Genomic DNA, 53,791 nt, shown 5'->3' with positions numbered 1-53,791 from the left:
TGGGGCTCTCTGCCTAGAGTATACCATCTTTTCACTTTTTTATTTCTTAATGAATCTATTACTTTATTTTAAAAAAAATCCCAAAAAGTCATTCCATTTAATAAACACCACCACCCCCTGCCATGGAGGTAATCAGGAAAAGGAGAAACATGAGATAGATAAGGAGAATGTTTGCCTCCCCTATTACTGATGCACCAAATTATGAAATAAATCTGGAGAGTTTCTTACATATTTTTTCTCTTCTTCTTAACCAGTCTATTATTCCTCTGAATGTTTTAAAATATTTTCACATGCATTTTTAACAAGGCTATCAGGTGAGTGAGCATTTGCATAGCACCTGTATGTGTTTCCTTAAAGCAGCTTCATTTTCTCCCAGGATTATACAACTCTTCTGCTCAGCTGCAACTCAGTTCTGGGAACAGATATATTTGATTTAAGGAGTTGCATAAAAAACACTTTGTTGCCTTTAAATTTGAAGCACTGCAAAGCTCTCTTTTCTAGATTTGAATTCAGTTGAAAACAGAAGTCTCAGGGATAATTTCTTCTGGGAAGGATCTGTGCTTCTGAATAGGAAGCAGTACCAAGTAACCCAAATGCATAGAAGATATTGATTGAAAAGAGCTTTAGAAGGATGGTACTGGATAGGTCTAAAGCCCTAGCTGGTCCATATACCTCTGAAAAAGTCTAAAAGATGTGTGTGTTTAATGTGGCTTTACTACATATTCTTCCCACGCTTTACAGGAAAGAAATTTGAATAATAGGGATCATTTCACAGGTAAAACATCCAGAAATATCTGAAAGCAACTGTACAAATTTAAATGCAATGTGTAGCATTTCTCACATAGGCTCATGAAATCTCCAGGTGTCTTCAGTGATGAACAGATTGATCTCTTTTCAGTCTTCCCATTTGTTCATTTATATTTTGTAAATGTAAACATATAATGTAATCTGATTTTTAAAACTGTATGAAAATTGTATATAAATACACATTTCCAGATGTGTTCTGAAATTACTTATCACAAAGTACATATTACAAAATACTTATGTTCTCAGTATAAAGATAAAGTCTCTTTCAAGTCAACACTGACCCTGGAGATTTCATGGATATATCCATCCAGTTTTATCAGCAATAGTGTGGACATAGATTGTCAATGCTTTTTTTTTTTTTTACTTCCTATTCTACCTTATAGTGCTGGTGAACCCTGTTGGTCTCCCTTAATCTTCCTTATCTTCCCAGTCCATTCAAGATTGGCCAGATGCTGTCACCCACCCTTTAAAATCTGTGTCTCCTAACATGAATATTTTTATCAGAATTGTGAACCACTTTTGAACTGTGCTGCAAAACTGGAAGAAGTGAAGCATATGATGAAGTAGATCAGACTGATTTCCTTCACTCTGAAATAAGGACAGATCAAAATCCCAAGTTTTTTTTTTTTTTTATCTTAGTAGTTCTGGAGAAAATTAAATGTGCTTTATTAGAAGGAAAAGTTTCCTTCAGAGGAAATTTATGTTTAAATTTATAGTTTTATATTATTACTGATTCCAAGCTCTAATATGTTTGCAATCTGTGATAAAATGATCTACTGCAATCTGTATGAAATAATGCCAAAGATTTATTGTGAAATTAGTTACTTTGTAAGGTACAATTCAAATTTGTTGTTAGAACCATTTTATAGTAATATAATGGTAAATTCATAAAAGTAATACATCTGGAACAAATTATTAAGAAATATTATATGGTTAGTTTAGTTATGTTTGCTCCAAAACCAATATAGCCAGCTTGGGTACATGAAATGCAATCAGTGAAAAAATAATAAGAAATATGTTGAACTCAGAAAAATATTTACATAAATACTGTGATTTAGAACCAATTTTTCCAAAGAAGTTGAAAAATATGAACCCACATATTTAGGTAAATGTGTATTATACCTTTTGTTTGCTTCATTGTGTATAATTGATTTTCTTGAATTTATGAGTTCATTTCTTCTGTATATTTTTCTTCTAGATGATTGTCCATTGAGAAAACTACTATGGAAAACCAAACAGCTGTGACTGAATTTCTTCTCTTGGGACTTTCTGGTGATCCAACACTCCAGGCATTCTTGTTCCTGATCTTCTTACCTATCTACTTAATAACCCTGGCAGGGAATATGGTCATCATATTGGTAATATGGGCTGATTCTCACCTACACACTCCAATGTATTTCTTTCTCATTAACTTATCCTTCCTTGACATCTGCTATTCCTCTGTAACGGTTCCCAAAATGCTACAGAATCTCCTAGCTACAAAAAAGACAATTTCTCTCTGTGGCTGCATAGCTCAGGTCTTTTTCTTTATTTTCATGGTTGGGACAGAGATCTTCTTACTTTCAGCAATGGCTTATGATCGTTATGCTGCCATATGCAACCCTCTGAGATACAGCACCATTATCAGCCACCGCTTGTGTGTCCAAATGGTACTGGCTGCATGGGTATCAGGTTTCCTGGATTCCTGTGTTAATACTCTTTTTTTAGCTGACCTACAGTTCTGTGGTCCCAGCAACATTAACCATTTCAGCTGTGAGCTACCTTTGCTGTTGCAAATGTCCTGCACTGGCACTTTTGCCAATGAAATGGTAATTCTTACCTTTAGCATGCCATTAGGGTTTGCTGCCCTTCTTCTAATCATAGCTTCCTATGTTTGTATCATTAGCACCATTCTCAGGATAAATTCTGCAGAAGGCCGGCAGAAGGCATTCTCTACTTGTGCTTCCCACCTTACAGCGGTTCTCTTATTCTGCGGGACTGCAATCATTAGGTACATGAAACCTGCCTCTGGCTACTCAGACACAATGGACAGGCTTGTGTCAATCCAGTACAGTGTCCTAACCCCCATGTTAAATCCCATTATTTACAGCCTGAAAAATGAAGATGTGAAGAATGCCCTAAAGGAACTTTTTAGAAAGTGACTTCAAAGAGGCCTTGAAATTACTGAATTGTGAGATTACCTTGACGAAGAAAGAGAATGCATTAAGGCAAGAATAGCAGGAGTGGAGAATATAATATGGTAGGCCTCATTAAACTACTGGCTGAGGTTGTCACTCCATCCTATGGTTTTACCCCCTCCCCTTATATGTAGGGGATGGTGTTCAACCTATGTGGAAGCAAGCAATTCACTCCTAGGGCTTTCACCTCTTCACTTACTCTCTATGGACTTCAAACAAATAATAGTGACATTCAAACAGAGCCTGTTTGATATAGAATGTCAAAATAATTAAGGAAATAAGCTTCGAGTCTTCATGGCTGATAGTTCAAGGTATGTCATGACTCCAACTACATCTCTCATGCAGCTGGATGTCCTGAGCCAGAGGGAGTGATTTCATCCTAGCCTAACAGAATGCTCTCCCTTTGATGCTCCTTGAACATAGATATGCAAATATGCTGTGGCCATTATGAGGATACACCTGCAAGTTAGGACAAGTAGAAGTTGTGAGCATGTCATCCTCTACCGTCAGTTTGATAGGAACTCTGCAGAGCCCTAATGACTCTCCTTCTGACTAATATTACATGATTTAGTACCCAACAACATGTATAGTTTCTGATATCTGACAACAACCCTGAAACAACACATAACATAGCCAGGTTCTGTACCGCTGCGTATAAAGTAAGCAGATAGTGCTAAAAGCAGTCGAATCTGGGTTGATTATGGTCTGCTGAATATGGCCTACTCTTAACGCTTAGTTTAGCCAAAATGTCTTACATTTAAATGAAGCTTTTACTTTTACAATCTCTTTTAGTTTCAATTATTATTTTGTATTTTACGTCATTTTAATCATATTAGTTTCATCCTTAGGCTTACTCCTATTGTATATTTGCTTTGTGCAGATTAATGAATGCAATAAAGATTTATTTGTTTTGAAAAAGAAAAAAGTATATATAATTAAATCCTACTCTTGTAGTTTGGGCACTGTGGTGGAGGACAGGAAAGAATTATGACCGCAGGAATACTGAGCTTGGTCTCTGTCTATTAAACATTTTGAGATGATAGATGCCTTTTCCTGCACCCCCCCCCCCCGCCACTCCAAAAAATCCAACCTATTTTTCTGCATTCCCCTGAGGTGACGTTTGAAGAACTGTGTGCCTCTGACCTATGGATCCTGGAGCCATTTGCTCTTACCTTTTGTTTTACAGACTTACAGAATACAAATATATTCACATCCTCCAGTTCACACACTGTAAGTATGATGAATGTTATATTTTTAGAGAAGTGGCATCCAACTTCTCTTCACTTTTGTCAGCCTTTCTAGAGAAAGGAAGATACATTTTTTTTACTGTGAAAGGTGGTCATTTTCATAAAATAAGGTTGGGGGTGCAACTTTCCTTATTTTGCTCTAGAATATGTATATGTATATGTATATGTATATGTATATGTATATGTATATGTATATGTATATGTATATGTATGTGAGGATGGAGAAGATATAGAGTCAGGCAAACCAATGGAAAATAAAGCAAAGGAGAAACAAGAAAAGGAGGGAAATAGGAGCTGGAACTCAGAAAGGAACTTGCAGAAAGTTTAAGAAGATGAATGGAATGGAGATCCTTGTCTCCATGGAAATCAGGATCAGAATGTATACACTTGGTGGGGATTCTCCTCTTTGCAATAATAGGAAGGAGGAACCTTGTAGGAACACAAGGAAACAGAAGTTTCAGTTGACAGAACAGTCAGTCATGGAATACAGCTGGCAGAGTGCCTCTAGGTGTAGTTAGGAATCCTGCCCAGAGAAGCCACAAAGCAGTAGGAATAGATCAGCAGGAATGGAGGGACAAAAAGTAGAGAGAGCTGAGTGAGAAGAGTCAGAGTTCAAGTGGCAAAGTAGTGAAGCATGTGGTCAGGGGCATCAAAATTAGGAGACAAGGGTGCAAGACAGAACAAAGGAGTTTGTGTGGCCTGTAAATGGGATATGTGCACAAGGAAGGGGAATAGTTGTAACTGTTTTTAACATAAGTCTATTGGGGAAAAAAGAGTTCCCCATTACTTTGATACCTAAGAGGATTTAATGTTTGTTATTTTTCCTCACTGAAGTTTATGAACTATAACCTATCACACTGGTCCAGTTGGTAGATAAATGTTTCTTGACTTCCCAGTATAGGGCTGAGAAAAAGTGATCAAGCCAAAGTCACCCAGCTGGCTTTCATGTCTAAAAAAGGAGCTCACAGTCTCCCACCTTCTAAAAATCAGGTCTGGTAGCACCTTTCCATACTAACAGTGTTTTAAAATGTATAAGCTTTCATGAGTTGCTCACTTCATCAGGTGCATGGAATCAGTTCCTTAAACCCCTACAGCAAATGGCTCCAATACCTCCATCTCTACTTCTTTGTAAAGCAGTTTGAAGTATACTGTGTTCACCTGGGAATCATGCTAGGAATCAATCAACCTTTTGTTGCCTATCTTAAAAATTCTCTAATTGGTAATTCAGTTGGTAATGTTGGCAGTTCAATTGGTCATGAAGAGCCTCCTACAGTTCAATGACGAGTCTCCTACTTGAAAGACGTGAAAAGTCATAAAAGTATCTAGGAATGGAGCAGGAGAGGAATACTAATGAGCTGTAGTGAAGATGGGAAACTCTGGTTCCATGTCTTCAGAGTTCTGTTCACAAAATATATACTATGAGGTTTTTTTTCTCTCTCTCTCTCTCATTCTCTCTCTCTCTATTTATTTTCCTAAACCCATTGGGCCTCAGTAATTTTCTCCTTATATGTGGACTACTAAATAAAAAAATACCAAATGAAGAACAGCAAAACAAGGTCCTGAAATGGTCACATACTAATTGTTGCAAATCAAGGGACTGGTACCAGCTCAGCTACATTATTCCAGCTGAAAATCTAATCCCCAATGTATTAATATGGGCAAGGAGCAGGGATGGCAAGTCAAGGAGTCACCTCATAGAAATAATTCTCTCAGAGCTTTAGTTAGTTAATTGGTTTGTTACTTTACTGCATACAGAAGGGATATGCAATTATATGAAGGTTTTAATGTCTATATCCTCTTGGTAAATCCAAGCAAAACATTTATTACTCCCTGCAAAGTGAGGGTGAATATTGCAATTTCTTCTAGCAGAAAACAGATAATATTTAATGTATGTAATAAGGAGAATTTGGATTGCAGAGAAAGTTCAGGATTTTTTGTTCTAAAGCTAGGCTGAACATATTTTATACTGTGTATTTTAACTTAATTTCCACAGCCAAATATTGTCAAATGACAGCAGTTTCTCCTGTACCTAAATGGTACAGCAATGGTAACCCCCACCCTAAAAAAAAAGTGATTCTATCCTGCTGATGTTAGTTGTAGCACATAACAGTCCCGGTGTTGATCTTGAAAAACATAGTAAACCCAAAGCATCTCAACATGTGACATTTGTTGACTTAATGTGCTGCTTTGACTCCATCTCTAGGAAACTATTATGGGAAAGCTTATGGCTTCCTACATAGATAAAAAGACTGCCTCTGCTTATCTAAAGGTTACATGCAAACACAACCTTCCAAGCAGGAGGCAGGTTATACGGTTAACCTTCAGTGCAAACTATATTCTAACTCAAAAAGGAACTAATTTGGCCCTTCCATATTTTCAACTTTTAAATTCCTAGATGTGGTGGCTTCTACAATCTGAGCAATAATTAGTACTGTTTGATGCAGATGACACTGTGATTGTATCACAGATTTCAATATGCTTCAAAAGAACACTTGAAACTTCCTTTCACTCCTGTACTGATAACCATCACCAAGTTAAAAAGCAAAAGTTCAATTTTGTTGCAATTGTCAAAATCCCCAAGTTAAATAATTGGAATATCCAGAATATTATTTGTGAGCAAATTAAATGCTGTGTATATTTGGGTATGTATACCATGCCTCAATTTAAAAAAAAAAAAAAAAAAAAAATCTAAGATGAAAATGAAATCCTGACAAGAGCACTGCAATTATTCTAAAGTTATATCATCCCAAAGATGTTTGGTTCAACAGACCAGAGACCTGGAAACTCTACAGAAGAATTTTGGAACAACTTTTGGTACCAATTACCTTTCATACATTTTCTCATTTTCTCACTATCTTTTTTTGTTTCTTTTGTTATTATTATTCCTTTGCAGAAAAAAGTAGTTTCCAACACAACCACAGTAACGGAATTCCTACTACTGGGGTTATCTGATACTTCTGAACTGCAGATGTTACATTTTGGGCTCTTTCTACTGATCTATTTGATAGCTTTGATGGAGAACCTTCTTATCACCATTGTAGTGCTGGATGGCCAACTTCACAAGCCCATGTACATTTTCCTAGCCAACTTATCCATCCTTGATGTTTGTTTCATCTCTCTCACAGTCCCTAAATCCATGAATATCTCCTTAACACAGATCAGATCTATTTCCTTTTCTGGATGCATGGTTCAAATCTTTCTGGGACTTACATTTGCAGTAGTAGAATTCACACTCCTTGCTGCCATTGCCATATGCTACCCACTCCATTATCAAGTGCTAATGAGCAAAATAAAGTGCTTCTGTTGGGTGAGCAGCATTATCTATTCAGCACTGCATATTCTAAACACTGTTTTCTTACCCTTTTGTGGGCCAAATAATATAGATCAGTTATATCAGTTTGTGAAATCACTCATACTCTGAAGCTTGTCTGTGCTAACACATATGGCAATGAAATGGCAATTTTTATCTGTGGCATTATTTTTGGCATGCTTTTCTCATCTTCAGTTATTGTATCTTATGTTCACATCTTTTTGACTGTCAAAAAAATCCCTTCTTCCCAAGGGAGGCACAAAGCCTTCTCCACATGTCTTCCCCACCTTGCTGTTTTTTCCTTGTTTATGAGTACTAGGATATTAACATACTCGAAGAAAAGCTCAGAATCATCCATCCTAGAAATCCTAGCATCATTATTGTATTCTATTATGTCACCAATAGCCAATCAAGTCATTTACAGTTTGAGAAACAAGGAGATCAAAACAGCCCTTGGAAAATTGATCAACAAAATGCTGTATTACAAGAAGGTGTTTTCAATAAAGTCAGGAGAAACAACATGGCAACATAAACTCAGGAACCTGAATTTCCCCAAGAAATGTTAAACCAGTCTTTTGTGTATATGCATGTTTGTGTGTATATGTGTTTTAAATAGGATTATTAATTGATCAAATGATTTTTGATTTAGAACCTGAAAGGGGAAAAAGGGGGGGGGGGCATTTGAATTATAGAGTTCATCAAGTGCATGCAATATTTTGCTGCAGGGTTTTTCCCCCAGGTAATTGTTTTATCTCATTATAACATGCAAATACTTCATTATAAACACAGATATGAGCTGAGTACAGTGGTACTTAATCAATATAAATTAGAAATGTGTTAGCCCTATGGTAGTTTATATAAGCTGAACCTTTAAAGAGAAGAAGAAATACACTTATATCAGTGTTGAATATAATTTCTAAAATGTTAAACAAAGTCACTTGAACTGTACAATTAAAGTTGAATATAGCATTGATAGACAATAGTAAAATGAAATGAATTATTTTATAATACAAAAGAGGTTTCTTTCTTGAACTTAATGCTTAAAACTAAGGTCTCCACTCTATTATTATTTGTTACTGTTTATAAATGTTATAAAAAAGAAAAGAATGAAAAGAATGAAGAAAGAGAGAGAGCAAGAAAGAAGAGCTGCCATAAAAAAAAGATATTTGATTTCTGATTTCTCCCTTCTTTATACTCTGAACAATGTGTCATATTTATAAACATTTGGACCCCCTTAGAAGTCATACTATAAACATTTGTATTTGCCTTGCTTCATGATATGTATGTATATGTGTAGGATGTGTATATGGAAGCCATTCTTGTTTGAAATTGCTTAAACCTCTGTTGTGGATATATGCTGCTAGTTTTGCCGTTGCTGCATATTCTCCAAGTGTAGAATATGCCCAAACAGATATGGTCAGTGTTGTATCTTTCTTCCAATGTTGGACAAAGTTTATTCTCCAAGCTGAGAGCATGTATCTCATTAAATTATGATGCTTCTTGTTAATATAGTTTGGAATTAAACCTAAAAAACAATTGTGATTTCATATCAAATTTCATTTTTAAAATTCTCTGGATGGTACTGTGTATATTTTTCCAATATTGAAAATGTGTGTTGTTGTTGTTTTTTAACATGTCCACTTCATATGCAGAAATGTTCCTTCTGTTTCCTGACATTTCCATCATTTATTACTATATGATTTGCCTATCTTGGAAATTATTGATGGAATTGTATATCACCTGTAAATCATTTTTTACCAATTTTCATTTAGAGTGAAATGGATTTGGTCATGGTTCTTCCAATTTTTGTGTTGGAACTGTTTCTTTACAGTTTTGCATTCATTTTATTACTCATGTTTTAGTTTGTTCTGTCTCCATGTCATATTTGAGAAGAAATTTATATATGTGCCCAAACATTGTGTTGATTTCACACAAGTGTTTCCAATCCTATCTTTTTTTCTTAGTGTCCCTCTCTCATTCTTGATATCAGATTATATTTTTCCAACAATTTGTAAGTACATCAACCATGGTGTATTCTGGCCTTCACTGAGTAATTCTTGCTGTGTCTAATCTATTTGTGGAGTCTGAGTGAACCATATCTGCATATGTAATCACAATTTTCTTACCATAGTTATCTCCAGCATGGAAGGCATTTGAAGGAGAAGCTAACAGTGATATTGTTGGGATTATTGTTTTCCTTATCAAATTCCATGCTTTTATCAAACTTTTGCTGATAATATGTACTTTTAAGTTTTGTCATCTTTTGGGTCTCTGTATTATAAGCATCTGTGAAGTACATTGGCTAGGCCAGTTCCTTGTAGTATTGTTGTTTCTTCATTTAGTTGCTTCCGACTCTTCATGACTTCATGGACCAGCCCACACCAGAGCTTCCTGTTGGTCATCAACACCCCCAGCTCCCCCAGGGACGAGTCCGTCACCTCTAGAATATCATCCACCCACCTTGCCCTTGGGCGGCCCCTCTTCCTTTTGCCCTCCATTCTCCCTAGCATCATCATCTTCTCCAGGGTGTCCTGTCTTCTCATTATGTGGCCAAAGTACTTCAGTTTTAACTTTAATATCATTCCCTCAAGTGAGCAGTCTCGCTTTATTTCCTGGAGTATGGACTGGTTTGACCTTCTTGCAGTCCAAGATCAATGCCTACAATTATTTCAATTCCTGCATTGTTCATTAATTCTTATTAGGCTCTTCATTTATTTCCTAACTGCAATATTAGTCTTGTTCACTATATGTGCACACAATCATGAATGCATGTAAAAATCAAAGACAACGTAATATTTGTTCTTCCTGTTGGGCATAAAAATATATATTCTATTTAATGCTGTAGATACCTTGCATTATTTTGTGGAACCAGTGCTATGGAAACAAGCACTCACTTTGAGGTAACATGATGGAAAATGTGGGACAATTTAATAGATTGGTAACTTTATCATAACCATTTTGAGAGAAGCCTAACATCTAAAACAAAATTAACACACATGTATTTATTGATTGATTTATAAATGTATGAATAAATAGATAAATAAAACAAAATAAATAAATAAAACAAAATTAACAGACATGTGTATAGGCACTAATAACCTCATGTTGCTATTACTGTAATGTGTTCTATATACTGCAGCTCTACCCTGGCGTCTGGTTCAGATGTTATAACTGCTACTGAATGTGGTGGCCATGTTGCAGAATTAATCACCTGTTCCTGTGTAGATTATACTTACAATAATACAGCCATGGTGGCTACCAGTAAACTACCAGACCTTGTTTAAGCTTCAGGCTATGATACTAATATATCACTTTCCCCAGTTCTAAACCTTCAGAACGATTAAGAAATTTCTGAGGTGGTCCTACTACAAACACCACAAAGTCCAGATTGTCACATTATCTCTTGCAAATGAGCTTCCTTAGTGGTAATACTTGCTGTTTACAATTCTAGGGAAATTTACTATTATATCCTTTAGATAACCACTAAAGATCCATCATTTTATCCCGTGTGAATGACAGAGGGATTTTTCCTCCTTCCTATAAATTTTAATCACATGTTTACCAATAATCATTATTGTGACTTGATTATTTTTATTTATTAGTAATATTCATATTTTTACTCTGTATTTATTCTGTTTTTATACAGTATTTATATTGTAATTATGTGTTTTAATTTTGATTGTAAACTGCCCAGAGTCCCCTTTTCAGGGGAGATGGGCGGTGATGGAAATTTGAAATATAAATAAATAATCTTCAAAATAGAATTTATTTTGAAATAAATTCATTTCAAAAAATGAAATATATATAAATAATAAACATCCCATTCCTAAACTGCACTGAGATATAAGAAGTTGTATATAAAACGATTTTGCCATATACAGAGACTGTGTACAGTTCTGGTACCACATTTCCAGAAGGATGTTGCTAGGTTATAATGGGTTCAAAGGAGGGTGACAAAGTTGATACAGGGACTTAAGGACATGCCCTACATGGTATCAGTATTCACAAACATAAAAGGGTATCACAGGGAAGATGGTCAGGAACAATATTACATTGCCACAGATATAACAGGTATAAGTTGCAGCTGCCTAGATTTTGTTTAAATGTGGGGGGGGGGGGACCTTCTTGTTTTTAAATTCTGTACAACAGTGGAAAAGTCTGCCAACAGTGTTTATAGGTTCTCCACCTCTGGAGGTTTTTCAGAAAATTAAAGTTTTTCTTTTTTTTTTTAAAGAAGAGGATGGACAGCCATTTCTCAAGGATGGTGCACTTGGTTTTCCTGCCGAGTTGAACTAGACTATGCCTGTGGTCCCGTCCAAATAAATAATTCTATGAATCTATGTTTTTGACAACCAATTAAATTATGTATTTGTTTGTTTGTTTTATATATTATTTTAATCCATGGAGATTCAGAGAGGCTTTACAAAAACAGTAGGAGGATTAAAACAGCATATCAAAATAAAAAAGACAAAACAACAAATTATAATTGCAATAACTTTTATACCAGGAATAAACAAACCTCAGCACATATTGGATCAAGAGGTGTCCACAACACTTCCCCATCCCAAGCCCTTTGCATTAGCCAGGTTTTAATGGTAGTTAAGTGTAGTGCTCTACTGTTACTCATAGCTAAAGCTGCACTGGATTTTCTGTTACATGTTTTGTTTTGTTTTATTCATTTATTTTATTTATTTTCTATCCCGCCTATTATTTTTCTAAACAACTCAAGGCAGTGAACATACCTAATACTCCTTCCTCCTCCTCTTTTCCTCACAGCAACAACCCTGTGAGGTGAGTTGGGCTGAGAAAGAGGGACTGGCCGAAGCTCACCCAGCCAGCTTTCATGCCTCAGGTGGGATTAGAACTCACAGTCTCCTGCTTTCTAGCCCATTTCCTTAACCACTAGACCAAACTGGCTCCTCAGTTTTAAATTACTTTAGGAAAGTTACTCTCATTAATTATTTTATTTTCAGATCAGATTTCTGCACAGAGTGGAGACTTGATATATCATTTTCTATATGAGTTCTGTATATTACTATTATTCATTTCTCTGACATCAGAAATTTCACTGCATTCTGTGAAGCTTCCAATATATTTATGAAACCCTTCAGCCAGTTCAGATATGTTGCATATTTCCTATTCCATTTCCCAATATAGACATCAGAGTTTTGGAACTTGTGGGTATATGTTCCTACTATATACTCTCTAAAGGGTTATATTAGTTTATACCTCCAAAGAGTTTATTCATCCAGGTGCTATTCACACTACATTTATTTATTCTGTGCAGGAACACATGTACTACTTAATTGTATATGCACCTTTGGGAATTACAGCAACTAGAATTTAGAAATACTGTAGTTTCTAATTAATGTTCAAGAAAGGAAATGGGTTCAGTAACTGGAGTTAGCTCTCACTGAAATCTGTGATAATGGTATGTCTTACTGTGTTTATGGAGGAAAGTAAATCTCTTAGGAAGACCTGTAATGGTGCTGAATATTAAGGCCTGGCAAATTAGTTTCTTTAACATTATCCTTTATACTCAACCTTGCAGAAGGTACTGATGAGGTTGTTCTAAATCCTCATGGAAGATGTGAACATATAACCTGTCAAACTACTGCAGATATTGATTCTGGAGATGATTTATTTTACATGTTGAAGTAGGAGAAGAATTTATTGAAACTAAGGTATGTGAGGGAACCATTGCTTCACAATAGATCCTATGGTATGTTCTTAGCCGAAGAGATAAGCAGGCAAATATTTTGATTGGCAATTTACTAGTAAATTAAAAGCAATAACCACCATGTCATGTTCTGCTCCTACTGCCTGCATGGACACATGCTCTTACTAGCATAGTACAGTGATTACTGTAAACTAGGGACTTCCAGTTGCAAGTCTTTGCACCATCACCATTTGATCTTAGTATATGCTGGTGATGTTACACAGCCAAAGAGTTCTTTAGAATTTATAACAAAATACATTCAGCAGTGTTATAATACCAGGTCAATAATGATAAAACTCATATTTTGACTTGGAATTTAACTGAAAAAGAAAAGTAATAACAAGGTTTAATATCACTGCCTGTAAGATTAAATAACTGGGAAATTAACTGGACAAAACAAGAAAACAACGAAGACCTATTTAAAAATAATTATTCACAGATTTGGAAAAATATAAAGGCAGCTTTTTTTAAAGATGGACAAATGTTAAAACTGTCTTGGTTAAGAAGAATTGCGGCCATTAAGATGAACATTCTAGCAAGACTTAATTGTTTTAAATGAGCTCCCCTCCATCCCAGAAAGGGAAATATTAAATGACTAGTATCAAATTTTATATAATTTAATTAAAGACCTAGGATTATATTTAAAATACCACAGGATTCAAACAAGCAAGACAGTTTAGCATCCCCAAACTGTAAAATTTATTTTCAGTTTAGCTTTCTAGCCTGGATTATAAACTGGATTATATCACCCTATGGTTGGTTTGAGTACATAGATGGAGCAAGACTCCCAGACAGACCACATACATATCTTTGCACTGATACAGACTTATTATTGCATAATGTCTTATAATATGCTCATTTCTGAATAAATAGAAATAATAAGCCGCACACAAAAAGATTGGGATACAGGAAAAGAATTAGTCCCAACTTCCCCCCTCTCACCTTTTGATTGGATGTTATTTTCATTAAGAGAAAAGCACAAAGAAATATGTTCAGTGGAGAGACAATACATCATACCGAATGCAAATTTTAATGACTTATAAATCAAAGATAAAATTTGTGAAGAATTTAGGTAAGATTATGCATATGCAATGGTGAAAATTTCAACGGAAGATAAAATTAAATTCACACAAAATATTATAGTTAGACAAAACTGGTATAAGATGTTTTATCACTGGTATATTATTCCAGTATTGATTGATAAAATGGCCAGCTGATTTTCTAGAAATGGAGAAAAATGAAAAGAACTGATTAGGTCATTTTTCCCCCATATGTGGTGGCAGTGTTGAAACATAATGTATGTATGTATGTATGTATGTATGTATGTATGTATTAGAATTAAGCAGATTTTAAAGGCTGAATTTTGTTACCAAACTATTTTTAAAAATAATATTACTAAACCTTTCCCACAGAGTATAATGAATTACCTTTGTACGTGATAATTGCTGCAAGGATAATTTATGCTTCGTATTAGAATATATGCACAGTTCCTTCTGCAGGAGAATGGTTAATTAAGATTTGGGTATGCCTTAATGTTCAAAATAACTTCGTATTTTAAAAGTAAATCTGACGCAGAATTTAATTCAATTTGGAAATTATTTTTGGATTGCAAATCCATATTCAAGCTTGTGTATAATGGTACAGTATGCGAGAAAGACCTTGAAAGACACGGCAAAGAGATGTTGTGTAGGGAACAGTTAGATAAGAGAGAGCATAGCCCACAGCTGCATAATGAGTGGAGAAGAAGGCTCAGAAGGCACCCTCCCTAAATTCACAGGCTGTAAAGGAGATGGTGGAAGATGTGTACTTTCAGGCTTGCAAGATTCTGTTAATGTAGCCTTACAATAAAGTAGAATTAGCTCATCTGGTTGTGTTTCTTGTCTGGTCTGCCTGGGAAGGCTGACCTTGTGCCACCTCCAAAATTTAGGTATGTCTTTGCATAGTCTTGAATTGCTCAGATAGAAATTACTGTACTTCTTTATCTCATTTTATGATGTATACTGCACTGATTATTGCTATAGATAATGATATAAATTTTGATTTAAAAAATATTTCTTTTAAAAATGTCATACTACATACAGTTATTTAAAACTAATCAAATTAAACATTGGCGATTTTAACCTAATTCTACAATATTTGTAAATTCTCTGTTTAACTACTTTGTGATTTACATTTCCTTTTTTGTGTATTTCTTTTGTGTGTTTCTCTGGTTTGTTTATGTGTGGATGTCTTTTTCTTTTATTAAAAATGCTATAATTCCATCATCATTATCATCACCATCATCATCTTCCTACAATCGTATGATCTTGGACCTCCCTTTCTGACACAGTATGATTTTCCTCACAGGCTGTTATACAATGTAAGCTATGTCTTGAAGAAGAAGATAAAAACTGAGTTCGATTTTGAATTTTTTGCATGTCCTCAATTTTAAAAATGTGATGAGTTAACAATTGAAATCAAAAGAAAATGGATGTATTAATTCTTAACCAACATACATACTTGAGTGTAAAGTCAAAGAGGAAGAGAAGGAGAATGAAGGAGAGATAGCAGTATATTTAATATTATTAAATATTAGTATAACCTCATTCTATATGAAGAATTGAATTCTACTTCTAAAATTCAGTCCAGTTGTAAATGAAATAGACAGAAGTATCTCTAGACATAGACATAGATCTCTAACCTTTAGCAATCCATTATTATAAGGTAATATAATATATATATAGGAATATCATTGTGCAGATGGTCTCCTTGTCATCCACAAATTCCACAAAATGCATAAAGGTCAGGGTCAAATGTGCAGCCATCAGGAACAAAGAATGACCCTTCATTTTAACTCCTGCATAAAAAGATAAATATTCTCTTGAACTAAGCTCAACTCTGGCAACTGCATGGATGTTCCCATGTGAATTATAAGTGAAACTGGAGAAAGCATTGAAATCCTCTGAACACTTGAAAGTACAGAACATTTTTTTTCTTTCCTTATTATTTATTTTATTATTATAGTTAAGTGTGAACTTTTAAAACAAGAAAAAAAAGTTAAATTGTATTGACTTCTAAAGTATACACTAAAATTTGAGAAGTAAAGGAACATCAAAACATTGAGCTGATATATGAGATTTATATTAATACATCATGAGTGATTGAATAATGAAAATGAGAGCATAAGAAGGGATAAGATGGAACCGGCAACAATTGTGTTTACTACATTTTGGTATCAAAAAAATATTAGAGTACTAAGCTCATAGAACTATTAAATTGTTTCTCATTTTGCATTCAGTCTATAATAACTTTTGGAAGAAATGAACAGGAGAAACAAAACTTCTCAGATGGAATTCATCTTAATTGGATTTTCCAACATGCCAAATGCTGAACTGCTTCTTTTCCCTCTAGTCCTGATGATGTATATTGTGACAGTGTCTGGGAACATTCTTATCATTGTCATAGTTACAATAGACTCAGCCCTTCAGTCATCCATGTACTTCTTCCTGAAAAACTTATCCTTCACTGAGATCTGTTTCACTTTAGACACTGTCCCCAAAATGCTAATCAATCTACTGCAGAAGGACAAAAGTATCTCTTATGTTGGTTGTGCCATTCAAATGTTTGGTTTCTTTTACTTTGCATGTATTGAGTGTCTCCTCTTAGCTGCAATGGCCTATGACCGGTATGTTGCCATCTGTAAACCTCTTCACTACAGTACCATAATGAACAGAGTCTTCTGCCACAAGTTGGTGGGCGGGCTGTGGGTGCTTGGTATTCCTGTCTCATTGATGCAGGCAGCCTGGATTTTTAGCTTTCCATTTTGTGGACTGAAAGAGATTAATCATTTCTTCTGTGATGTACCACCAGTTTTGAAGTTGGTCTGTGCTGATACTTATCTATTTGAGATACAGTCTACTACCTCTACATTTTTATTTATCATCTTCCCTTTTATGTTTATTCTTATCTCCTATATTCATATCATCATCACAATCCTAAGCATGTCTTCAGCACAGAGCCGGCAAAAAGCCTTCTCTACCTGTTCAGCCCATCTCATTGTGGTCACTTTGTTCTATGGAAGTGGAAGTATTGTCTATCTAAAGCCCAGGTCCAGCTACTCATCAGATGTCAAAAAAATGTTATCACTATTCTATACAATTGTCATACCCATGCTAAATCCCATTGTCTATACTCTGAGGAATTCTGAAGTGAAAGAAGCCCTAAGGAGAAATCTTTTATGGAAAGTGTTTGCACATGCTACATAGATGTTCCATTGGTGACAAGGATGTTTTTAATGATGCGGGACAGAATTAGAGTTGATACTGGGATATGCATGCTGATTGCAGAGGAGAAGAACATCTGGACAATGGGTATCATATAAAATGGATTATTGTTTGGGAAAGGATGTTATGCATAATTTTCAATGGTCCAACAGAAATATATGCACTCCCCATTGATGTTTTTATGTTGTATCATGTTTGGATTGAATTTAATCTCTCACTGAAATCATTAACAGTTCAGGATTAGGATATTCTGATAGAAATCCACATATATAATATTATTCTTACTTTTGTATTATAACTGTATTACTTTTTGAAAGTTTAAAATCAGAAGACCCCAAATCCATCAGTCTTGTGTTAAACAAGGCACTTTATTTATCTGTAATAAAGTTCATCATAAATGAATATCATATAATTATTTCAACTGCCCCGAGTAATGACAATATGAAGCCTCTGAGATACAATTGTTGTTTATTCGTTTAGTCGCGTCCGACTCTTCGTGACTTCATGGACCATCCCACGCCAGAGCTTCCTGTCGGTCGTCAACACCCCCAGCTCCCCCAGGGACGAGTCCGTCACCTCTAGAATATCATCCATCCATCTTGCCCTTGGTCGGCCCCTCTTCCTTTTGCCTTCCACTCTCCCTAGCATCAGCATCTTCTCCAGGGTGTCCTGTCTTCTCATTATGTGGCCAAAGTATTTCAGTTTTGCCTTTAATATCATTCCCTCAAGTGAGCAGTCTGGCTTTATTTCCTGGAGGATGGACTGGTTTGATCTTCTGGCAGTCCAAGGCACTCTCAGAATTTTCCTCCAACACCACAGTTCAAAAGCATCGATCTTCCTTCGCTCAGCCTTCCTTATGGTCCAGCTCTCGCAGCCATATGTTACTACAGGGGACACCATTGCTTTAACTATGCGGACCTTTGTTGTCAGTGTGATGTCTCTGCTCTTCACTATTTTATTGAGATTGGTCATTGCTCTTCTCCCAAGGATTAAGCGTCTTCTGATTTCCTGACTGCAGTCAGCATCTGCAGTAATCTTTGCACCTAGGAATACAAAGTCTTTCACTGCTTCTACATTTTCTCCCTCTATTTGCCAGTTATCAATCAAGCTGGTTGCCATAATCTTGGTTTTTTTGAGGTTTAGCTGCAAACCAGCTTTTGCACTTTCTTCTTTCACCTTCATCATAAGGCTCCTCAGTTCCTCTTCACTTTCAGCCATCAAAGTGGTATCATCTGCATATCTGAGATTGTTAATGTTTCTTCCAGAGATTTTAACTCCAGCCTTGGATTCCTCAAGCCCAGCTTGTCGCATGATGTGTTCTGCATACAAGTTGAATAGGTAGGGTGAGAGTATACAGCCCTGCCGTACTCCTTTCCCAATCTTAAACCAGTCCGTTGTTCCGTGGTCTGTTCTTACTGTTGCTACTTGGTCGTTATACAGATTCTTCAGGAGGCAGACAAGATGACTTGGTATCCCCATACCACTAAGAACGTGCCACAATTTGTTATGGTCCACACAGTCAAAGGCTTTAGAGTAGTCAATAAAACAGAAATAGATGTTTTTCTGAAACTCCCTGGCTTTTTCCATTATCCAGCGGATATTGGCAATTTGGTCTCTAGTTCCTCTGCCTTTTCTAAACCCAGCTTGTACATCTGGCAATTCTCGCTCCATGAACTGCTGAAGTCTACCTTGCAGGATCTTGAGCATTACCTTACTGGCATGCGAAATGAGTGCCACTGTTCGATAGTTTGAACATTCTTTAGTGTTTCCCTTTTTTGGTATGGGGATATAAGTTGATTTTTTCCAATCTGATGGCCATTCTTGTGTTTTCCAAATTTGCTGGCATATAGCATGCATTACCTTGACAGCATCATCTTGCAAGATTTTGAACAGTTCAGCGGGGATGCCGTCGTCTCCTGCTGCCTTGTTATTAGCAATGCTTCTTAAGGCCCACTCAACCTCACTCTTCAGGATGTCTGGCTCTAGCTCACTGACCACCCCGTCAAAGCTATCCCCGATATTGTTATCCTTCCTATACAGGTCTTCTGTATATTCTTGCCACCTTTTCTTGATCTCTTCTTCTTCTGTTAGGTCCTTGCCATCTTTGTTTTTGATCATGCCCATTTTGGCCTGGAATTTACCTCTGATGTTTCTAATTTTCCTGAAGAGGTCTCTTGTCCTTCCTATTCTATTGTCTTCTTCCACTTCCGCGCATTGCTTGTTTAAAAATAATTCCTTATCTCTTCTGGCTAACCTCTGGAATTTTGCATTTAATTGGGCATATCTCCCCCTATCACTGTTGCCTTTTGCTTTCCTTCTTTCTTGGGCTACTTCTAGTGTCTCAGCAGACAGCCATTTTGCCTTCTTGGTTTTCCCTGTCTTTGGGATGTATTTTGTTGCCGCCTCCTGAACAATGCTGCCAACTTCTGTCCAGAGTTCTTCCGGGACCCTATCTACTAAGTCCAGTCCCTTAAATCTATTCTTCACCTCCACTGCATATTCCTTAGGAATATTAGTGAGCTCATATCTAGCTGATCTGTGGGTCTTCCCTAATCTCTTTAGTCTGATCCTAAATTGTGCAAGAAGAAGTTCGTGATCGGAACTACAGTCAGCTCCAGGCCTTGTTTTTACCGACTGTACAGATGTCCGCCACCTTTGGCTGCAAAGGATGTAGTCAATCTGATTTTGGTGTTGTCCATCTGGTGAAGTCCATGTATAAAGCCGTCTCTTAGGTTGTTGGAAGAGAGTGTTTGTTATGCAGAGTGAATTGTCTTGGCAAAATTCTATCAGCCTATGTCCTGCTTCATTTTGTTCTCCCAGGCCATACTTACCTGTAATTCGAGGTGTCATTTGACTGCCCACCTTAGCATTCCAGTCTCCTGTGATGAAAATAACATCTCTTTTAGGCGTGTTGTCCAGTAGGTGCTGCAGATCCTCATAGAACTGCTCTACTTCAGCTTCTTCAGCATTTGTGGTTGGGGCGTATATTTGGATCACTGTGATGTTAGATGGCTTGCCCTGAATTCGAATTGAGATCATTCTATCGTTTTTTGGGTTGTATCCAAGCACTGCTTTAACCACTTTACTATTAATTATGAAAGCTACTCCATTTCTTCTGTGGTCCTCTTGTCCACAGTAGTAGATCTGGTGGTCATTTGATGTGAAGTGGCCCATTCCAGTCCATTTCAGTTCACTGACGCCCAGAATGTCTATCTTTAATCTTGACATCTCACCAATAACCACATCCAATTTGCCCTGGCTCATAGATCTTACATTCCAGGTTCCAATGGTGTGTTGATCCTTAGAACATCGGATTCGCCGTTCACCACCAGCACCGTCGGCCGCTAGCCGTCCTTTCGGCTTTGAGCTAGCTGCATCATCACGTCTGGGGCTAGTTGAGCTCATCCTCTGTTCCTCCCCAGTAGCATTTTGACCATCTTCCGACCTGGGGGTCTCATCTTCCGATGGTATACCGACATATCTCTGGTTGTACTGATCCATTTAGTTTTCACGGCAAGAATACTGGGGTGGGTTGCCATTACCTTCCCCAGGGATCGCATTTTGTCTGACCTCTCTGTCATGACCTTCCCGTCTTGGGTGGCCCTTCACGGTTTAGCTCATGGCATCATTGAGGTGCTCAAGCTCCAGCACCACGACAAGGTAACGATCCTTTGCTGAAGCTGAGATACAATACATACTTCAATAAAATAAAACCAGGGGATGAGTTTGAAAATTGTCTGTGTAAACAGTTGTATTATTCTGTGATACCTATTTGGTAATGTCTACGATATGCACTCAGAGTAGTACTCAGGCCACTCACAGGGTTGATAGAGATGGTGGTTTCAAACTTCAGACTGGCATCTCTGTATTTCCCTAGATGCTACTTTGTAAATCCCATCCCAAAACTATTCACTTGTTCATTGAGCAATGAGATAAAAGAAGAGGACATAACAACAACAAGGAGAACAATACTTTAGCACTTCTATTACCATTGTTTTCCTAAATAATGTTTGAAAAGTATCCTGGAGCTCAGAATTAAGGTGAGGAAACTAGGATACAAAAAATAACAAAATTAAATTAAATTAAATTAAATTAAATTAAATTAAATTAAATTAAATTAAAATAAAATAAAATAGGGCAATGTAATAGAATAAATTATTTTAAGGCTGTATGATGGTTTACCACTGTCATTAGCAGTGAAGGTCTTTTGCTTCCATTCCAACCATGATGTTCCCCATGCAGACCAATAGACACATACAATAAGTAACAACATCCTTTTGGAATCCTATTTTGTATCAGATATCAGCTTCTCTGTTGCAATATTCATATAATCTGCAATGTCATGATATAGTATGAAAGTCTCCATTTTGTCTTTGTCTTTTATCTCATTGGAAAATAAGAGCATTTCTTCCCAGGCTGACTCAGAGACAGATAGGAAGAACCCTCATTGGAAGTCAGGAAAAAATACATCTGGATTATAATTTTGGTTATTTTATTACCACAGATTTTTTGCTATAATGCCTTTGTTATATTTTATTCTACTTGTTTTGCCTTTGTTCTCTCTCTCTCTCTCTGTGCATGTGGTACTTGTTGGCTGAAGAAACAGCAAGACTGTGATTAACCTTAAGAAATCTTTACATCCCCCCTTTCTCCTTTTGTCTTTCAACCCTCCTCTGTTCTTTAATATATTTAATAAAGACTTCAATTTTTACTGAATCAGCACCTTCAATTTCAAAGATTTAACTTTAGTACATCCATCTCCTTGCTCAGTTAATCTACACATAAGGATGGAAAGCAGGCAAGAGGTTGCTAGGTAACCTCTTCCTACTCATTCAAAGCCAGAAAAGATTTCTCTAGGAAAAAATGGTTGGTGGCAACATGTATCAAATAAGATCTCCCTGGGAGATACATGAAGGATTCTAAAAGGGATTTAGGACCACCACAAGGGAGACAGAGAAGCCAACTCATCTCATCCCATCTTTTATGTAGAAAGGTTCAGTTCTCTTGCCACTCCTGTTTAACTTCTACATCTAAGTAAGGTCATTTGTTGGCTTGAGCTGCAGTATTATCCACCCTGTCTGAGCATGTGATGCTGTCCAGGTGTTTACCCAGTGCCTGGAGGCTGTGAGTGTCTGGTTGGGGAAGAACCAGCCATGACTCAACCCTAGCAAGATGGAGTGGCTTTGGGTTTTTGGGTCCCAAAATCTGGAGATTTGTCTTCTTTAGCTCTTAACAGGGTAATGTTCCCCAGGCAGAAATTGGTTCACATTTTGGGAGTCCTCCTGAATTCACAGCTCCTGCTTGAGGAGAAGGTGGCAATTGTGGCTAGAGGAGCTTTTGCACACATCCTTCTTGTGCGGGAGACCCTGCTCTTGGTCACTTATGAATGTGCCACTTCCTGATTGGACTACTGCAATGTTCTCTACATGGGCTTGCCCTTAAAGACTACCCAGAAGCTTCAGCTGGTTCAGAATTGAGCACAGCACCCAGTTCTGGGTGCTCCAAGAATTGCCTTATTACACCAGTAGTGTATAACACCACGATGAATTACAAAAGCTCCCAGTTACCTTCAAGGTGGTGGTTGTTATCTTTAAAGCCCTGAATGTCACAGGACCAAGTTATTTGTGGACTGCCTTTTCCTGAGAGTATCTGCTCATACCACCAGATCTGACAAGGTAGGAGTGCTCCAAGTCCCCTCTAACAAATAATCACATTTTGTGGGAATTAGGATGTGTGCCTTCTCTGTAGTAGCACCTGTCCTATGAAACAGTCTACCTCCTGAGATCTGGAAGGTCTCTACTCTCCTTGCCTTTTGGAGGGATGGGAAGACCTAGCTCTTTCCCCAGGCCTTGGGCCACAAGACATGAACAGGGTGTGGGTATAATTCTTACTATAGTATATAACTTTGATTTTTCTTAGCCACTTAGTCTTACATTGTAAGATGGACAGACATATAAATCTTTTAAATCAATCAATAAAACAAAACTTCCCCCCAAATGAAATATTAGAGAGAAAAAAATAGTTGTGTAATGTTGTTAGGTCCAGGCCTGGCTTCTCAAGAAGTGGGCAAATCAGTGCCTCTTTAAGGTCCTCTGGCATCTCCTCTTCCCACAGAGAGATATAGAATATAGTTAGATCCAATTCCCAGTCCCCTCACTGGCTGCTTTGATTAGCCAAGTCGGGCAAGAATCCATTCCATATGTGGTGGACCTACTGTAAGATTGCAGATAACTTTGTCTACCTTTTTGGGATTTAATTTTAATCCCTGTATCAACTTTGTCACCGTCCTTTGAACCCATTATAACCTAGCAACATCCTTCTGGAAATGTGGTACCAGAACTGTACAGTCTCTGTATATGGCAGAATCGTTTTATATACACCTTCTTATATCTCAATGCAGTTTAGGAATGGGATGGGCTATTATTTATTTATATTTCAAACTTCCATCACCGCCCATCTCCCCTGAAAAGGGGACTCTGGGCAGTTTACAATCAAAATTAAAACACATAATTACAATATAAATACTGTATAAAAACAGAATAAATACAGAGTAAAAATATGAATATTACTAATAAATAAAAATAATCAAGTCACAATAATTGAATGATTATTGGTAAACACGTGATTAAAATTTAATAGGAAGGAGGAAAAATCCCTCTGTCATTCACACGGGATAAAATGATGGATCTTTAGTGGTTATCTAAAGGATATAATAGTAAATTTCCCTAGAATTGTAAACAGCAGGTATTACCACTAAGGAAGCTCATTTGCAAGAGATAACGTGGCAATCTGGACTTTGTGGTGTTTGTAGTAGGACCACCTCAGAAATTTCTTAATCGTTCTGAAGGTTTAGAATTGGGGAAAGCGATATATTAGTATCATAGCCTGAAGCTTAAACAAAGTCTGGTAGTTTACTGGTAGCCACCATGGCTGTATTATTGTAAGTATAATCTACACAGGAACAGGTGATTAATTCTGCAACATGGCCACCACATTCAGTAGCAGTTATAACATCTGAACCAGACGCCAGGGTAGAGCTGCAGTATATAGAACACATTACAGTAATAGCAACATGAGGTTATTAGTGCCTATACACATGTCTGTTAATTTTGTTTTATTTATTTATTTTGTTTTATTTATCTATTTATTCATACATTTATAAATCAATCAATCAATCAATAAATGTGTGTTAATTTTGTTTTAGATGTTAGGCTTCTCTCAAAATGGTTATGATAAAGTTACCAATCTATTAAATTGTCCCACATTTTCCATCATGTTACCTCAAAGTGAGTGCTTGTTTCCATAGCACTGGTTCCACAAAATAATGCAAGGTATCTACAGCATTAAATAGAATATATATTTTTATGCCCAACAGGAAGAACAAATATTACTTTGTCTTTGATTTTTACATGCATTCATGATTGTGTGCACATATAGTGAACAAGACTAATATTGCAGTTAGGAAATAAATGAAGAGCCTAATAAGAATTAATGAACAATACAGGAATTGAAATAATTGTAGGCATTGATCAAAGTCTTCTCTTGCCTTCATTATCTCTAATTAACTCTATTGATTAAATTCTTGATAATTTGCTTCCAATATGATAATTAAAACCCAGAGGTATGGCTTTAGCACTTTTTTTCCCCCCAATGGGAGCATGGAAGAGCAGGTTCCTTAGCAAAATTGCCAGCCCCTATGCGGCCTTCTTCCCTCCCATTTGAGCCTTCTCCTCAGTGTCAGCACAGCAGAGTTGCCAATAAATCTGCAACCCTGACACAGCTGAGAGGGGAGACGGGAGGAGGAGATGTGTGTTTTGGAGCTCTGCAGCCACCAGCAAACTGAGTACAGCAGCCAAAGGAAAGAAGGTGTTTTTCCATCAGAAGGAGTGGATGGTCCAGAAGAGACGAAAAGAAGTATAGCCACACAGCAAGATAAAGGTCAACATAAAAAAGGTTCAAGAGCTCTATGAACAGAAAAAGAAGGAATCTCAGAGAGAGGGGACTTAAGGCAGAACAGATGTAAGAAAGAAACATTGATGCATACTGGTAATAGTATAGAGCATAATATAAAAGTAATTGTAACAGAGTAATAGGTAATAGAGTAACAAGTAATAGTAATGAGTAGTAATAGCGTAGAGTATAGTATATTGAATAGTAATAGTATAGAGTGTAGTATATTGAATAATAATAGTATAGAGTATAAACATTGTCATATTGTAGTAGTAATTATCATAGTAATAGTATAGGGATAGCAATAGATCAGAATATAGGAAGCATTCACATATCACTTTTATATGTTTGTTTTTACAAAATAAAACATCTCCTCAACCCTTATAGGAGATATAAAGAAACTACCTGTCCAGGGTCCAGTGCTTTTGTGTCTCTCTTGAGTCTGGGTCAATCCAATTGGGTACAGTTAAAAAAAAAAGACAGGGAGAAGAGAGTAAGAAATAAGAAGTTAAAAGTAGCTCTCCAGAGGTACCCTTCCAATAATACAAATGTGAGAATCCCTCCTTATCAGTGAACCTCATAAGGACAATAATGCTCTGGATCTCTAAATAGTACAGGAGCTTATGTACTGGAGTTTTCAAAGCAAAAGACCAAGGAAATCAACTTTTAACTGAAATAAAACAATTATCAGGAGTTTAAATTTATATTTGTTTTTTTCTGGACTACTGATAATTGAGCCATTCAATTAACCAAATCAAGAGAGAGAGAGAGTGAGAAAGAGAGAGAGAAGTAATTGATTAATTGTAGAAAATACAGTAATTTTCTACCTTAACATATTTATATTTCTTAATTGATGAAATATCTAGCTGAACCTAGAGCAAAATAAATCAATACATGTTTGGCCTTTTTCAAATTAAAACTTGCTGGGTTTTGTTTGTTTGTTTATTTTTTGTTTTATGAGAATTAAATTATTCTTTGATACCGTGAGCAGAGTCATTTTCAAATCCCCCAACATTTTGCTTGAATCTGACCTTCTGTTTTAACATCATCAGTATTACCTTGCTCCTCCTCCTCCTCCTCCTCCTCCTCCTCCTCCTCCTCCTCCTGCTTGTGAAGTATGAACACATCTAAATAATGGAGAAGATAATCATGGAGAAGTAGGGATAACTTACATAGAAACTCACATTAAAAATTGATACTATCTTATAAAGAAAGTAATTGGTGAAATATTTGTTTAATTATGTAATTGTTCTAGGAAGCAATAAGTGGGAAGGTGAACTCAAATACTCATGGGAACTAAATGAACTAATACAAAAAATACTAAGCTGCACAATATTTTACACTCAGTCCACAGTGCTTACAGGTAAGTGTGAAAATTTAGTTTTGTTTTCTATATTTGTACATTGAGTTTTACTGTAGCTTTTATTTTTAAAATGTTAATATATATTGCTTTGACCTGGTGTTCTATGTAACAGTATATACACTGTAGTATAAAATAGGAGGAAGGGACGCGGTGGCGCTGCGGGTTAAACCGCTGAGCTGCCGATCGGAAGGTTGGCGGTTCGAAACCGTGCGGCGGGGTGAGCTCCTGTTGCTAGTCTCAGCTCCTGCTCACCTAGCAGTTCGAAAACATGCAAATGTGAGTAGATCAATAGGTACCGCTTCGGCGGGAAGGTAACGGCGTTCCGTGTTGTCATGCCAGCCACATGACCACGGACGGGTCCTTACGGACAACGCCGGCTCCAAGGCTTAGAAACGGAGATGAGCACTGCCCCCTAGAGTCGGACACGACTGGACTTTACGTCAAGGGAACCCTTTACCTTTACCTTATAAAATAGGAGTTAACAAACCTGAGTGAGGTTTAACTCTGTCTTATCATTATGACTTTAAAGAAGAATGTTGATTAAACCTTTAACATCATTTCCTGCTTAATTTTAAATGGTTACTATAAAGTTCTAGATAATGGCAGCATATATAAAGGAAGGAAAATATAACAGGAGCTGTGATTAAGAACCCAAACCAGGCAAACAGTAGGACCAGTATCACACCAAACAGTAAAATAAGATTGTGAAAAAAACCCTTCAAACCGTTGCCTTCAGAATCAAAGATGGCAACCACTGATGTGGGGTAGAAAATCACTGATAGCACCATTCTGTACTTGCATCTACTGAAATACTTTACTGTCTGCTGCTGCAGTCTTTCCCCTTCCCACCTATTTTAGGTTAAATATCTTGTGGAAAATGGTTTAGAGATTAATTAATCGGTAAGTTAGAGGGATTTTAAAAGAATCGCTTTCAAATGTGTTGCAAGACATGTAACAAATGTATTGCAATTTGTACATGAAGTCTTCATATTTAGTCCAGAAATAAAGATGACTTGCTATTCTGTAATGCATTTTAGAAGTCTTGGCTCTCCTTAAATCAGGAACGCCTGTGGTATTAGGAAGTGGGAGCCCTACAGTGTCAAACAAGCAAGTTCCAAAAAAAGAAAAGTAGACAAAGATTGAAATGCCTATAAAATCCAGTGAGAAATTTAAGAGACTCAGCAGGATGACCTAACGCTTCTAGCTAACAGCTCTGAAACTCATTGCAAAGTGGACCCCCAAAGCAATATCTAATTTATTCTTGTGTAAATCAGAAGTAGCAACATTGAGCCCACCCAAATGTTATTAAGTTCAACACCCAATATCTTTAACATCAAAAATATATACTATATAGATTCATCTCAGGCACCAATTTCTCATCCATGCTTAGAAGATCCATATTTTTCCTATCTCCTATGTACATAAGAACATAAAGTATTAATACTGTGATTTTTAAGCACTGTGTTTCTTTTACTTAACAATTCTTTGCAATGTAAGCATTCTGCAAGATAGCCTCTGTTGGAGAAAAATATTCCAAAAATGCAAGCAGACAATGTGTAATGGAAAGCTGTGGAAAGATTGTGCTACCTGTATTTATGCTTTTTGCCACTTGCTGACTGGGGGTCACTAGTCATTCATAATGTAAGCATTGCACCAAATTCCTGCATCCCTAAAACTTCTCTAACATTTCTTCCTCTTTCCCTGATCTTGAAGGACAATAGTGTTCCCACGCTATTGGAGAAGGATGGTAAAAAATAGGGTTATTCTCTCCTAACAACAACAACAACAAGTACATGTTTAAAATTAATTCATGATATTTCTTACATCATCTTCTTACAGAAAGGAACTAACTCAGGAGCTGAAAAACAAAGTTTGTTTGGAAAACTGCCTGTATATTATCTGCTCATAGAGAGGAACTACCACAGTGGACAAAGAAAAAGTTTGTGGAAAAATAATTTATCAACATTGTCAGAAAATCACACCCCAAATAATGTTACAGCCAGGAAAAATGTCAGTAATAAGAAGTAATCAAACAACTGTTACAGAATTTATTCTTATGGGATTTTCCAGTTACCCTGAGCTTCAGGTACCCCTTTTTGTCATCTTCCTTCTTATTTATACAATCACACTGAGTGGAAATGTCCTCATCATTCTTGTTACGACTGTGGACCCTGCACTTCAAAATCCCATGTATTTCTTCCTCCGAAATCTTTCCTCCTTAGATATATGTTTCAATTCAGTAATAGTTCCAAAGATGCTAGCAGATCTTCTTTTGCGGAAGAAGACCATTTCATATATAGGCTGTTTCACCCAGTTATATTTCTTCTTTTTCTTTGGTACAGTTGAGTGCTGTCTTCTTGCTGCAATGGCATATGACCGCTATGTTGCCATTTGCAATCCATTACGTTATCCAGAAATTATGAACAGAAAGGCGTGTTTCCAACTAGCTGCTGCATCATGGCTTTTAGGCTTCCCTAACTCTACTGTCTCTGCCATGTTTGTTTTTAGTGTGCCATATTGTGGTCCTAATACAGTTAACCATTTCTTTTGTGATAGTCCCCCAGTGCTAGAGTTGTCTTGTGCTGATACCTACATGGTTCAAATTGAAGCTCTCACAGCTACTGTGATATTCATTGTGTTTCCTTTCCTCATTATTTTATTCACCTATGTCCGCATCATCATTACCATCTTGAGAATGCCCTCAGCAGAGGGGAGGCAGAAAGCCTTTTCAACATGTTCATCTCATCTTCTGGTGGTTACTTTATTTTATGGCACAGCCACATCTACCTACTTCAACCCTAAGTCCAAGTACTCTCCAGACACAAAGAAGTTCCTTTCCCTCTCCTACACAGTCATCACACCCATGTTAAATCCTATTATCTATAGTTTGAGAAACAAGGAAGTCAAAGGTGCAATGAAGAGAATATTATATCAGAGAATATTTGCCCAGAACAAAATAAAACTTGTTTTGCCATTGTCATAAAGCTAGATGACATGGTTGTGAACACTGAAAAATGAAATATTAGGATGTGTGAAGTATCTTTAGTATATCCATGTTATAGTTTACCTCATTTTCTAATTATTCTTCAGAAGCAAAAAATGAAATGTTTAGTTAGCCATTTGGAAAGTTAGGATAAAAACTGAAGCACAGAATGTTATCTTTACGTAATTAATTGTCTGCTCTTTTTTTTTTTTTTCCTCCCTGAAAGGTTTACTTGCAAATATAACTGGCTTGGTTTTCTTTCCTTCTAAATTATCCCTCTGGGCTCAAATTATTGCAATATTTAAAATATATTAATGAGACAAAGAACTGTTTCAAACATGCACTAAACTGTTCATTGACATCAGAGGTAGCATATTTAACTATACTGGCTGGATTGTGAAATTTGGAGTTTAACAATATTCACAGGACTAATATGTGTTCTTGTTCTATATAGAGTTAGAATGCTAAAGTTGTTTTGAATATTGTATTACAAAATGATGTGTTAATATTGCTGAAGATTCAAAAATTGACTAACAGCACATTCATTTAGTTTCAAGAATATACCTTTGTTTAACAAACTGAGCCAAATGATTAGTTAATTATATATATATATATGTATGTATGTATGTATGTATGTATATGTATTTCCAACTGCTGCTACTATTTGTTTTGCATATTTTTTATGCTCTGCCTATTACCTTGGTGTGCCTTTACATTTGGTGAAGTTGGTGAAATCACTGTATGTAAATCAGGAAGCCACTGTATGAACTCAGTATGGAGATACTGATTGGTTCAAGTTTGAGAAAGGTGTGCAACAAGGTTGCATTCTGTCACCTTTCTTATTCAACTTGTATGCCGAAGTGATCATCAGGAAACTGGAGCTAGACGAATCAAAAATGTGGGTAAAAATTGGCAGATGAAACATCAATAACCTTTGATATGCAGATGATACAACCCTCCACTCAGAAACCCAGGAAGACCTAAAGCACCTAATCATGAGACTCAAAGAAGAAAGTGAGAAGTTTGGCCTCTTTCTGAATATCAAAAAGACAAAACTCATGAAAACTGCAAAGAATGGAAACATCAAAATAGTAATTGATGGAGAGGAGATGGAATGCATGGAAGAATTCACCTTTTTAAGATCACTGGTCAATCAAAATGACGAATGCAGCCAAGAAATTAAATGCCAAATCATGCTGGGTTGCACAGCAGTGATGACTATGAATCAGATTTGGAAAAGCAAGGATGTCAGCTTGACGACTAAGTGTAGACTAGTCCGCACTATCGTGTTCCCCATAACTACATATGGCTATGAAAGTTTAATGATGAAAAAGTTGGATAGAAGGAAAATTGATTCATTTGAACTATGGTGTTGTAGGAGGCTCTTGCATGTCCCTTGGACTGCAAAGATAACAAAGAAGTGTTGAAGTGCATAAAACCAGAGATGTCACTAGAAGGAAAAAAAATAAAGACATAGTTACTTCGGTCATGTTGTGAGATCAACATTGTTGGAGAAAGACGTTATGCTTGGAACGGTCAGTGGGAAAAGACAATGAGGACACCATTGAATGCTCTGGTTGGATGCAATCAGAGCAGACACAGGCCAAAATATAAAGCAACTGAAAGAAGCTGTACAAGATCAGAAATCATGGAGAGAGCTGGCTTATGGAATCGCCATGGGTCGGATACAACTGAATGGATAATTTGATTTGACTACTTCTCAACTCAATTTAAAGAATGCATTTATGACACAATAAAACAGTTGTAAATTACAAAAAAACAGAACAAAGATATGTCCAAGTTGTTTTCTCTATTAATGTTGCAAGAAGATCCTCCTTTTCAACCAATCACAATCAAAATAACCTTAGCTTTGAAAGTTTGGTAAAAGAAATAATGTCATCATCTGTCGCAGAAGTTATTTATTTATTCAATTTGTAGAGTTGCCAGTCTCACATAAGTGACTCTGGGAGGCTCACAGCAATTAAAAACAGCAATAACAATAAAAAAAAATATATAAATAAAAACAGCAAGGATACAACCATATTAAAACCACTATCTAAACTCAGTTCAATGGTAATGGTGCTATAATGGTTGATTTTCAATTAGCTAAGAACAATCATTAACTGGAAGTGATTTCAGTTAGTAAAAATATAACATTTAACAAAAGTCTGGTATAATGTAAAATGAAAGCATTTAAAATGAAATGATCATGCGACAAGCTGGCCTTGAGGAATCCAAGGCTGGAGTTAAAATCTCTGGAAGAAACATTAACAATCTCAGATATGCAGATGATACCACTTTGATGGCTGAAAATGAAGAGGAACTGAGGAGCCTTATGATGAAGGTGAAAGAAGAAAGTGCAAAAGCTGGTTTGCAGCTAAACCTCAAAAAAACCAAGATTATGGCAACCAGCTTGATTGATAACTGGCAAATAGAGGGAGAAAATGTAGAAGCAGTGAAAGACTTTGTATTCCTAGGTGCAAAGATTACTGCAGATGCTGACTGCAGTCAGGAAATCAGAAGACGCTTAATCCTGGGGAGAAGAGCAATGACAAATCTCGATAAAATAGTTAAGAGCAGAGACATCACACTGACAACAAAGGCCCGCATAGTTAAAGCAATGGTGTTCCCTGTAGTAACATATGGCTGCGAGAGCTGGACCATAAGGAAGGCTGAGCGAAGGAAGATCGATGCTTTTGAACTGTGGTGTTGGAGGAAAATTCTGAGAGTGCCTTGGACTGCAAGAAGATCAAACCAGTCCATCCTCCAGGAAATAAAGCCAGACTGCTCACTGGAGGGAATGATATTAAAGGCAAAACTGAAATACTTTGGCCACATAATGAGAAGACAGGACACCCTGGAGAAGATGCTGATGCTAGGGAGAGTGGAAGGCAAAAGGAAGAGGGGCCGACCAAGGGCAAGATGGATGGATGATATTCTAGAGGTGACGGACTCGTCCCTGGGGGAGCTGGGGGTGTTGACGACCAACAGGAAGCTCTGGCGTGGGCTGGTCCATGAAGTCACGAAGAGTCGGAAGCGACTAAACGAATAAACAACAAACAAAATGAAATGAATATGAATGATTAAAAACTGGCAAATAATCACATCTTAAGGATACAGTTGGATCCATGTAGTGGTTCGTACTGAGTGTACAGTCATAGTGAAATCAATGGGGCTTAAGTTAACTGGAACTCAAGACCTACTTACATCGATGCAATTCAAAGACTCAGTCCAAACTATAGACTTTCAACTTTCAAAGTTGAATCAGTTCCTGAAAGGCAGTTATTATAAAAGGATTGACAAATGAAATTACACCAAAGTCAAGTGCTGACAATATTCTGGCTGATTCCCCTCTCCCCTCAGTAGGTTGAATTCTCACTTCCAAATGCCTGTACATTTTTGAGTGATGAAACAAGTAGGAGTGACCAAAAGGGCAGGGCCGGGGGAAGACAGCAACTACTGTCTCATCCTTCTGCTCTGTTTAGAACAGTATTTTTCAAACATGGCAACTTTCAGATGTTTGGACTTCAACTCCCAGAATTTCTGGCTGTGCAATTTTGGGAGAAGAAGGCCACACATCTTGAAGTTTCCAAATCTGAAAAACACTGGTTTGGAAGAAGCAGTCAAGCAGGAAGTAGCATTTTCAGGGTATCACTGAATACAAAATAAACAATAAGCATTGTAATACAACAAAGTGTTCTAAATGGGATAGATATAGAAAGGATTTATTTTCAAGGGGAAAAAAGCTTAGAAAAGGAGGGGAGACTTAGAATGAACTGGTATCAAGAGGGGAGTCAATATGATGGAGCTATAAACAAAGCCATTCCCATTTGTATGAATGTGTGATTTTGACATGTACAAGGGGGATAACCTGAGTCTGGTGGTTCATCCTGGATTTCTGGCCTTCCGGTTGCTGAGGTGCTTGTAAAAATGCACATCTTTGCCACATGAAATATTACCTAAGTTTCAATTTCTAAATGGGCAGTGCTGTCACAAGTCCTAGCGCTAATAAAAGCAGTTTAGACCATGATGCAATAAAAGCAAAACAAGAAATAAAATATTGATATCAATAAGGATAAGAAGAATAGGTTTCTGAATTTATCCTTGCAAAATCCTCAACAGTTTCCTAATAAGAATAAAATTCTGCTCAATTATCATTTGCAAGCAGTGCTATCTTTTGTAGAGGATAAATCATCTCATGCATAGCTCAAACTATTGCACAGAATTTTACAACATTGTAATACAGTGATCCTTATGAGATAAAGTTATATCTCTTTTACAGGTATGTAAAACCAGTCTATGTAAGTTTCATAAAAATGGGAGTAATATACTTAAAACAAGTGTCTGAATAAAAATATAGTATAAAAGAAGAAGAATTACCTTCTCCTTTGCTCCTGTTCTGGAAGAGTGCATGCATTTCTGAAGGAGGAGGATGCTAAATCTACCCTGTAAGACTGCTGAAGGTGAGGACTTAAATCCTGTTTTAACAACTCTCTCAGCTATTAAAAGAATATGAGCAAGAACAGAAAGACCTCAACATTTCCTCTGGTGCCAATGAGCCACTCTAATTTCAACAATATGGAAGCAAATTCTTTGTTGATGTTCTATATGCTTTTCTCTAAGTACAAGTACTCACTGGATACAAAGAAGATCATCTCCCTCTCCTACAAAGAGGGAAATAAAGGTTTAACACATGTTAAACCTTTATCTCTAGTTCGGGAAACGAGGAGGTCAAAGATCCAGTGAAGAGAACATTATGTTGGAGAATACAGGTAGTCCTCACTTAACAACCACAATTGGGGCCAGAATTTCAGTTGCTAAGTAAGGGGATCATTGAGCGAATCTGACCTGATTTTATGACCTTTTTTGCAGCAGTCATTAACTGAATCATGCAGTTTCCATTGATTTTGCTTGCCAGAAGCCATTTGGGAAGGTTGAAATGGCAATCACATGAGCATGGGACACTGCGACAGTCATAAATTGAACCAGTTGTCAAGCGCCCAAATCGTGACCATATGACTGTGGGATGTTGTGATGGTCGTAAGTGTGAGAACCAGTTGTAAGTTTGTTTGTTTTTTCCTCAGCACTGTTGTAAGTCCAACCATCACCAAGCAAATGGTTGTTAAATGAGGACTACCTGTAATGTCTTAGCCCAGAAGGAAATAAAATTTGTTGGGCCGTTGTTGCAAAACTAGGTGAGAAAGTGAACACTGAAATTATGAAACTTCAGTATGTACAGTATGTGAAGACTTTATTATACCTTTTGATATTTCACCCGTTTCCTACACATTTTCAAAGCAAAGAGTGAAATGTATATTTAATGTTTTGGAGAGTAACAGTGAAAACTGAAGCACAGACCATTTATCTTTAACTAATTTTACTCTTGTTCATCTTTTCCAAAAGAGTAAAATTGTTCCTTGTTTGCAAATATAGCTGGCTTGGTTTTGCTTCCCTTTAAATTGTTGACTGAAACAATTGCAATAGGTGAAGCATATTGATAAGACAAAGCACTGTTTCACACATGCACTGAATGAACACCAGAGGTAACATATTTGATCATGTTGGTTGGGTTGTGCAAATGGGATTTTAATATATTCGGAGAGCTAATGTTTGTTCGTGTTCTATGCATTGTGTTTATAGTCAAACAGTTTTTGGGGGTCTCCTTTCAATGAACATTCAGGGATTGATAAAACCACATCTGTGTAGCAGTTTCAAGATGTATATACAATTACTTAACAAAATGAACATAAACTGGTTCTGTTATTTTAAAATTCTTCATTAAAAAAATCAATTACTGCTACTATTTTTAAGGGTATTTATTATACTTTTCCTACTATTTTTGAGCTCACTTTAAAGAGTTAAAAAAAAAAAAAAAACCTTTTGAATTATGCACAAGTTGTCCTCTTCAGTAATATTGCAAGTTGAAGATGAAGCAGTGATGAACCAAAGTGGTGCAACTAATGCAAATAGTGTCTCATCATTCTGCTATATTTAGGAGAAGCAGTCAAGGGAAGAAGTATTTTCAAGGTAACACTGAATATAAAAGAAACTATTAACATTCCAGTAAAATGAAGATATGCAAATGGGGTATATCATCTATCTATCTATCTATCTATCTATCTATCTATCTATCTATCTATCTATCTATCAGAAAAGAATGCTGGGAAAAGGAGGTCTTTAGGACTCAGAATACAGTGGCATCTGTGCGGGGCAGGGCAAAAGACCAAGATGGTAGCCTATGATCAAAGCCTTTTCTCTTACTGTGTCTGTATGATTTGAGGTATATACAAGTGGCAGACTTTCAGTTATGTGGTCCCATCCACCATCTTGGATTTTTGGCCTTGTTACAGCAGAGCCGCTATAAGGAGACACATTTTTTAAATGTGCAGCACTCTCACAAGTACTAGTGCAGTTTCTTCTTCTGATCATTTCAAAACGTTATGGCAGCCAATGTTCAAATAAACATTAATAAATATAACAATGATAGGTTTCCGTGTTGTTCCATACAAACTATTCAGTACTCTCTTAACAATAAGAAATTTTGCTCTACTGTCATTTGCAAGACTGAGCCTGGAATTGCCTAGATCAGTGTTTCTGAACCTTAGCAACTTTAATATGTGTGGACTTCAACTCCCAGAGTTCCTCAGCTGGCACTAAGTTTCTTCCTTACCTCTCTTTCCTCTCTGAGATGATTTTTTTTTTTTTTTTGGTAATAGCTACTTCATGTTTTCTTTTAAGTTATCTATGTACTTCTCTATACCACCTCTCTTATTAGATCTGGTCTCCCTTCTATGCATAAAGAAAAAAAAAAGCCACAGTGTTATGGAACCCTACTAGAGACTCATTCCCCACAGCCTTGCTTGGCAGATCCATGAGATCCCTAGATAAGTCTTACCATGCAGAATCAGAACTGGGAAGTCCCCGTATTTCCTTGTTGCACAGTGGACTCATTCCCCCCTCATTCACCTGGCAGCTCCTCAAGGTCACAAAATGATCTCTGTCATGCAAAGTCAGATGGAGTTGGAAAGACCTCACTTCCTTCTTGTTGCTTGATGGCCTGTACTGGAGAATGTGCCATGGTGGGAAGCACAGAGTCCTCCTTATCCTGAGGTTCACTGTCTGTTAATAGTGGTGGCAGATCACTGGTTTGGGGCTCATGCAGGAATTGCAGATGAAGCTGTTGTACAAGGTGTGAGGTTTGAATTTGTTGTGCTTTTCCATGACATCTCAGATTCAAGATAGATCTTCCAATGAATAAGACATTCCAAATGTCCCCCTTGCATCTAGAATGCATTTACTTCATACTTGTCTTCCTTATCTGCCTGAACCAGAGAGATGGGGTGGGGAGGAACACTTTGAGTAGACGAGAGGCAAGTGGCAAGTCAAGCAGCAATGGAAGGAAGTCAGTTTGACCCTCATAGAAGCAGGCAATTGCAGACAAAAGGCTATGGGGTAAATTTGTGAGATAACTTTTGGGATGGTCAGGCAGAAGCAAAAAGTTTGTTTGTTTGTTTATGTATTTATCTAATTTATCCCTGCCCATCTCCTCCCGTCAGAGACCTCTGGGCGGTTTACAACAATTGATTAAAACCATCACAATAATACAAAAAGTAAAATACAGTAAAAAGTACTATAAATAGAAATAAAGAATAGAGAATAAAATATCCAAGTGGTGAAGCATCTAAAACCGTCCAAGTGTGGGAGGAGTGGTCTATAACAACCATCCCCATGTAGCTCTATTCCCCTCTCCACCCCAAGCGAGGTGGCAGAACCAGGTCTTCAGACTCCACCGAAAGGCCAGGAGCGATGGGCCCAATCTCTGGGGGCAGCATGTTCCACAGGGCGGGAGCTACTGCAGAGAAGGCCCACTTCCTGGATCCCACCAGATGAAATTCTTTTACAAACAGGGTCCATAGCATGCCCTCTTTGCACAATCGGGTGGGATGGGTTGATGTAATGGGGAAGAGGCAGTCCCTCAGGTAACCTGGTCCCATGCTCCAAATTCATGGAAAGCCACACCAAATTTTCTCCCCATGCTTGGCATCCTCTTGCCTGTGTTCATCTACAGTCCTTGCAAATCCAGCTTTGTTCTGTTGCATCCCTTGCCAAATCTAACTGTTCTTTTAAGAGGATCTGAGCAGCTCACCTCTCCTGCAGAAAGCCTGAGGCATGAGGAGTGGCAGATGCGAAGTTCTGGAGGACAAGATGCAGAGATGTGTAGAATAACCATAATTTGTCTGAAAAGGAAACATCCCTATGGAACAATGTACTTACTGTAGTTGTTATAGGCAAACATTGCAAGAGGCAACAGTTCAATCTAATTATTCTGCTGTTAAGAGAGATAGCACCCGGGTACTCTTCTAGTGTTTGGTTCATTCTCTCTGTTTACCTACTGGAGCCTGGATGATTCACAAATAACACATGCTTGTTGTTGTAATAACATTTCAGCAAGTTGTTCAGTGGCAGTGGGGTACCCTGAGAATTATATGCCACCTTCATGATCAAAGTTGAGGTTGTTGGCAGATGCTGGGAAAGCCTTTAGCCCAGGAGAGTGCTCAAAAAAGTCACACACCAAGCATTTCTATAAAAATAATTTATTTACAGAAAGCAAAAACAAAAGCAAAACATTTAAAGGACTTAGCTCCCCTGGAGCAAGCCTTGCTTGGCTACATTGCCGGCAGAGAAAAAAAAAAAAAAAAGAGGAAGTAAGAACACGTCCGGGCAGGTTTCCTCCCCCAGGTGATTTGCATGAAGCACGTGAGAGGAGACAATCAATTGCAACCTTTTCACCCGGCCAAAATGACTAGGTACAACAGCAGCTTAATCTGTTAGTAGGAAAACCTCAACAGAGGTTCCAAGCCTCTCTGATAGAGAGTAGTGAGGCTTTCAAGACTGATGTCAGGGCTTCGAGGTAGACCAAGAAACAGACACCAGAAGCAATACCAGAACTCTATTTTATTGATACAGGCTACAGTAACAGAATTTTGAAGCCTTGACAGTGGTTCTCATTCCTTCCCACCAACACACAAGACATCAAAATAGGCCAATCCTGAGTTTCTTCCTCACCCCCTCCTGTCTTTCCAGAATAAGTTGATGTCTTTGTAATGGCTGCCACATATTTTCTTCAAGGCTATATTTGTTCTCTTCTGTAATCTGGGACTGATGAGCCACTCTGATTCCAACACTTCAGGAAAAGAATTCTTGTTGATAGTTTATATACTTGATCTATTTCCTTGAAAAAAAATATTTCTTGTTCATAGGCTAGAGAAAGTAAGGAAAGAGACATAAAAAGGAGTGGAGCTTCAATCACACAGTTGCAGCTGCCATCTTGACTTTTTTGACCCCACCCCAACATAACTGTTACAAATGGCAGGAAATAAAACAGAGTTCAAGTCAGAATTCAAGTCAAGAATTCATTTCATACAGTACTGAAGAGTTAAGACACTACCTTTGTTGGGAAAGTCAATTATATATGCTTTCATAATTTTCTAGTTTAACCACATTGCGAGTAGGTAAACGTCATTTACAAAATATATTTCTATGCTACCTTAAACAAAATAAATGTTTGGTGAAATATTTGTTTAACTAGTTAAACATTCTGGGGAGTTACGAGTGTCAGGGGAGACTCTAATCCCATTAGGCACTAAACAAAGTAATATAACCAGTACTACTACTGTATGTATAAAATGTCACAAGCAGCTATCAGTGTTTACACACAAGAATGGAAATTTATATTTCTTGACTGTATTTTTAAACTGTGTTTTACTGTAAGTTTTAAATTTACAATATTATCATTATCATTTTTTGAGTTGGAATTAAATGTAGTGTATATACCTCTAAAGAAAAATGAGTTAGCCAATATGAGTGGAATAAAATTCAATTATTATTAAAAAAAAATCTGAAATTCTACTTGAAAAAGAAAGTTTAGGGTGTTTTGTGTGAATAAATAGGCTTAAGAGATTATCTCTTAAACAAAGGAACCCATCACCTAAGAAAACACTAACAAGTTTGACAGAGAAACTGTAGCTTTAATAATAACTTAAAATTCATTAGTATCAAGTAAAGTAAGCACTTAATTAAACTGACCTGTCTCAACTATCATGAGCGAAGAACATCTATCAAACTTTTTTTTAAAAAAAAAATCTCTTCATGCTCATCCTGCTACAGCATTCTTCACAGAATGAGTCTAATCATCTCCATTATATGTTGTATTCAGGGGGATATTTTGATTAAATATTTAAATTTATTTCCTTCTTAATTATATGTTGTGTTCAGAGTGAATATAAAACTCTGAATGATGGCAGCTTATTAAAAGAAGTGGAAGTTTAACACAGCCACCATTAAGAAACAGAACCAAACTCAGAGGAAGAGTGATTGTGGGGTGGGCATAGGATCCTTCAAATCTTTTTGCCTTAATAATCAGGGGTGACTGCTACTGATTTGGAGGGGAAACTCAAGCATTCAGCACTTGCAACCAATGAATTGTTTCATTGCTTCCTTTTGTCTTTCCTTCTTTGGTGACTAATTTGTGGAAGATGTCTTTAGTGACCAGGTTAGACTGTTGTTTCTTTAATAATTCTCAAGTCATTTTACCAATTCATGTGTGGCATTTGAGTATTTAAGCGAGAAATAAAGATGACTTTTCATCTTTACACATACACAAAAGTATTTTAGAAGTCTTTATTCTTCTTAAATCAGGAAAATATTTGGTATAGGGGATAGGAAGTCCTACAGTCTTAATCAATAAGTTCTCAAGATTAAAGCTAGCAAAGAAGAGAATCAACAGGTTTACACTGTCCCTATCTCTTTCTTGGCACAAATCATCCATTAGGTTGGTGTAAACATGACTGATGGGCCCAAAACTCTCCAAAATGGTCCTCCAAAATGCTATTTTTATGTACTCGTCTGTGTATAAATCAGAGGTAGAAAAACTGTTTCCTCCCTTCAGGTTTCATTTATCTGTAACAGTGGACATGGAGTTTAGGCCTGTTGAAGTGTCACTGGTTTTTCATCCATGCTGAGAATATCTGTATATTTTCTTTTCTTCCCATGGATAAAACACCATTTTGGAAGCTAAATATTTACAAGGTGTTGGGCTTAATTCACTTCCAGTAGGTCAGATCTCTTTTATGTATGCTAGTCAAGAAACTTAGCTACTTGATGCTTGCTTGTTTTTCCCCTTTTAAGTTATTTCATGTAAATAAACATTTAAATGTTGATTTAAAGTCCTTTTTTTTGTATTTATGGACATTCAGCATAACAAACAAATAGATAAATGTCTTGCAAAAATACAGTACATAACTTATATGTTGTGATAATTTTAAGCTGCTGAACTTGGTACTAAACATGCTTTGCATCATCAGCATTTTGCAGGCTTGCCTCAGTGGGAGAAACATTTCAGGAATTCAAGGATCTGATGTAATTTGGAAAAGTATATGAAAAATTCGCCTTTGGTCTGTTGTTGTTGTTTGAAATCCATCCACTGAGGACATCAAACCATTAATCAAGTAAGCATTATCTCAAACTTCTGCATGCTGGAAAACTTTCTGAATGTTCTTCCTTAATCTTTTTTTGGAGGGAAGATAGTGCTAGCTAATAATGAGAAGATTATAGACTAAGGGAAAAATCTGGAATTTGTTTTTAGGTCAATTTAAAATATATATACTATACACATTAACAATTTAATCTCACTATTAATAACATTAAATATTTTGGACTAATGTGAATTTAATTATGCTATTATTTTACATTCATGATTAAAGTTTTTTCATTATTTGTACTTGAGGAGCAGTATTAAACTGGAGTCTGTTTGTGTATCTGAATGGTTACTACTGGACCTGGGAGAAACTTCCATTCAAGAACAATTTGGTCAGATCCCCAACTGGATAGGAATCCTTGAAATATAGCACTGAAGTAATACGTTGTATCAAATCCAATTAGCTACTTTTATGAAAAGTTTTAGCTAAACATTTGAAAAGTGAATAGATTTGCACACATAATGATATATAGTAATTTTGAAAACTGAAACAGCAGTTTAAATTAACACAGTGATTAAGCTGCCACATGGTGCACCAGCTGCTCCCAGTTGGTCTTCAGGGTCAGCACCACATGGAATGAATTGCAATAATCCAGCTGGGAGGTGACAAGAGTATTAGTAATCATACATAAAACTTCCTGATCCACAAAAGGCTACAGTTGGCACACCAGGTATAGTTGATAAAATAGTAACAATTTCCCTTGCTGTTCAAGCAGTAGCAATTGAATCTAGGAGGACACCCAAACTGCAAGCTGGTGGAAGACCCCACCCAGAGCTAAAGATGGGCTATTTCCAGATTCAGATTTCCACCCCATTCTCAAATGCAGGGAAATATATAATCCACATTAACATACTGTTCTTAGAGAGATGTCAAGGTGGGCTTCCATATTTTGACACAGTATATTTTCTACAAATGTGTTGCCAGGTCATGCAGATTATCAGATAACAATGTGTGTGTGTAAATAAATAAATAAACAAACAAACAAACAAACAAATAAAAGGGAACAAGACAAAGATAGGCTGGGAAATGTAATAATTTAAAATCTTTAAGCAGGAGAATCAAGAGCTATTTCCCCTTGGCCTCTAGAAACATATATGTCTAAAATTAACTCAGGGTATTCCTTATACTGTTTGTTCACAGAAATGTATTTGCTCAATGGATAAAAGAGACTGTTTAGAAAACTGCTTGTAGACAAGAAACTGATTATCAGAAAATTATCCCAAAATAATGTGGCAGATGGAGAAATGGTTAATTAATAAAAATAATCAAACAAGTGTTACAGAATTTATACTTACTGGATTTTCCAATCACCCTGAGCTTCAGCTACCTCTTTTTGTCATCTTTCTTTTTCTTTACGCAATAACTCTGAGTGGAAATGTCCTCATCATTCTTGTCACAACAATGGACCCTGCACTTCATAGTCCCATGTACTTTTTCCTCCGAAATCTTTCCTCCTTAGAGATCTGCTTCAATTTAGTAATAGTCCCAAAGATGCTGTCCAATTTTCTAATGGAGAAGAAGACCATTTCCTATCTGGGCTGTGCCACACAAATGTATTTCTTCTTTTTCTTTGGTGCAGCCGAGTGCTGTCTTCTTGCTGCAATGGCATATGACCGCTATGTTGCCATTAGCAACCCTTTACGTTATCCGGAAATTATGAACAGAAAGGTGTGCTTCCAACTAGCTGCTGCATCATGGTTCTCTGGTTTCCCAGTCTCTACTGTCCAGACTACATGGATATTCAGCTTGCCATTTTGTGGGCCTAACACAGTCAATCATTTCTTTTGTGATAGTCCCCCAGTGCTGGAGTTGGCTTGTGCTGACACCTACATGTTTGAAATTGAAGCTCTCACTGCTACAGTGCTCTTCATTATCCTTCCCTTCATCTTGATTTTACTCACCTATGTCCACATCATTGTTACCATCTTGAGAATGCCCTCAGCAGAGGGGAGGCAGAAAGCCTTTTCAACATGTTCATCTCATCTTCTGGTGGTTACTTTATTTTATGGCACAGCCACATCTACCTACTTCAACCCTAAATCCAAGTACTCACCAGATACAAAGAAGATCCTGTCCCTCTCCTACACAGTCATCACACCCATGTTAAATCCTATTATCTATAGTCTGAGAAACAAGGAGGTCAAAGGGGCAATGAAAAGAACATTATGTAGGCAAGTTTTTGCCCAAAATATAATAAAAATTGTTGGGCCATTGTCTTAAAGCATCTTTGTGAAAGCTGAAATAATGAAAAATTAGGATGTGTAATGGGACTTCCTTACGTCTAGTTTATATTTTACCAATTTTCTAATCATTTTTAAAAGAGAAGAGTGATATGTACTTTAACCACTCACAAAATCACTACTGAACATTGAAGCAGAGACAAGGAGTTGTCTTTCTGTATTTCTTTGTCTTTCTCTTGTTAATTTTTCCAAAACAACTCATAACTGAGTTGTTACGAGTTGTTTTGGAAAAACATAGATCTATTTTTCTACAAATCTAAATGAGTTTACTTTGCTTTCTTCTATATTTTACATTTTGGTTCAAATGCTAGACATAATTGAAGTGTATTAATGACAAATATTTTTTTTTCATGAATATCAAAAATGGTGCATTTAATAATCTTTACTGGGAATTTAACATTTCTCAGGCTAAAGTTTTCCATTGTTTTATGTATAGGTTTGTGTCAGATTCCTCAGATCAAAAGGTTCACAGAACCCCTTATCGGAGCATCTTCCATCATTTCCTTATCTATGGGGTAGACTCTCTGTCGCCGGATGGGAGGGGGTGTGAAGTTGGAGTGAGAATTGCATTATTATTCCAGATTTATGATGGTTCACATCAAGGCCAGTCAGTAGAGATATACCAGCAGCAGCACCTGGATGGGAAAGGGGGGTGACATACTTTTGTGGAAAAGGAAAGCAATCAAGGGAATGTAGTTCAAATGTATGTTTTAGCAGGAATTTTCCATTCGCAGCTTTACCTCTGTCCTATTCATTTCGCTTCATTAAACAGTTAAAGGATCTTGGTCTCCTGACTGTCTTTGTGTAAATGCTCGAATGATCTAGTGCTGACAGTTTGAAACTTTTTTTTTTCTTTCCTGATACCCTATCAAGAAGGAATTAACTGCAGATGTGCATCTGCTCAGTTTCAAGAAGAATACAAATTTGTTTTACAAACTGAATATAACCCATTTCTGTGTATAATGGTTTCATATAATAATATAATAGTTAGCGATATTTGTGTTATATGTTTTGAAATTATGATACATTTGCAATTGCTTTTTTTTTTTTTTTTGCTTATCGTATTTATTTAGCATTGGGCATATTATTTTTTCACAATACATTTGAAATCCAGTGAAACTGTCATGAATTAATAAGGAATAATAAATACATGTACAGGTTTACTTCCTCTCCTACATGGAAATAATTAAGATGCTGCTGCAGTTCAACAAGTCAGGGGTGGGGGGAGCAGGGGAAAACAACTGCAGAAAGGAGGGCAAAAGCAAGCAGATGCTGATCTCTCACAGAGTTACTGAAATAGTTTGCTCTCTTTAGAGTTGATTAAACATTAAACTGTAGTGGTTTTAAGAAGAAATATAACATTTCCCCACATTTTAAATTTCAAGAGTCAGTGACTTACGATTTTTAAAGTCAAGTGGTAAGATTGCAAATTTCATTTTTGAAATCTGCATTTTCCCATCATATCAAAGAAGTTTGGAACTTGAATTCTTGAATACTCAATGTGAGCATTTTAGGGATCTCTCCTGTCATCAATGCTTGCTTCTACATGCATAGAAGATATTTTCACTGTGATTGTCCTCAAATAAATACAAAGATTCTTCACACAACCCTTATACATTTACTGTATGCGTTTAGCGCAAATCTTTTATACAAAAAAGCCTAATAGAAATAATGTAATAAATAAATAATTCAAATTAATAGACAAGGGTCCAATGAAATGTTGTCATCAGTATGGTGTTGAATCCAAACAATTGTTCATACTGATTGTAGAATTACTGAAATCAAAGGGACTAACATTAACCATGAGCGAAGACCAGATGGTTTTAGTTGGTCTGTTCAATGACTGTGTCCAAACAGTAGTGTTTCAAAATCATATCAGTCCTTCAAATACATTAGTTCCAAATGGAAAGATATATAACATTATTCTTTACTTAACTGCTCAAGATACCTTTGTTTCAAAATCCTCCTCATCTGGCCTGTACTTTATTGATCCAGGAATAAGTTGAAGTTACAGCAAATTTTATGCAGACTTAGTCTGCCATAACACTCCCCAACATGGTAGGACCACAGCTCTCAGGATGTTCAGCCAAATACTCCCCAATAGATATTTATATCTTATATCATAATTATAGCACTGATATACTGCATCTCCTGTTTAATAAATTCTGAAATCTATTTTGTATGTTTTGGGTTTGTACTTCTACAGCAGTTCTCTTTTCACATTGATGTGACTTTTAAGGACCTTCTGCACATTGCTCAGCATTCTTCGTATTTAACAGGACACATAGTTGATACCCTTACCCTCTCCTACACAGTCATCACACCCGTGTTAAACCCTTTCATCTCTAGTTTGAGAAACAAGGAGGTCAGAGGTGCAATGGAGAGAACATTGTATCACAGAAAAGTTGCCCAGAGCAAGATATTTTTCCTGTCATGGTTATAAAACTAGTGGCATATATTCAGGAACACTGAAAGAATTACAGATTATATTAGCTTGTTTCATATTTGTCTGTGTCTGTATTTACATGTGTATGTGTATGCATTGTATATGGCAGAGAGGAAACTGTACAATTAACCACTTGGAAAGCCACCACAGGAACACTAAGCACAGAAGAGAAGGTGTCTTCATGTAATCAATGTTTCTCTTACTATTATTTCTGAAACAACTATAGTCTTCCTTATTTGCATATAAAAATAGCACCTCTTAGTGACTGTGTTCCATATCCACTTGGATTTTACATTTGTTTTTATTTATATTTTAATGGTAATTTTAGGTGGTTATGTTTTTAGTGTTATTTTATTGTAAACCGCCCAGAGTCCCCCATTGGGGGAGATGGGCGGTGATATAAATTTAATAAATAAATAAATAGGCTTGTTCTTGCTTCCTTCTATGGTTCAAATGATTAGAGTAAATGAAATGTATTGATGACACAGTGCACTATTATACACACATACTAAATTATTATCCCTGAGTATTGGCAGTGGGATATTTAATCATTCAGATTGGGGTTTATGAGAAGTTGAGTTTAACAACATTTGGCCACAGACTTTTTTTTCTATATATATGGTTGAATAGTGATTTTTTCCCCCTTTCCAGTTAATGTACCTTCAAGAATGTAAAAACTGCACATGTCTGTTTGCCAGCTTTCAAGAAGTATATAAATTTATTTAGCAAACTAATTGTAGTTTCATTCTGCTTAGTATTGTTTTATATAATAATACAATACAATATTTTCTGCTTTTTTAAAAAAAAATATTTCATGCTGGCCATTTTCTTTCTTTAGTATATTATAATCTCCCTACTGTTAATCAAGGCAATTTACATAATGCACTTAAGATACAATAAAATTGTAATGAATTTCTAAGGAAGAACAAAGGTATATATAAAGTCACCTCTTCCCTTTCATAGCAATTCTTAGATGATGATCATAAGATATGCTGGATAACCATGTCATGTGTACAAAGTCAGATTCAGACAGCTGTTTATCACTAATATAGTATCCATGAAAGTGTAAGACTTAAGTATAAATCAAAAATCATGATGCAGATGCTCTAGCCAATGATTAATGTCTGGTAAGGGTACCAAACTGACCTTCCCACAGCATCAGTGAATTAAAGAAAGAACAATTGGAACTTACTGAATAATGATAGTAGAAAATAATGATGGTTACCAATGGGCAGACCACTGGAGAGGCATCATTCAAAAAGACATATACAGGAACTTTATATATATACACACACATAGACACACACAAACATACACACTCATATACATACATACAGATATCATTCAATATTTCCAAAAGGGGATCATATTAGGCACCTGAATTAAAAGCAGGCAGCCAGGCAGACATCATGTTCTGGAAATAGCTCAATTTGATATCCTCTAATGTTTCTTTCAGAACAAATATTTTCACAGGTGGAATTATTTGGATAATTGAAGTTCTTCATTACTCATCAGCATTTTCTGAGGATAATTCTTTTCAAGGCTCTTTTCATATCTTGATTCCTCAATGTGTAGATCATTGGGTTGAGCATTGGAGTAACCACACTGTATATCACAGCTATTACTTTGTTCAGGTCAAAAGATGAACGGGTGGTTGGACTTACATACATAAAAATAACAGTTCCATAGTACAAAGAAACGATAGTCAGATGAGAGGCACAAGTGGAGAAAGCCTTGTGACGCCCATGTGAAGATGGTATTTTCAGTATGGTTATGCCAATGTAGATATAGGAGATGATGGTGCATAGAAAAGTGCTCAGAATCACCACTGCAGAAAGCAAGAAGGTAATCTGCTGTGTCAATGATGTATCAATACAAGCCAGTTTCAATAATGGTGGAATATCACAAAAGAAATGATTGATTATGTTTGGTCCACAAAATGGTAAATTTATTACCATAATGGCAGCTACCAGAGGAGCCACACAACCACTTATCCAGCAAACAATCACAAACATAACACATATTCTTCTATTCATGATTACTGGATATCTGAGTGGGTAGCATATGGCCATGTACCGGTCATAGGCCATCACTGCAAGAAGGAAACATTCAGCTGACCCAAAGAAGAAGAAAAAGTAGGATTGTAAAAGGCAGCCAACCAAGGAAATTGTGTGCACATTCATCAAAAGTATGGAAAGCAATTTAGGAACAGTTGAAGAAGTATAGCCCATATCCAGTAAAGATAAATTTCCCAAAAAGAAGTACATTGGGGTTTGAAGATGGTTATCTGTATGAACAGTTATGATGATGATGATATTGCCAGTCATGGTAAGGAGGTACATAGTGAGAAAGACAAAAAAGAGGGCAATTTCTACCTTCCTCGTATTAGGGAAGCCCAGAATAAGAAATGTGGTTATGCTCTGGTTCTGGGGTTCTGTAGAGGACCACATCTGCAAAACATAGAAAAAATATAAGCCAGAAGCACTGCAGTTACTGTTTTAAAATCCCAATTAATAAACTAACTAAAATATTGAAGACACTTTTTCTACATTCTTTTTTTTCCTTCTGAGGTTTACATCTGTTCAATAATGTATAGTGAGCAAGAAAGGAATTATTTGGGAATGGGCAAACTATATTGTATAAAATATACTGAATTTGCTTTGTATGCAAACTGCTGCATAATATTTCCATATAGAAATGCTGAATATGTGGTCAACAGGATTTATATTGTATTATCCTGTCCTGTTCAATGAGATTCAGTATGATTATTCTCAATCAAGTAGATAATGACTTATCCCAGCCTTAGTGCTTAGTTACAGGCAGACTGTATCCTTAGTTTCTTTTTGTAGAATAGATTATATCTTAAAATTGCAGTTAATTCAGATAAATCTGTATCTATCTACCTACTTAATTAAAAAAAATGCAAAAATATAGAATGATATACATGCAAGAGCAGTGCAGTTACTGTTTTAAAATCCCAATTAATAAATTAACTAAAATATTCAAGACTTTTAGTTTTTCCTCTTTTCCTTCTAAAATGTGCATCTATTCAATAATGTGTAGTCTGCAAGAAAGGAATTCTTTGGAAATGTGCAAACTATATTGTATAATGTGTGCATAATTTACACTCCATGCATCCTGCTACTGATATATCTTATGTTTCCAAGCTATGGTCACTCTTTCTTGAAATCATTAGGGCTTCAGATGGAGTGATGTCCCATTAACTTAAATAGATATCAGGCACATCTATTATGCTATTTATTGAAAGTAGGAGGGCTTTCCTATGGAGTGAAAAAAATGTGCATATATATATAAATAAAATACATGCTACATTCACTCCATTTTTCCCTGTATATAGTTAAGACAAGAGATGAAATAATCACTCCACATTAGGATTCCTAAGAATGGAAATCTAAGAATCTCACCTTATAGTCCTAAAAAGATCACTTAGAGGTGCTGAGGATTGATTTATTTTTGTTTTGCTTATCCTGGAGAAATGCTGAATTATGAAACCTGAGCCCAATACTTACGTGTAGATGCTTTAAAATAAAGTAGCTTTTTTATCAGATAACCTGCTGAATTAGAAATGGTGAATTTCTGGGGGGGGGGGGGTGAAAGAAAAAGTGTCCTGTCTTCTTGTCTTCCCCAAGAAAATTAGCACTGGAGTTACAGTAACATCTCAAAGGAGGTTATAGATCTCTTGGGTTTTAATTTAGACTAACTAAGAAGAAATGTATTTACTTTTTCAAAAGTTAGAACCACAGCTTGCCACAAGAATGCCACATTCCTCAATGACAGTGATACTGGCCAACCATGAGTCCCTAGTGAAAACTATGTGTTTGTCTGGAGCCTAGAACCAGTACAGAACCTTGTGCTTCAGGAGCATCAGCATTACAATTTTCCCCAGAGCATTCAAAATGTTAAAACCATGTTGTGATGAAATAAAGACAGGGGAGTGCTTGCACCTTTCTTTTCCTATTACTGATTATAAATAATAAACCTTATCGATTGTGGTATTTTCTTCCTGCTTTGTTTCATTTTCAATAGCTATGACTGAATATGGTTCAAGACAGACCAGTTTTAAGAATATGTTGAAGAGGTGACTTAGTTTTATATTAATAGCACATTAATTAAGAGCACCCTAGAACCCCTCCCACCAGCTTGGCATTTTATGGCCTCTTGGATTTTATATTTATTTAGTGCATTTTATATTTGTGATGTGCTTGATTTTTATGGGATTTTAAAATTTATTGTTGTAGCTTGATTTTATTGTAAGCCGCCAAGAGTCCCTCATTTGGGGGAGATGGGCGGTAATAAAATTTGAAAAAACAAACAAACAAACAAACAAATAAATAAAATTTGAAATATGCTGGTTTGTTTGTTTTAATTTCAGTACGCTTTAATTATTTGAGAGTAATGTATTTGTATCGTTGTGGTATTATGATTATTCTATATCTTTGATGATATATTTGTTATTTATTATGCTACAAGAATAATATCAATAAAAAGCTATTACATGCCTATAGGTAATATTGGGAATTTTGTTTAATTCAACTTCACAATAATTTGCCAGAAATTGCAAATGACTCTACAATAGGGTAAAAAGAAATTGTGATAGATAGATAGATAGATAGATAGATAGATAGATAGATAGATAGATAGATAGATAGATAGATAGTAAAATATCTAGGATAAATCAAAACTATTGATGATATGATATTGTGTCTTCCTTCTATCCTCTTCAGGTCCTCTGTCTTGAACTCATCCTCAACCACAGCTGCAATTAAAAAGAAAGGACCAAATCAAGTCCAAGTTCTTGAGATGATAAAGAGAATTATAGAATGAGGGAGTGGGTGTTGCAGTAATCAAAATGAGAAGTCACCAAGAGATGGATAGCAATCAAGTCCAACCAGCTGATGAAAGGCCACTGTTGATGCTGTCAGACTATTTCCATATCTGGAACTCCAGTAAAAAGCACAGCATCAAGTAGACTAAGAGATTATAGAGACCTGTCCATAGTTGACTTCAGAGTCAAAAGAGAATTTCATTGGGCAAAAAAAGGATCCAGATGATGAGACAGAAGGAATATTCAGTTGCAGATATGAGATGATTGAAGCCAAGTGGGTACTGAAAGAACTTTTTTGAACCTGCCTCCCAGTTAGAATATTTAATTAAAAACCATTACTGGAAATGATTCCACACTCAGACTTAATATAAATACCTGATGCAAGCAATTATGTCATGACATTATGGGCACAGACTTTGTATAAATGACTCTTCCTTAACATTTTTGGGGAGATGTCTTGAAATATTTGAATTTCTTCCCTTCTATAGTCAGCAGAGTTTCTATTTGCTCTTTCACTATGACTTTTTTTTTTACATTCAAATCTTACTAACATATCTTGCAGTAGTTGTCTTCTTTGTGCATTTCTTCCATATAGACTGCTGCAATGCACTCTACATGGGGCTACCCTTAAAGAGCATCCAGAAGCTACAGCTGGTGCAAAATGCAGCCAACTGGGTGATCTTGGGTTTCCCAAGATCAGCACATGTCACCCCTTTGCTCCTCAAGCTTCATTGGTTGCCAGTATGCTTCTGGGTCCAATTCAAGGTGTTGGTTATCACCTTTAAAGCCCTATATGGCATGGCTCCAGGTTACCTAAGGGACCATCTCCTCCCCATCACATCTACCCATCCCACCTGGTCATGCAGAGAGGGCATGCTACGGACCTGTCTGCAAGAGAATTCCATCTGGCAGGCTCCAGGAGGTGGGCTTTCTCGGCAAGGGCCCCTACCTTTGGAATATGCTTCCCCCAGAAGTGAGATTGGCTCCCTCCCTCCTGGACTTTAGGAAACAGCTAAAGATCTGGTTCTGTAATTATGCCTGGGGTGGGAGAGAGAGTAGCCATTCCTAGGGATGGTTAGTTTCTTAGAAGGATGCTGCTCTGCTTGCAAATCATAAAGAACTTCCAGCCATCAAGGTTTTTATTATATTTATTTTATTGTGTGTTATAGTGTTTTACAGTTTTATATTTTTATTTATGTTTTATTGTAAACCACCCAGAGTCCCTTTTGAGAGATGGGTGGTGATAAATTTGATTAATTAATAAAATAAATAAATATCTTATTCTATGGGCATGTTGGATATTTGGAAATCTCCTTGATTTTTTTTTTTAATTGCATTTGATCTCTTTCTCTTTATCAGTGTCACACTGTGTCATCCTTTACATTCTCTTAGGGGTTGCAAATATTTCAGTTCCTTTATTTTAACCAGCATTATGTGATAGGACAGAGCCAAGCACTCATACAAAGCAAGGAGACTGTAGAATGAAGATTGAGCTGATGAAGGAAAATGTTGATCCTAGCAACTGCCATGATTGCTTATTGGGTAGCATTGTAACAGATGTTTGATTGTCAAGATAAGATGACCTATTTTTTTCAATGTGGTGCAATATCCACATTTCTTGTATTATGTATTCTAATAATTAAAACACTTTCTGGGATGACTTTGACATTCTGAGAATTCTGGATTTTGTTCACAGCAAACTGCCTGCTCCTATGTCAGGAAAGAGAATCTTGACAGTCTATGGGACTGCAAGAATAATTTCCGTAATTCTGAAACTATGGGTCTAGTACAGCATGTAATCAAGGGTTAAAAAGTGTAAATCCTCCTTTTTGGGAAGAGAATTCCAACACAAACTTTTTGTTTGGGCTCTGAAGTGTGCCTGGATTTTCTTTGGGTATTAGTGCCTGTTAATGAAGACATACACTGTTTGATATCAGAGAAACAGATCCCTGCAATATCAACCAGCACACTCTCAAAATTAAAGCTATCAAAATCCAGTGAGAAATTTAAAAGACTCAGCATAGTATCCTCCTCAATACTCTCTCATAGCATCCATTAGGATGTCTTAAATATTCTAGCCAATAGCCCTGAAACTACTTCATATGTGGACCCCTAAAACTATATTTTATATATGCATTCATGTGTTAATCAACAATTGGTGACTTGTGCCAACCATGTAGGTATTATTTACCCATCTCAACAAGCATCTTTAACATTGACATGCAATTCAGCTACATTGGAATGGTCACAAGGTTCTTTTCTATGCTGAAAATATCCATATATATTTGTTATCCCTATGATTAAAAATGAACACCTCATATAGTACTGAATTCTTTTTATTTTAATTTAAACAATGCTTGTATCATCAGAATTTTGTGGGCTAGCCTGTTTTACAGAAAAAAAGATTCCACAAATAGAGGCTCTGGTGTGTTTTGGAGAGCTCTAGAAGTATTCTTAATTTTTTAGTTTGTTTTTAGTGTTTAATGATACCTGCCACTCAGGACTTAAAACATTAGTGAAGTGAGCATTTAACCAAATATCCATATTTTCTGAATTGGTCTCTGAATATTTTTATTATCTCCTTCATTTCTGAGGACAATATTCCTCAATGTTCTGGTTCTGCATAATGTTTTTACCATTGTTTTACATAATACAATATAGTGTTTTCTGTACATTTTATTTTTAAACTATTACATGTTTGTAATTCTCTTTAGCATATTTACTGTACTCTGCCTACTATTTTTCAAAGGCCTGTACACAATAAATTTAAGATACAATAAAATTGTAATGAATTTCTAAGGAAGAACAAAGATATATACAAAGTCCCTTCTTCCCTTGCATGGCAGTTCTTAGATGATATTTTCTCACATGAATAGAACTGTGTAAAAATAATTCTAGCTCCAA

At 36.4% G+C, this 53,791-nt stretch overlaps 4 protein-coding genes across 4 annotated transcripts; 3 read left to right on the top strand and 1 right to left on the bottom strand.

Moving 5' to 3' along the window:
• The first annotated feature begins 16,559 nt into the window (after positions 1–16,559).
• LOC134496411 (olfactory receptor 10A7-like) lies at positions 16,560–17,504 on the top strand. The gene has a single exon (XM_063302142.1). The coding sequence runs from the start codon at positions 16,560–16,562 to the stop codon at positions 17,502–17,504; it is 945 nt and encodes a 314-aa protein (XP_063158212.1).
• A 10,475-nt stretch (positions 17,505–27,979) lies between these two features.
• LOC134496410 (olfactory receptor 10A4-like) lies at positions 27,980–29,818 on the top strand. The gene is made up of 2 exons (XM_063302141.1): positions 27,980–27,995; positions 28,839–29,818. Exons 1-2 carry the CDS (start codon positions 27,980–27,982, stop codon positions 29,816–29,818), a joined length of 996 nt encoding a protein of 331 aa, XP_063158211.1.
• Positions 29,819–42,591: 12,773 nt separating this feature from the next.
• LOC134496409 (olfactory receptor 10A4-like) lies at positions 42,592–43,575 on the top strand. The gene has a single exon (XM_063302140.1). The coding sequence runs from the start codon at positions 42,592–42,594 to the stop codon at positions 43,573–43,575; it is 984 nt and encodes a 327-aa protein (XP_063158210.1).
• Positions 43,576–47,552: 3,977 nt separating this feature from the next.
• Positions 47,553–48,491, bottom strand: LOC134496408 (olfactory receptor 6M1-like). Its single transcript, XM_063302139.1, has one exon. It carries the CDS (start codon positions 48,489–48,491, stop codon positions 47,553–47,555), a length of 939 nt encoding a protein of 312 aa, XP_063158209.1.
• Positions 48,492–53,791: the final 5,300 nt, after the last annotated feature.

Source organism: Candoia aspera, chromosome 4, assembly GCF_035149785.1.
Source record: "Candoia aspera isolate rCanAsp1 chromosome 4, rCanAsp1.hap2, whole genome shotgun sequence".
In the NCBI taxonomy this organism is placed as follows: domain Eukaryota; kingdom Metazoa; phylum Chordata; class Lepidosauria; order Squamata; family Boidae; genus Candoia; species Candoia aspera.
This window is presented reverse-complemented; position numbering and strand designations above follow the sequence as displayed.

What these genes read in the sequence shown, in the direction of transcription:
- LOC134496411 (XM_063302142.1), top strand. Translation starts at nt 16,560, where the DNA reads ATGAACAGGAGAAACAAAACTTCTCAGATGGAATTCATCTTAATTGGA.
- LOC134496409 (XM_063302140.1), top strand. Translation starts at nt 42,592, where the DNA reads ATGGAGAAATGGTTAATTAATAAAAATAATCAAACAAGTGTTACAGAA.
- LOC134496408 (XM_063302139.1), bottom strand. Translation starts at nt 48,491, where the DNA reads ATGTGGTCCTCTACAGAACCCCAGAACCAGAGCATAACCACATTTCTT.